The sequence below is a fragment of the Lissotriton vulgaris genome, chromosome 9 (genome assembly GCF_964263255.1).
Source record: "Lissotriton vulgaris chromosome 9, aLisVul1.2, whole genome shotgun sequence".
Taxonomy (NCBI): domain Eukaryota; kingdom Metazoa; phylum Chordata; class Amphibia; order Caudata; family Salamandridae; genus Lissotriton; species Lissotriton vulgaris.
Window position 1 is genome coordinate 1137720350 of NC_141697.1, and position 72089 is coordinate 1137792438.

The window sequence follows — 72089 nt, forward strand, 5'->3', positions numbered from 1 at the left end:
AATCAGGTTTAATTAGTTCGTAGAGAGGTTTAACCCTCTCTGCGTAATTTAGAATGTATGTTCTTCCGAAATTCAGAAAACCTAGAATGGATTGTAAATTCTTCAGCGTTTTTGGAGCTTGGAGTACAGCGCACTTCTCTAAGAAGTTGTCCGCTAGGCTTTTCCCTTCACTTGATAATTCGTACCCTAAGAATAGTACTGTCAGATGGGCAATTCGGGACTTTTTAAAGTTGAATTTGTAACCCTCTGCTGCGAACCCAAGTATAATGGTGTTCACTCTTTTCAAGTGAGTATCCAAGTCGTCGTCTGTGAGATAGATATCATCTACGTAAGATAATGCCTCATCATCATATATTTGTAGTAACTCTGTTACCCTAGCTGAGAATAGTCCTGGGCTGTTCTTGAACCCCTGTGGGAGTCGACAGAATTTTTTCTGCGACCCAAATGCAGAGAAAGCGGTCAAATATCTGCTTTCCGGTGCAATGTTTTGACAAAAGAAACCATTAGATATGTCTAATGTCGTTTTATATTTTTTCCTAACTATGTTATTCATTAGGGCTGCACTATGCGAGTTTTGTACTGCAAAAGTTTTGCAACATGTATTAAGATGTCTGTAGTCCAAAACTAGACGATATGAATTGTCTGGCTTGGAGACAGGAAACAAAGGATTGTTCATTTGAGAGGTGCATGTTTCAATCACCCCCTGGTATTCAAGTTGATCTAAGATCTCCCTGACTTGTTTTTTAGCTTCTTGCTTAATGGGATACTGCCGTTGGGCAGTTGGTTCACTTTTTAATTGGATTTTGTGAGGAGGAGAGTCCTCATCCCATCCTACATGATTTTTATATAATGCAGGTGCCGGGCCACTGCCCATTTCCTTGCATATGTATATTTTTTGTGAATCGGAATGTGATTCGAGAAGGCAGGCATAATCACTTCTTCGCCATGAGGGCACTCCCTGACAAACTCCGGGGGCCAATCTTTTTCAGCTAACAGAATATCATAGCCTTTTGAGAGCTTATCCCAAAATAGACCTCTTATTTTCCTAGTCTTATCACCCTCTATACGCAATGTTATTTCGCATATTTTATGGGGCTCGCTAAGTCTGGTGTCGGCAGTTTCAACCTGAATGTATTCATTCGTGTCCACTGTCTCCAGATGACTCATCAAGATCTTGCGCGCTAAACTGATTTCTGCTGCACTGTCCAACATTGTCAATGCCCACTCCCCGTTTTTCAACTGTGTTCTCAGTATTCTCGGCATGGTTGATTACTCTAATACTGGCTACCTTCTTTTTTGAAAATTGAGATTTTTTACTCTGAGCAGGTTCCTTGTCTTTGGACTTGGTGTGCTCTCCTGGGTCTGACCGTCCTCTTCTTTCCGAATTCTGTGGAAAAGATCGAGAGGGACGTGTATCAATACTTTGATATCTATCAGGTTTTTTCAGATTATCCCTATTTCTAAGGTTATATCTTTTCTCAGAGGGCTCCCTCTGGGGAGACTGGCGTTCTCGAGTCGAAGTTCTTTCCCTCCGTCGAGGAGACCTTCCTCTGGACTGGAAAACTTTTTCCTTGGGAGTGGATTGTTTATTTCCATCCCAGCTCTTTTTAGGAGTGTTTAAATTATTTTTAAATAATTTTTCAGGATTTTCGAGCAGTTGGGGCTTTACCGGTTTACCACCCAAGCTGTCTCTACCTAATTCTTCATAGCATTTTTCTATGATTTTGGCAAGCTCAACAGGATCTTTTATATCTGTTTCCTTCAACTTCTGGCGGATCGCCACAGATGCTGCTTCTCCTTTTATGTTGGCTAATAATATAGCCGAGACCTGCTTGAAGTCTTTCAGTAATTTCATACCAAGAGTTAAAGCGGGCTCTGGACCGTATTCATTTTGAATCTGTTTTAGCACTTCTGGTATTACCGCCATAGACGGAACACCGTGTGTTTTTGTGTAAATGGAAGCAAAGACTGTACCCCAAGTGTCACAGTCCTCCACATGTGGTGCGATTCCCATAGGAAGGCAGATTGTCAAGATTCTGTGTTTCTCTATAGGGGTAGTATCAGGAAATACTGCCTCTATTTGAGTGATTTTCTGTGCTAACCAGAAAGGAATTTGTTCCCGTTTTACGGGTGTTTTACCAAGACATGATTGTATGTTCTGTGGTGTAATTTTATTAGTGTTCCCCTGATGAGGGGTCAGCTGTGGTACATTAACAGGTGGCTGGACTGTTGCAGTCCGCATTACATATTGGACTAATTGCCTATGTATTTTTATAAGTGTTTTTAGCTGTACTGACAGCTCTTCTCTAGACATTTTTGCAATGTCCGGATGTGGTGTGTAGCTGGCTAGAACCGGCCACGTTTCTCCTGGTCTACCTAGTGGACCGAGCCTGGTAATATGATCATTGTGTTTTAGGGCGCCATTAAACCAGAGCAGGTGCTCTTGGAATTTAAGTGGAATTTCAATCTCCTCGAAAGGAGCGTACTCTTCCGGAGGTTCCTCTATTTTGTAATAGTGAAACTCTTTTGTTGTAGCGTTTGCCGCTGGAAAGTTTATCCATGAATAGAATACCTCTGTCTGCCGATATTCGTGAGCCTCTATCACGAAAATTACTGTACCACCTTGTGGTGTCAGTCCGTTTTCTATAAGTTTTAAAGTTATAGATTTTCTTAAGTGGACCGGGATGATAATTGCACCCGGTACCGTATTGTCGGGATCCTGCTGAGTCGCATTTACTGCACCCCCAGTGGTTCCGTTTTCTCCTGGCATTGTATAAATGCAGGTTTTGCAGAGTTGGTCTCCAAGGAGACAAAGATTAGGTGCACAATATTTTGGAACACTGTATCCTTCAACGTTGAATAAACCAGAGCTTTACATAGGAATCTCTTCCTACTAAGGTCGGGCAGATTTTAACCTTTCACCCACTCCAGACGTCTATTGGAGTATTTACGGGAGAAAGGGGTCTGTGTGAAATATGCACGACTGAGTTACTCTAACGTCTTGCGTTAGTTTATCGCCTTACCAAACGTTTGGGCGCCATGTAGTGTAGTTCCTAGTTTCCCACTAGGCCCTGCGCATTGGAATAACATAAACAGTAGTATCGACGTAGAAGTGCGGATCTTCCAGGCCTCTACTGACTTTGCTAAACTTAATTGGGTTTGTTACCAACTAGCTCAGAGGTCACTGGAAACTTTCTTCTCTGCATAGGAAGTGATCAGCTTCCCTGGCACAGACAAGAAGGGATTCAGCTTTCCAACAACCGTGCAACATGACAACTTTGCTCCTCAGATCAAGAGTCAATCTCTAGGGTCGTGTGAAAAAATAGACATGTATTTCACTCAGTCAGGTTAGTGCAGTTTACTTTCACGATATGTAGAGAATAGAGAGACGGGCGTTTGTCAATAAAGGGTTAACATTTATTGAACAGTCTTTCTTCTCGTACAAGAGAAATGTATTGCCACAATTGCAAGACTTGTTATTATAAAAAGTACGTACAGTAAGATAAGTATTGCGAAATAATACTGTAAAAGCATTGATATGGTTTCTTAGCCATACAATGGTTTAAAAGTAATAAAACATATATACAGTCATATATACATTAGGCTAAAATACTCAACTGGTGCTTCTAACTAAGCCTACCCCGGTGTGCCTGACCTAAGCCTAATACGTGGAAGGGGAGTAAGTAAGTAGCTTTAAGTTAAGTTGGTTTTGCCAAGGTTTGCTTCAAGAATTCTCATCTAAGGGTTTATTCAACACCATACCTCTGAATAGAATGATGGAGGTCTGGTATCTCCTTCAGGAGGAACTCGGTATCCCAGTCACCCGCGAGGGCAGACTAGAAACGCTGGAGCTGGATTTCTCAGCAGAAGAAAGGCAGCGTCTCTCTTCAGCGCGTCGAGGAGGAGGAGGGGGGACAGCGTCCGCGGGCAGCTTGGCATCTGCTGGGCTCTTCGCAGAGGGACGGCTGTTCAGCTCCTAAGCTCACCACACCATCGTTCGCGCTTTAGCAGCGATAATGGTATCAGTAGCTTCACCAACAGCAGCAATGGGACACTGGCTGCAGCAGCAGGCTCGCTCGCAGACAGCATACAACAGCTAGCAACAGGCTATTGCTTAAGGCAACGTTGGTAATATTTATACCTGACAGGTGCCTGGTTTGACGCAAGTTTGCTGGACATAAGACGTCAATTAAAGATGTCACTAGGAAGTGATAGCTATCAGTTGCTCATTAGAGTTCCATTACTAATCAAAACACAGCAAGCGGGGATTTCCAGGTTTGCTGAGTTTTTATCTTGTTGAAGAACTCGGAGTGTTAATCTAGGAATATCAGATAGTGACTTCTGCTCTGTCATTGCACTAATTGGTTGCAAAGGAAGTGGCAGAGAACTATTCTGGAATGTGGCTCTGTTCGTGTGAGGCCAGAGATGACTTTCTGAATATCGCACTTGAACGGTTATGCCAATATAGGGAATAAATGGATTTATAGCCGAATAGGGGCATAAGGTCGCAGTATCGATCAGGAACCTAGATAAACACGCAACAATAGGGGGGTTTTGTATAGCGCTCAGCTACTCCAAAGGAGTGTCCCGGCGCTTTCAGACCAACAGGTCAGCAGCTAACACATAACACAACAGGAAAAAGGACCGGCAAAAAAAGAAAACAGAAAACTAAAGACAGAACAACCAGGTTTTAAGTCCCTTTCTAAAAGCAAGCAAATTGGCAGTGCTGCGGAGTGATAAGGGAAGAGTGTTCCAGAGCTGAGGAGCAAGCCGTTTGAAGGAACGTCCACCAGTCCGGGCTTTCTTCACCACTTGCACCACCGCAAGAGAGAGAGATTCTTATCTCAGGGCCCTAGTAGGTTTGTAAAAGGCTAGCCTTTTCCGAATGTAGGTTGCTCCCGTAGAATAGAGCGCCTTGTGGGCCAAAGTAAGGGTCTTAAAGGCAATGCGCTTTCTGACAGGGAGCCAGTGCAAGGTAGATAAAAGGTCAGAGGCACTGGCACGGCGGGGAAGACCATAAATGGCGCGGGCCGCCGAGTTCTGGACTACCTGAAGACGCTGCAGCAGGTAGTCGGGCAAACCCAGGTAGAGAACATTGGAGTAGTCCAGCCTCGAGCCAATGAGGGCATGGACGGTAATTTTGCGATGGTCAATTGAGAGCAGAGGGAGAAACCTCCGAAGCATCCTAAGCAGGCCAAAGCAAACGCCCACAAGGCCAAGAACTTGGGCTTTCATCGTCAGGCCGTTATCAATTTTGACCCCCAGATTTTTCACCACGGTGGAGGATGATACCGGTGGAAACATGTCATGCGGCCACCATTCCTGCCAACTCGGGTCAGATTGGCACCCAAAAAAAAACACCTCAGATTTTCCAGGGTTACACTTAAGACTATTGCCCTGAAACCATTCAAATACCGCTCCCAGGCAACCACGAATACTCTCTCCATCGAACTCAGCCCCCTTTGCACACGTGAAAAGGAGCTGGGTGTCGTCGGCGTATGATATTATCTGGGCCCCAAAGGACTCAGCCAGCACCGCCAAAGGGGTCAGAAAGATATTAAAAAGTGTGGGGCTCAACACGGAGCCCTGCGGTACTCCAACCTCCAGCGGCGGCACTTCGGCTGAGTGAGGGGGGCCCAGACCACCTGCCGGCGACCAGACAGGTAAGATTAAAACCACCTCAACACCGTCCCACGCAGACCAATCTCATACAGTCTGAAATAGCTGCAGAACTTTGCATGCCCACTCGTCCCCTGTGGCGTTGGAAGGACATTGACACAGCATCTTGGAAGCCCCCTCGACCTCCCTGGCATTGGAGCAGATGATGCCCCTTCATCCTCCGTTGCATTGACATGATATTGCATTGCATACCCCCTCATCCTCCATGGCATTGGAAGGACATTGCCACAGCATCTTGGAAGCCCCCTTATCCTCCCTGGCATTAGAAGAGCATTGGTACAGATGATGCCCTTTCATCCTCTGTTGCATTGACATGATATAGCATTGCAACAATGCCGACCAACTACAGATTAATCACTTTAATTGATGTTGAAGCAAAGTTATAAGTAAGTTGCTTGCTAACCCAACTGAAAAAATGGTCAGATGAAAACAACTGCATCCCGAGATCTCAAACAGGGTTTCGGGCGGGAGCAGGAATTTTAACAAACCTAATGGCATTAACATTGTTCGCTGAAAAAGCTAAATTTAAGAACACCTGCCTGCTCGCCTTTTTTGTGGACCTTAAGCAAACTTTCAACAGTGTGCCCCGTGAACGTGTATGGGGGAAACTGGCCAGCTGGGGCATCCCTATAAATCTGTTAAAGGCCATCAGAGAATTATAGTCGCGCACATGGAGCCGGGTAAAGTTAGGAGATGGCCGGTGGATAACAAAGAAAATAAACACCCAAAATGGCCTGAAACAGGGGTGCCTGTTAGCTCCTACTCTTTTTAACCTGTATATATCTGATCTTGAAGACGCCCCTGTGGAAATCAATAGTCATCCTCCATCAATAGTTAATGAGTAAATTAGGTGCCTTCAGTACTTTATTTATTTATTTTATTTTGACAGTTTTGTATAGCGCGTACAAGACCCTTGCGGGTATCAGAGAACTTTCCAAGGCACAAAAAGGTGATTTGACAAATACATACGCTAAGGGTGGGCGTAGTATGCATAGTGGGACTATGCGAAGCTACGAGAAGTGGGCATGATGCTACGCCCGCTCACGCGCTTCGTGTAGCCCCACTATGCGCCTCCCGCCTCCCTCACGCCCTCTTCTGCATACATAATTTTAAGTAACGAGTACAGTAAAAGTACATAAAAGCACTTACCTGGTCCACGGTGTCCCGGAGCTCCCTCTTCTATTTTGCGCCGACTTCTCCCATCGAAATGCGCATGCGCGTGCGGCCGCGCATGCGCATTTCAATGGGAGAAGTCGGCGCAAAATAGAAGAGGGACCCCGGGACGCCGCGGACCAGGTAAGTGCCTTAAATTTACTTTTTTGGTATTATTTACTGAAATTAGGTATGTAGGAGAGGGCGGGAGGGGGGCGGGTGGTGGGCAACTTCGCTCCGTCCACGGAGCCTGCGTAGCGTTGCCTACTTTGCAAAATGCAAAGTAGGCAACACTACGAACACTCCGTGGGCGGAGCGTAGTCTTGTGCCCAGGGTTAAATATAATGACTTAAGCAGATACATTCCTGGTAAAAGTTAGCGACTAGCACATATCAACAAGTATACATATAAAAAAAGTTCAGGTGAATCTAGCTAAGAGGATCGCTTTCACTTCCTTTTTGAAGAAAGCAGCAGACGGAATCAGTCTAGTTTCTGTGGATAAGGTGTTCCAAATCCTGGGGGCCATTCCTGAGAAGGTACGATTGTAGGTTTTTTCTTGGAGAAATGTTGTGGTTCAAGTATAAGATTATCAGAGCTCCTAGTTGTTCTGCTACCACCCGATAGTACTAGTTTCTCCGCTAGGTATCTTGATGTTTTTTGGTGCAATGCCTTATGAGTCATACATGCGATTTTCAGATGGATTCTGGCCTCAAAAGGTAACCAGTTGAGGGCACGATGGTCGGGGGAAATATGGCAATTTCTTCTGGAACCTGTGATGAGTCTAGCAGCTGTATTGATTGAGGCTCTTAGTGGAGCGGTTGTTGATCTGGGAAGGCCTCAGAGAGCGACACTTCCATAATCCACACTGGGAATTACTAGGGCTTGGACTGCCGACGATTTAGTACTCCTAAGTCAAACGCAAATCGGCTTACAGAGAGGAATGAGTGCCTTAGCCAAATATTTGACAACACAAGGGTTAGAATTGAATTTATCAAAAACAAAGCTCATACGGCTAGTAGATGTCAAAAACAAAAACAAGAAATATATTTGGCATATAGAGGGGAAGAAAGTCGAAACAGTCGCCTCCTACAAATATCTTGGATTCTTGGTAGAACAAAAATTAAGCCACAAATCACAGCTCATTTCAATGAAGACAAAATCTCAAAACCTGAAATATGGCTTCAATGTATTAAAAAAGAAATTACGCTGTCCATCATATGGCAACTTATTAACAGTTATGCAGGCACAGTTAATGCCAACAGTAACCTATGGCACTGAAATAATGAAAGGATGTGAAATCTCGGCCTTGAACAAAATACAAACGTAAGTATATAAAAAAGTCTTCCATATCCAGCAAAGCACATCGCCTGCCCAGGTGCGGCTAGAGTTTGGCTTATTAAACCAGGAATTTCGCAGCAAAGGAGCATTCATAAAACTGTGCTGGAGGTTGTGTGCTTCTGCAAGCGGAACCATAGATCACCTATGCTGGAAAGAAACAGAAAGACAAAAAGAAAAGAAAATGCAAGGATACTGGGGTAGTTACTTAAACCAGGTGATAAAGGACCTCTCTGCCCTAGATATTTGGAATCTTAGCATAGGAAAAAAGGCATTCAACAAACTAATTAACATCACAATAAAATCGATGTCTCACTCAATGGATGAGAATACCCTATTGCACGGGTACTCATAGTACGGCCCGTGGGCCGCCAGCGGCCCGGCAAGCCTTCCTTGGCGGCTCGGGGACCTTGCGCACAATTTACCCATGTTTAAAAAAAAAATGTACGTGTCTACAAACACTGCGCGTCGCGACTCTGAGACACTCTGCTGCTCTGTGGGGGCCCGGGCATTCCAGTGATAGTCAGAGTGGAGCTGCAGGGGCACTAAGAGGTGGAATACAAAAGCCTCATTATCATACAAATGGTCTTTTAAAGACCTGCGAAGTGCTCGGGTGCGGATGTGTGTGTGTGTGTGTGCCTGGAAGTTGTCTCAGCCCGGGCACACACAGGCAGTGTGAGATGAAGAGAGTGACAGAGGGAGGTAGAGGGAGGGAGACAGAGGGAGGGAGGGCGACAGAGGGAGAGCGAGGGAGGGAGTGAAAGGGAGGGAGAGGGAAGGAGAGCGAGGGAGGGAGGGAAGGGACGGAGAGATAGGGAGGGAGGGAAAGGGAGGCAGACAGAGGAAGAGCGAGGGAAGGAGGGAGAGGGAGGGAGAGCGAGGGAGAGCGAGGGAGGGAGGGTAAGGGAGGCAGTCAGAGGGAAAGCGAGGGAAAGGGCCGCAGACAGAGGGAGAGCAAGGGAGGGAGAGCAAGGGAGGGAGGGAGGGAAAGGGAGTCTGAGAGAGGGAGAGCGAGGGAGGGAGGGAAAGTGAGGGAAGGAGAGCGAGGGAGGGAGGGAAAGGGAGGGAAGGAGAGCAAGGGAGGGAAATGGAGGGAGAGATAGGGAGGGAGGGATAGAGAGGCAGACAGAGGAAGAGCGAGGGAGGGAGGGAAAGGGAGGGAGAGGTAGGGAGAGCGAGAGAGGGAGGGAGGGAAAGGGAGGCAGACAGAGGGAGAGCAAGGGAGGGAGGGAAAGGGAGGCAGAGAGAGGGAGAGCGATGGAGGGAGGTAGAGGGAGGGAGGGAGAGAGAGAGGGAGGGAGGGAAAGGGAGAGGGAGGGAGGGCGAGGGAGGGAAAGGGAGGTAGAGGGAGGAAGAGCGAGGGAGGGAGGGAAAGGGAGGCAGACAGAGGGAGAGCAATGGAGGGAGGTAGAGGGAGGGAGAGAGGGAGGGAGGGAAAGGGAGAGGGAGGGAGGGAGGGAGGGCGAGGGAGGGAAAGGGAGGTAGAGGGAGAAAGAGCGAGGGAGGGAGGGAAAGAGAGGCAGACAGAGGGAGAGCGAGCGAGGGAGGGAAAGGTGGGAGGGAAAGGAAGGCAGACAGAGGCAGTGTGATATGAAGAGGGTGACAGAGGGAGGTAGAGGGAGGGAGACAGAGGGAGGGAGGGAAAGGGAGGGAGACAGAGTGAGAGCGAGGGAGAGAGTGGAAGGGAGGGAGAGGGAAGGAGAGCGAGGGAGGTAGGGAAAGGGAGGGAGAGATAGGGAGGGAGGGAAAGGGAGGCAGACAGAGGAAGAGCAAGGGAAGGAGGGAAATGGAAGCATGCACAGAGGGAGAGTGAGGGAAGGAGGGAGAGGGAGGGAGAGCGAGGGAGGGAGGGTAAGGGAGGCAGACAGAGGGAAAGGGAGGCAGACAGAGGGAGAGCGAGGGAGGGAGGGAAAGGTGGGAGGGAAAGGGAGGCAGACAGAGGCAGTGTGAGATGAAGAGGGTGACAGAGGGAGGTAGAGGGAGGGAGACAGAGGGAGGGAGGGAGGGAAAAGGAGGGAGGGGGAGCGAGGCAGGGAGTGAAAGAGAGGGAGAGGGAAGGAGAGCGAGGGAGGGAGGGAAAGGGAGGGAGAGATAGGGAGGGAGGGAAAGGGAGGCAGACAGAGGAAGAGCAAGGGAGGGAGGGAAAGGGAAGCATGCACAGAGGGAGAGCGAGGGAAGGAAGAAGAGGGAGGGAGAGCAAGGGAGAGCAAGGGAGGGAGGGTAAGGGAGGCAGACAGAGGGAAAGCAAGGTAAAGGGAGGCAGACAGAGGGAGAGGGAGGGAGGGAGAGAAAGGGAGGGAGAGCGAGGGAGAACAAGGGAGGGAGGGAAAGCGAGAGAAAGGGAGGCAGACAGAGGGAGAGCGAGGGAGGGAGGTAGAGGGAGGGAGAGAGGGAGGGAGGGGGAGGGAGGGAAAGGGAGGTAGAGGGAGGGAGAGAAAGGGAGGCAGACAGAGGGAGAGCGAGTGAGGGAGGGAAAGTGAGGGGGAGGGAGAGCGAGGGAGGGAGAGGGAGGGAGAGCAAGGGAGGGAGGAAAAGGGTGGCAGACAGAGAGAGAGCGAGGGAGGGATGGAAAGGGAGGGGGAGGGAGGGAGAGCGAGGGAAGGAGGGAGAGGGAGGGAGAGTGAGGGAGAGCAAGGGAAGGAGGGTAAGGGAGGCAGACAGGGGGAAAGGGAGGCGGACAGAGGGAGAGCGAGGGAGGGAGGGAAAGGGAGGGAGAGCGAGGGAGAGCAAGGGAGGGAGGGAGGGAAAGAGAGGGAAAGGGAGGCAGACAGAGGGAGAGCGAGGGAGGGAGGTAGAGGGAGGAAGAGAGTGGGAGGGGGAGGGAGGGAAAGGGAGGTAGATGGAGGGCGAGCGAGGGAGGGAGGGAAAGGGAGGCAGACAGAGGGAGAGCGAGTGAGGGAGGGAAAGTGAGGGGGAGGGAGAGCGAGGGAGAGTGAGAGAAGGAGGGAAATGGAGGCAGACAGAGGGAGATCGAGGAAGGGAAAGGTGGGAGAGAAAGGGAGGCAGACAGAGGGAGAGCGAGGGAGGGAAGGAAAGGTGGGAGGGAAAGGGAGGCAGACAGAGGGAGAGCGAGAGAGGGAAGGAAAGGAGCGAGGGAAAGGAAGGCAGACAGAGGGAAGGCGAGGGAGGGAAGAAAAGGAGGGAGGGAAAGGGAGCCAGACAGAGGGAGAGCGAGGGAGGGAGGGAAAGGGAGGCAGACAGAGGGAGAGCAAGAAAGGGAGGGAAAGGGAGACAGAAAGAGGGAGACAGAGAAAGGGAGAGGGAGGGAGACAGAGGGAGAGAGACAGGCAGAGACAGACAGAGGGAGGGAGACAGATTGAGACAGACAGAGGGAGGGATACAGAGGGAGGGAGACATAGGGAGGGAGACAGATGGAGACAGACAGAGGGAGGGGGACAGACAGAGGGAGCTAGACAGACAGAGGGAGGGAGACAGCCAGATAGAGGGAAGGGGTGTCAGAGGGAGACAGGGAGGGAGACAGACAGAGGGAGGGAGAAAGACAGAAGGAGGGAGACAGACAGAGGGAGGGAGACAGACAGAGGGAAGGAGACAAACAGAGGGAATGAGTCAGACAAATGGAGACAGAGAGAGGGCGACAGACAGGGAGAGGAGGGAGGCAGATGGAGGAGGGAGACAGAGGGAGGAGGGAGACAGAGGGAGGAGGGAGACAGAGGAAGGAGGGAGACAGAGGGAGGAGGGAGATGGAGGAAGGGAGACAAAGAGAGGGAGACAGAGGGATACAAAGAGAGGGAGACAGGCAGAGGGAGACAAAGACAAGGAGAGGGAGGGAGACAGAGGGAGACAGACAGAGGGAGACAAGAAAGGGAGAAGGAGGGAGACAGAGAAAGGGAGAGGGAGGGAAACAAAGAAAGGGAGAGGGAGGTAGACCGAGAAAGGGAGAGGGAGGGAGACAGACAAAGGGAGAGGGAGAGAGACAGAGGGTGACAGACAGTGGGAGGGAGGAGGGTGACGGACAGAGAGGGGGAGGAGGGAGGGAGGAGGGAGGGAGGAGGTAGGTAGGAGGGTGACAGGCAGAGGTAGGGAGGAGGGTGACAGACAGATGGAGGAGGGTGACAGACAGAGGGAGGGAGAAGGGAGGTAGGAGGGGGACAGACAGAGGGAGGGCAACAGAGGGAGGAGGGCGACAGAGTGAGGGAGACAGAGAGGGAGAGGGAAGGAGAAAGAGGGAGACAGAGAGCGAGAGGGAGTGGGAAGGAGAGAGAGGGAGACAGAGAGAGAGAGAGAGAGGGAGACACAGAGAGAGAGAGAGGGAGTGAGACAGAGTGAGTGAGACAGAAGGACAGGGAGAGAGAGAGGGAGAGAGAGAGGGAGTGAGAGGGAGTGAGACAGTCTGAGTGAGACAAAGGGAGAAATAGGGAGAGATGGAGGGAGAAAGGGAGGGAGAGAGGGAGAGAGAGGTTGAGAGAGGGAGAGAGAGGGAGAGAGAGGGGGAGAAAGAGAGAGAGAGAGAGAGAGAGAGAGAGAGATGTGTGTATGCTGGGTCTGGTGGCTCAGTGGACGAAGGCGTCCACTGCAGGGACCTGTGTTCAACCTTATGGTCACTGTTTTTTTGTTGCTCTAGCCCCACCTCCTCTTCCACTGACCCCGCCTCCACTGGTGCGGCCCTCGGACACAAACCACACTGTAAATTTGGCCCAGAGAGGAAGTTTGTGAGTACCCATGCCCTATTGCAAAGACGGCATGCCTGGACGGTTATTAATTCATATGGGAAAAGGAAGCCTCAGCAATATTTATCAGCCGATTTCTCACATACCCTACAACATCCATTTATGAAGTCGCGTCTGGGCATGTGGGAAACAAAAGACTTAATCCCAGCATGGAAGGATAAAAAGGAAAATCGAGACTGCAGACTATGCGGATACAAAGACAAATCTATTCAGCACATTTTTTGTGTATGCTCTAAGCTATTAAAGGAACGAAAGTCACTATTAAAATCACTACTGAGTAGTTTAAATATACGATCATGTAGAGAAGCTGTAATCACCTGGCTCGGCGGGACCTCAATCCCCCTAGTATGTAGAATGGTGAATCTTTTAAATGTGTATTTAAAGGAAATCGTTTGAAACTCTGTAGAGAGTGAAAAAGATTTTCTATAAAAAACTAACGGACAACCAGAAAATCAAGAAGAGTTAAAGGCCGTTTTAATAATAATGATGTTAGAAAGACATGATCTTTTTAAACCTTCGTTTAGAATTGAAATTTTAAATATTTGATGCACAAATGTACCTTATAGACTAACTTTGTAAGATTCTGTCAATGATTTTATGTGTTTATATGTAGTAGTACTATTTAAAAAAAATTCTTTTGTGTAATGGTTTTTGTTTTTAAAAGACTGATCACCTAAAAATAAAAATCTAGAAACAATCTTGAGATATTGCATTGCATACCCCCTCATCCTCCATGGCATTTGAAGGACATTGGCACAGCATCTTGGAAGCCCTCTTATCCTCCCTGGCATTGGAAGAATATTGGTGCAGATGATGCCCCTTCATCCTCCGTTGCATTGACATGATACTGAATTACATACCCCCTCATCCTCCATGGCATTGGAAGGACATTGGCGAAGCATTGTGAAAGCCACCTCATCTTCCCAGTCATTGGAAGGCCATTGGCACAGCTGATGCCCGTTTGCCCTCAGTTACATTGGCCTGATGTTAGGGCAGAGCTTTGCATGCCCCCTTGTCCTCAGTGGCGCTCTTAGGACATTAGCGCTGAGCCTTGCAAGCACCCTCATCCTCTGTGGCATTAGAAAAACATTGGTGCATACCTTTGCAAGGCCCTCGCCCTGCGTTGCGTCGCAGCTTTGGAAGGATATTAATGCAGATCTTTACATGTCCCTTCATTCTGATTGGCATTGGAAGGACATTCGAACAGAGCTTTCCAAGCGCCTTCGTCCTCCGTGATGCTAGAAGGACATGCTGGAAGGACATTGGGGCAGATCTTTGTAAGACCCCTCATCCTCCGTTGCATTGATAGTACATTGGCATAGAGCTTTGCAAGCCCCTGTGTGCTGCAGGGTATACAGTCATAATATCAAGTAAAAAATATAGAATGGGCAAAATATCGAGTTAAAAATATAGAATGGGCAAAATATTGAATAGACAGAATATAGACTACAAAAATATCGAATAGAATAGCAGTAATATCGAATCCAAAATATAGAATGGACAAAATATCGAATGGACAGAATATAGACTACAAAAATATCTATGGACAGAATATAGACAACAAAAATATCGAATTGTAGGTAAGTAAGTTAATATTTATTTTTTAATATTATGTAAGTGTTTTTTATGTTAGTATATGTGTTAAAAGTGTATTTTTCTTTTATAATTTACTTTAATTAATGAGTTTTATGGTATTTAAGTTTTTGCGTAATAGTTCTGGAGCGGGTTGTGGGTTTATAGGGGAATAGGGTGGGAAGTAATTTAAATATAATTAATTAAATATTTTAATTTATTTATTGGTATTTATTTTGAATTAATTGTTAATTAATTTTTAATTGGTAAATAATTAAAATACAATTGGTAATTAATTTTATTAATTGATTACTTGATAATTATGTTAATTTTATTAATTTATTTTCTGTAGCGGGTTGTGGGTTTATAGGGGAACAGGTTGGGAAGTAACTTAATTATAATTATTTCAATATTTTAATTTATTTATTGGTAGTTATTTTTAATTATTTGTTAATTAATTTTTAATTGGTAGTTAATTAAAATATAATTGGAAATTCATTTCTATTAATTGAATAATTGATAATTATGTTCATTTTATTAATTTATTTTCTGTAGCTGGTTGTGGGTTTATAGGGGAATTGGGTGGGAAGTAATTTAATTGTAATCGATTACATTTTTTAATGTATTAATTGGTATATATTTTGAATTAATTGTTAATTATTTTTCAATTGTTAATTAATTGTTATTGGTAATTAATTTTTATTAATAGGTAATTATTTTTTAGTAATTAATTTTTTTATTATTTTCAATTGATTAATTATTATATTATATTAAATTGGTAATTAATATTTAATTAATTTGTAATCATATATGAAGTACTTTCCCTACTGTTGCTCTCTATGGAGGGGGAATAGTAATTTTTACCCCTACGCTATCCAACGTTTTTCCTACTATTGCACTCTCTGCAGTGGGAATAGTAATTTTTACCCCTACGATATCCATCGCTTTCCCTACTGTTGCACTCTCTGGAGTGGGAATAGTAATTTTTACCCCTATGCTATCTAACGCTTTCCCTACTGTTGCAATAGTAATTTTTACCCTCCCGCTATCCAGCGCTTTCCCTACTGTTGCACTCACTGGAGTGGAAATAGTAATTTTTATCTCTACGCTATCCAACGCTTTCCCTAGTGTTGCACTCTTTGAAGTCGGAATAGTATTTTTTACCCTCCCGCTATCTAACGCTTTCCCTACTGTTGCACTCACTGGAGTGGGAATAGTAATTTTTACCCCTATACTATCCAAAGTTTACCCTACTGTTGCACTCCCTGGAGTGGGAATAGTAATTTTTACCCCTACGCTATCCAACGCTTTCCCTACTGTTGCACTCTCTGGACTGGGACTAGTAATTTTTACCCTCCCACTGTCCAACGCTTTCCCTACTGATGCACTCACTGGAGTGGGAATAGTAATTTTTACCCCTACGCTATCCAACGCTTTCCCTAATGTTGCACTCTTTGGAGTGGGAATATTAATTTTTACACTACTGCTATCCAACGCTTTCCCTACTGTTGCCCTCCCTGGAGTGGGAATAGTAATTTTTACCCCTACGCTATCCAACGCTTTCCCTACTGTTGCACTCCCGGGAGTGGGAATAGTAATTTTTACCCTCCCGCTATCCAGCGCTTTCCCTACTGCTGCACTCACTGGAGTGGAAATAGTAATTTTTATCTCTACGCTATCCAACGCTTTCCTAGTGTTGCACTTTTTGAAGTCGGAATAGTATTTTTTACCTTCCCGCTATCTAACGCTTTCCCTACTGTTGCACTCACTGGAGTGGGAATAGTAATTTTTACCCCTATACTATCCAAACTTACCCTACTGTTGCACTCCCTGGAGTGGGAATAGTAATTTTTACCCCTACGCTATCCAACGCTTTCCCTACTGTTGCACTCTCTGGACTGGGACTAGTAATTTTTACCCTCCCGCTGTCCAACGCTTTCCCTACTGATGCACTCACTGGAGTGGGAATAGTAATTTTTACCCCTACGCTACCCAACGCTTTCCCTAATGTTGCACTCTTTGGAGTGGGAATATTAATTTTTACACTACCGCTATCCAACGCTTTCCCTACTGTTGCCCTCCCTGGAGTGGGAATAGTAATTTTTACCTTCCCGCTATCAAACGCTTTCCCTACTGTTGCACTCACTAGAGTGGGAATAGTAATTGTTACCCCTACACTATCCAACGCTTACCCTGCTGTTGCACTTCCTGGAGTGGGAATTGTAATTTTTACTCCTACGCTATCCAACGCTTTCCCTACTGTTGCACTCTCTGGATTGGGAATAGTAATTTTTACCCCTACGCTATCCAATGCTTTCCCTACTGTTGCACTCTCTGAAGTGGGAATAGTAATTTTTACCCTCCCGCTGTCCAACGCTTTCCCTACTGTTGCACTCACTGGAGTGGGAATAGTAATTTTTAACCCTACGCTTTCCAACGCTTTCCCTACTGTTGCACTCTTTGGAGTGGGAATATTAATTTTTACACTACTGCTATCCAACGCTTTCCCTACTGTTGCCCTCCCTGGAGTGGGAATAGTAATTTTTACCCCTACGCTATCCAACGCTTTCCCTACTGTTGCACTCCCGGGAGTGAGAATAGTAATTTTTACCCTCCCGCTATCCAGCGCTTTCCCTACTGTTGCACTCACTGGAGTGGAAATAGTAATTTTTATCTCTACGCTATCCAACGCTTTCCCAGTGTTGCACTCTTTGAAGTTGGAATAGTATTTTTTACCTTCCCGCTATCTAACGCTTTCCCTACTGTTGCACTCACTGGAGTGGGAATAGTAATTTTTACCCCTATACTATCCAAAGCTTACCCTACTGTTGCACTCCCTGGAGTGGGAATAGTAATTTTTACCCCTACGCTATCCAACGCTTTCCCTACTGTTGCACTCTCTGGACTGGGACTAGTAATTTTTACCCTCCCGCTGTCCAACGCTTTCCCTACTGATGCACTCACTGGAGTGGGAATAGTAATTTTTACCCCTACGCTATCCAACGCTTTCCCTAATGTTGCACTCTTTGGAGTGGGAATATTAATTTTTACACTACCGCTATCCAACGCTTTCCCTACTGTTGCCCTCCATGGAGTGGGAATAGTAATTTTTACCCCTACGCTCCCCAATGCTTTCCCTACTGTTGCACTCCCTGGAGTGGGAATAGTAATTTTTACCTTCCCGCTATCAAACACTTTCCCTACTGTTGCACTCACTAGAGTGGAAATAGTAATTGTTACCCCTACACTATCCAACGCTTACCCTGCTGTTGCACTTCCTGGAGTGGGAATTGTAATTTTTACCCCTACGCTATCCAACGCTTTCCATACTGTTGCACTCTCTGGATTGGGAATAGTAATTTTTACCCCTACGCTATCCAATGCTTTCCCTACTGTTGCACTCTCTGAAGTGGGAATAGTAATTTTTACCCTCCCGCTGTCCAACGCTTTCCCTACTGTTGCACTCACTGAAGTGGGAATAGTAATTTTTAACCCTACGCTTTCCAACGCTTTCCCTACTGTTGCACTCTTTGAAGTGGGAATATTAATTTTTACACTACTGCTATCCAACGCTTTTCCTACTGTTGCCCTCCCTGGAGTGGGAATAGTAATTTTTACCCCTACGCTATCCAACGCTTTCCCTACTGTTGCACTCCCTGGAGTGGGAATAGTAATGTTTACCTTCCCGCTATCCAACGCTTTCCCTACTGTTGCACTCACTGGAGTGGGAATAGTAATTTTTATCCCTACGCTATCCAACGCTTTCCCTACTGTTGCACTCTTTGGGGTTGGAATAGTAAATTTTACTTCCCGCTATCCAACGCTTTCCCTACTGTTGCACTCAGTGGTGTGGTAATAGTAAATTTTACTGTCTTACTAACCTACGGTAAAAATATTGTATATTTTTTATTAATATTATGTTTATATGTATGCATGTATTTAAAAATTAAATTGTATGTTCCATTATTTTTAACTTAAATTAATTGTTTATTAATTTTAAGGTTATTTAAGTATTTTAAGTATGTTTAAGTTAATTATATTTAATATTTTATTATTTTTCAATTACTTTTCAGACATTTAAAAAATTTGATATTTTGACTATATTTTTTACAATGATATTTTTGATTCGGTATTTTTGCACTTACCTGTTTGGAGATAGGAGTTCGATATTTTTGTATTCTATATTTTTAACTCGATATTTTGGTACATCGATATTTATGTTATCGATAATATGTCAGTGATCCGACCAGCAGGACATTGGCGCAGAGCTCTGCATGCCCCCTCATGCTCTGTTGCATTGACACCGCATCTTGAAAGTCCCCTCACCTTCACCGGCATTGGGAGGACATTGGTGCAGATTATGCCCTTTCATCCTCTGTTGTATTGGGATGACAAAGGCAGAGAGCTTTGCATGCCCCCTCGTCATCTGTGGCGTTTGAAAGGACATTGGCACAGCATCTTGGAAGCACCCTAGTCTTCCCTGGCATTGGAAGGGCATTGGTGCAGACGATGCCCCTTCGTCCTCCGTTGCTTTGGTATGATATAGGCGCAGAGCTTTACATGCCCCTGTGTCCTCTGTGGCTCTGGAAGGACATTGGCAAAAAGCTTTTCAAGTGCCTGCGACCTCCATGTCATTGGAAGTGCATTGTTGCAAAACTTTGCAAACCCCCTCATTCTCTGCTGCTTTGGAAGGACATTAGCGCAGAGCTTGGCCTGCTCCCATTTCCTCTGTGGTGTTAGAAAGACATTGGCGTAGAGCTCTGCAAGTGCCTTTGCCCTCCGTGGCATTGGAAGGACATTGGCACAGAACTTTGCAAGCCCCCTTGTCCTCTGCTGCAAGTCCTCTGCTGCATTGGAAGAACATTAGTGCAGAGCTTTGCAAGCTCTCCGGTCCTCCATGGCGTTGGAAGGCCATTGGCACAGAGTTGTATGCCCCCTCATCATCTGTGGCATTGAAAGGACATTAGTACAGACCTTTGCAAGCCCACTCATTCTCCGTGGCATTGGCATGACATTGACACAGCAGCCTGGAAGCCCCCTTCTCCTCTGTGGCATTTTAAGGACATTGTCACAGACCTTTGCAAATCTCCTCGTCATCCGTGGCAATGGAAGGACATTAGCACAGTGCTTTGCATGCTCCCTCTTCTTCTGTGGCAATGGATGGACATTGGCACTGCACAGAGTTGCATACTCCCTCATCCTCCGTTGACTGGATAGTACATTGGCACAAAGCTTTGCAAGCTCCTGCGTGCTCTGTGGCATTGGCACTGGGCTTGGCGTTGCTCCCTCATCCTCCGTAGCATTGAAAGGACATTGGCACAGCATATTGAATGCCCCCTCATCCTCTCTGGCACTGAAAGGACATTAGCGCAGATGCCCCTTCGTCCTCTGCTGCATTGGCATGACATTGCCGCAGAGCTGTGCAAGCACCCTCATCATCTGTGGCATTGGAAAGACCTTGGCACAGAGCTTTGCAAGCCCCATCATCCTCTGCTGCGTTGGAAGGCCATTAGTGCAGAGCTTTGCATGCCCCCTCATCCTGCCATGGCGCAGGAAGGACTTTGGCACGGGGCTTTGCAAGCACCCTCATCATCCATGGTATTGGCAGGACATTGGTACAGGTCTTTGCAAGCCCCCTCATCCTATGTGGCGTTGGCAGGTCATTGGCGCAGAGTTTTGCAAGCGCCCTCGTCCTCCATGACTTTAGAAGGACATTGGCACAGAGTTGCATACCCCCTCATCCTCCATGGCTTTGGAAGAATATTAGCGCATGGCATTGGAAGGACATTGACGTAGAGCTTTGCAAGCCCCCTCGTCCTCAGTGGCAGGGAAAGGACTGTAGTGCAAAGCTTTGCATGCCCCCTCGTCCTCTGGGGATAGAAGGTCATTGGCACGGCATCCTGGAAGCCCCTTAGTTCTCCCTGGAGTTGGTAGGACATTGGCATAGAGAGTTGCATGCCCCCGCGTCCTCTGGGGCGTTGGAAGCAGGACATTGAGCTAGAGCTTTTCAAGACCCCACCTCCTTTGACACACAGCCTTGGAAGCCTCCCCTCAAGTAGTGACAACCTTGCGAATGACTGACAACTTGAAGAAGGGGAATGAAGACTGCAGGCGATTCGTAAGACCACCTGCGCTGAGAAATAGCCGCAGAAGTGAGCAATGGACCATGGGGAAGAGGAGGGCAGAAGGCTACGTCTCTTTGCGGAAGTGATCTGTTCTATTAATAACCAAACTGAGAGCAGCTGACTAATGGTGTTAATAAAAAAATATTTTCAAATCTCAACGATACAAAATAAAAATAAAATAATCGATACCTCAACTCTATTTACGGACATTTATTGAGTTCGTAGTTAAATACGAGGAGGTTTTGCTTTCTGTCGCCGTTGATCTGGGGACAGCACGCAAAGCTCCCTCTGTCACCAAAGTGAAGCAACAAATAGTGTTAACTGATTTTTTATGTATCCTTTTTACCAATTTCCTCACGTTAAATTCATTTTTACCCCCCCCCCCCCCAAAAAAAAACGTTATTAGTAACTGTGGCTGATATTGCCACTATGATGCCAATAGCAGGGCAGAGTGTGCACGTATACGTGTATTAAATATGCAAACAGGTTTTTTTTGTTTAATAGTAATGTATTTTGCAGTCACCTCCAAATAACCGAGTAATCCCAACTTGACATTAAATAATACAAGCAATGCTGTCAAAAACAAAATAAAATCTTAAAACAAAAGCTTAAAGAATATTGTAACTTTTCCTTCCGCCATCCGCATTGCATAAATAAAACTTTATGCCTGGTAGACTTTTTCGCGCCAGACTGGAGGCGAACAACTAATTATTATGCTGGACGAGGAACCAGGTAAACGTTTAAAATCACAAATGTCTGTGATTCTCAGCAATTGAATGTGTCTCCCCATATCCCAAGTTCCTAATTTGTCCTATTTGTGATCCCGTAAAAATACTACCTACTATGGAAAAACTTTAAGGTTTGAATGCGCCACCTAAATAGGCGCTGAAGATATCTAACCATATTAAACTTGGGGAAAACTATTAGGAACCGTAATGAAATGTAAGCAAAAATAAGGGGCCAGCTCACGTAGGAGATGGGTATAAGAACATAAGAACCACAAAGTCTCTCTAGAACAGAGGCGCAACTAGAGACACATTTCTGGGGGGGGGACAAAAAATGTCGGTGGGGGGGGGGGGGCGGGGCTGACTCTTCCAGCAATATGCAGAGTGGAGATGCAGGGGCTCTAAGAAAACAAACAAAAAAAATCCCCCTAATAGTTTTATGGGCTGGGTTGCTTCGAGGTATCAGAGATAAACCCTCCACGTTCTATTTTTAGGGGAAATGTTATAGCAATTGTATTGTCCCAGACCATTCTAAGGGAAAAAGCATTAAGTAGCATTTGATCACGTATTGACCCCATGTTCGTACACATCCGCAAAGAAAATAATCACGTTAAAAAAGCAGAAATGAAAAATCCTTCATTTAATTGAGAAAAGGCACACATTCTGGTCACTCTGCTTTTAAGGGAAATAAGGGCAAAAGTACACAACTTATAGACCCGCTGAAAATATGCTGAGCTCCGTTTAATAAAATACTTTATTTCAAATCCGTAATTTTAGCTGTAAAACTGCTGACAAAGAAGCAGCTGGAAGCACCACAGGATATTAGGCAGCGTAGGCTTCTGACGCAAAAGGGCAGTCTGCTGAGGTTTTCACGTTATTAAACAAATATTAAACACAATATAAAAAATGTACATTTCTGTATCGCCTGAACTGCTACAGAAAGGCCGAAGACCGTATTTTCTGTGCATAATACAGGTGGCAGGCGGATTCCTTTCAGACACTGCGTGTGACGCACTCACGTCGCAAGGTTAGCCGCCCACTGACTACGTGGGCACGTCTCCAGCCTCTGTGCCGGTGCAGGCAGCATGCGCGAGGGAGGAGGGAGTTTAGATGCACATTGCAAACAACATCCACACTGTGGAGACTCAATTGTTCCGAACATGAAGTGACAGTACCAGTTGGCTGGTGCGCACAGTCGAAATACTAGCCCAAACTGCTGCTTCGTAGTAAGTGTTCTGTTTATAAAATAAACGACTCTACAAAAAGGTGATTGGCAGGTTCAAGTCACACTGATGGCGCTCAGTGCCCACAGTACCCACGCAGGGATTTGTCGTCGGGTTGTCCTGTCCACAGTTTGATTCGTACTTCAGGAAGGGCCTTGTCCACGACCCGGGTTTTATCCACGGAACCCCCTTGTTCAGAGCAATGGCCTTGTTCCCAAGCCACGACCTTGTCCTTAGTTGGTGCCATCTCCACAGCCATAGCCCTGTCTTCTGTTTGGACCTTGTCCAGGGCTTGTGAACTGTCCGCAGCCAGTGCTTTGTCCACAGAGTGAGTTTTGTCCTCCGAGGCATTGTCCAGAGCCACGGCCTGGTTCGCAGCTGAGCCCTTCCTCACTGGGTCGTGCCCTCAGCCAGGGCCACTCAGTCCCTCATGCCTCCTGACTGCCCTCGCACTCAGGGGAATGGAGGCTTTCCGTCTGTTTCTCGGCCTCCTTCGCTCTCTCCTGCTCTGTCAGCTGCTCACTGCTGGGGATAGAGTTCTTCTTTGGCCGCCCCTTGGGTTTTGTTGGGGACTCCAGACCCCCACCTTGTAATACCTGGAAAAAGAAATATGCGGTTAGGAATGTTACTGTCGAAACCAGTAGCTGGTGAAATACAAGACTCGTTAAGTTACAGGCATTGGAAATACCAACTTGCGTCATCCTTGCCAAAATTATATGGGGCATATTTATGGGAGCTTTGCATAATTTGCACCAAACAACGTAGTACGTGCATGATGCAAATCTCTGTCATATTTTTGAAGCCATGCAAAGCCACTTTGTGTGGCTTTGAATGGCTTCAAAAATATGGAGTAACGCAGCGCAAACCTTTCAGTTGAAATACTCTGCACAAGGGAGGAGTTTTATGGGCTTAGCAGTGGGTGTTCCTCTGCAAATTCCATGGTTTTTGACAAATTCCAAGATTTACCAAACCACGCCAAAAAGACACGCCTTCCCAGGAGAGACGTATTGAGGAGAAATATGTTTATGCATTCTTCACCACACATAGAACGAGGAAAATGCCTCTAAGGATTGTTTTTGTGCAGGATAGTGCCCCTTCCTGCACAAAACAATCCTGCCTACAACACAGGCACACTTGCACCATGATGCAAGGGTGCCTGCATTGGCGCCAGAGAGCCAAAAGGGAACCAGTGCAAGGGGTAAGGTCAGGAATACACTGTAATGGATCAATACGGTGCATTCCTGCCCTTTCCCTGTGATGCAGCGCAGCTCAGCAAGGTGACTTGCTGCACTGCCCTGCACCAGTTAACTGGTAAATATGCCCCTTTATTTCCATGTGCAGCTGTGTGTGTGTGTTTGTGTTAGCAGTGTTGAAATTTGGTTCAGCTGGCAAGCCTGACTTGTATAAGAATTTCATTAATTGCAAAGAGAAACATAAAACCTTTGAATAATGGGAACATAAATACATTTTAATACTAATAAAACAAAGTAATACTAATAATAATACTAATAATAATAATACTATAACTCATAATAATAATTATTGCCATTATTATTGGTAGTGGTAGTATTATGATTATTATCATTAATAATTATCCCTTTCACTTGAAATTCAAACTAGTGATGATTAAATTGTGTAATAGTAATACGTTTGAGTCCTTCCAATAATTATAATAATAACAATAATACTTATTATTGTTTTTATTATAATAGTAAAAAATCTGTATACAGAGTAAGATTGTAATCACCAGGTGTAATCTATCTACTCACACATCCACTCATTGCATATTACTCATTTAACTGCTTGTCTGTCTCAATAGCAGCAGCCATCAAAGAATGACTAACAAAAGCAGTTAATTTCACAGTTGCTCTTTGTGTATGTACGGTTTAGCTGCACTGCAGCCTTGTTTTAGCAGACAGACAGCGGCGGCTCCTCCGCAAAATAAGAGACAGCTTTGCGATTGGCTAGGGGAGTCTGGAAGCTTGTGTGCTCCTGCTTCCATGGGACCTTGCGTCGTCGACAGAAGAAGGCCAGAGGTGGCGGCCAGCCGGCAGATATGTGGAATTTTCATTTTTTTTAACTCCTCGCCTCACAACCACTAGCCCGTAGCAGCCTCCACTGCAGGCAGATCCTACTTATGACGTCACACATTGAACACAAGGTCCCGTGGTGTGTTGTGCAACGTAGTGATGTCCATAAATACATGTATTACTGGAAGGTACAGAGCACTGCTCATTCTATCAGAATGGTACCCTCTGTGTTTATATAGTACAACCGCTCACTGCAGTCTAATACATGTGCCACCCCCCAAAAGATGTATGTGTGAAGACAAAAGTAACAAGCGTTGCATAAGCCAATAGGTCTTGTCTTTTGACAAATCAGGTTTTCCAATCCAATTTGCCAATGCTGTCCAGCATCTTCAAAAAGCAAAATGTTTTTTTAATGTTAGTGGTACTGCACAATATTGGGGGGAAAGGTGCCACAAAGCAACTAGTGTTGCAAGTTGCTTCATTCTGTCTCACCATGAATGTGTGTGCCAACAAAATGACAGGAACTATTTTGCTTTTTTATATTTACTGATCGAAGAAGGTGGATGCCACTTGGATCTGTAAATTTTTAAAACGGATTATTTTTTCAAGTGCAAAGTGCATTATAATAATAAAGAAAGGACCTCAGGAGGATCAGATTAGTGGGTGAGGAGCAGGTGGGGAGAGGTGTTCAAACTCAGTACATGGGAGAGAGCAACATGGGTGGCGAGAGAGCAGCACTGGAAGGAGAGAGCAACACCAGGTGGGGAGAAGCACACATGGGAGAGAGCAACATGTAGCATGGGGGTGGAGGTGTTTATAAAGAGAAGCACACAAGTGCGAACAGCACAGGAGGGAGAGAACAACACAGGGGGTGGGACATGGTGTTTGGTGGGGGAGACAGACATTTGAGAGAGAACTGGAAAACATTGCTTTCTCATGGAGGGCTTAGTCAAAAAGAAAAAAAGTAGTTCCCTACACATGATCAGTGTAAGGATATAAGTCAGTCAATCAAAAGGATGTTAAAGAGTCGATGCTCCAGGGGAGAGACAAAGACAAAAAGAGAAAGACAGAGCATAGCATAAGAAGCAAGTAAATGAGAGTGACAATAAAGGCAACACGTTAAGTAATGGACAGCCAGAATGCCCTCTGTAGGCTCACAAAAGTATTTTGGTACCAGGCAGCTTGTGCTGTCTGGTAGGCAAGACCTAAGCCAGGTTGCAGAGTTATGTTTGTGCTTTACCTACATATGGACATGTGCCTAACTCATAAACCTATTAGTTTGCAGGAGGCATTAGTTTAGCTTAAAAGGGCAAATAGCCTTTTTAGGAGTGTGATAACATGTTTGCAATTCACAGATGGTGGTTTTACAGTTGTAAAATTGTTTGTTCACATGAATGTAATCTATTTTATGGGCCTTGAACGAAAATTCCTGGGCTCATATACCCTAAAAGTTTGTGTACACCTACAAATGTGCTTCTTTGAGGGTATTTATAAATTATTTTCCAATCCATTCCTACTCTAGTAATTGTTGGAGATTTACTTCCGTATAGGACAGGAGCAAGTTCCTATCATGGGTGGTAATGGGAAGAGATCAACCACAATATTGGTGGGATCTAGTAAGGGGTTATCCCAACCAGAAAAATATTTTCTCCGTAGAGGAAAAAAAGTTTATTTGCGCACATGCCAAGGGTTATCAAAAAGCCCAACTGTACACTATGTACAATGATACATGTGGGAATCTCTCCACGTGATCATGTGAATGTCACCAACACCGGTTCCACGTGATCATATGAATGTCACCGTCACCGGTTTCTATGAATATTCTGAGAAACTTTCTTCATTGGCCAAATTAGCAAGTGTGCAACTATGCCCGCTTGTAAAGCTCCTTGGACAGAATTGTGGGTTTGTTATGCAATTCCGCTGAAACATTCATAAAAAAAATACTATTTATCACTGAAAACATTTTTATTACTCTTGAATTTTATTTTATCAAAAACTGTGTCCATCTGACTAACTGTAACTTTTGTAGGTAATTTACAACTAAGGCTTGGCTCCATTTTGTGACCTTTCTTCAACCACTGAAACAGGAAATGACATTAGATTGGGGCAGGAAATGCGGTCTGTGAGGCTGTTGGATCTGCAGGGGACAAAGTACAAGGTTGTTTCTCTTATTGTATAGATGGAAAGTAAAGTACACTCAATCTTTAAACAGATACCTTTGATGTTGATAGGGTTGTGTATTGACTGCACCACCATATAGTCACCTCTAGCTGATTTCATTTTTCTAAGATTAACATCAATTCATAAAACGGGGAAAGAAAGGGCGCAAACTTTTAAACTGTAAACAAATATTAGAAAACAATCGGCAGACGGATGGAGGAGGTAGGTGTAGAGGAGTCAGCACTCCTGGTCAAATTCCCGGTAATGTGCGGGCGTCACTTGATCTCGCCGGTGGAGGTCTCTTCACAACCTGGCGAGATTTTCATCAGGAGCACTCTTTCATCATGCAGCTGTAGCCATATTATAGGTATACAGGGTACTGCACCACCCTGTTTGTTTTAGAGGGTTTAGTAATATTTTTTCATCATGTGCACTCCAAATATTATTGCTCTGGTCCTGAAGAAGCGCCAACGATTTTTATGGCGGAGCAGGCGCGAAACATGTCGACCTATGACCTCAAATTGGGAAGGAGAAACCCTTGTTGAAAAGGGAAGGGGTTCTTAAACAGACAAATATACAAATTCCCTTTTCATGTAGTCTAAGAGAAGAGACTTGCGTCTCTGTGGAGTTACAGAAAGGAGCTTGGGGTGAGCCAACACACGTATTTAAAGTTGTGGAGGGATCGACAAATTCACAATCAATTTCAATATACCTTAGTAAACATAATTTTGCCTATCTGATCATAGCATAAGATAATAAGGATGTAAACACTATAGTGTAAATTGTATAAAAAAAACTTTTTTTTATTTTTATATTCTTATCTGTTCATACCATCTTGTGAAACAAGTACATACATTTATTCATTAAAAAAATATGTTAAAACAATTGATATAACATTTTATCTTTTAAAATCAAAATACAGTTAAAAAGGTTCTTTCAATGCAACAAATTTATCACACAAACAAAAATTGTCGACGCGGCGTTTCGGTGATATTATTTCGTCACCTTCTTCAGGACAGTGTGTAAGTTAAAATCACTGTAAATTTAAAACACAAAAGGATAACATGTTAACATTTAATGTATTGAATCCGGGGCAGAACAGAATTCGACTATAACCTATCTAGTATAATTTGCATACATCCTATATTCGAAACCATCTTATTCATTGAGCCGTGACGGCACGATCATTGACACTCTCTATATTATAGATATTTCATAGAAATATATAGTTGTAGGGTTGCTATGTGTATAAAACAAACCTATCTTGTATTTGTGAATCCCACAACTTTAGTTTGGTCACACCCTTACACTTTCGTCCCTTCACGCCTATTACTCTAGGGCAGTTGGTTGGAGATACCTGTTTCACTTTAAGTATCACCTTTGATATCACTTTTTTAACTTTCGATATCACCTATCCATTATCATAATCTCAGTGTTATTGTAATGATTTATAGACATTTCAGCTTTTACATCAATCTGGGGTGTGTTAGCTTTATACATACCTCAAATTGAGCTGTTGATTGGTCAGTCGCTTTTTAAAAGAATTGGCGATATGTGACCGTGTCGGAGTTATCTCGATTTCTGTGAAGTATTTATATATAAATAAACTGGGTCATTAAATCACCTCAAGGTATTGTTTTTTGTTTTATCTTAATACACCTTATTGACTATTTGTTTACCTTTCTCTGATGAAAATTCTTCACAGATGGAGTGGGTCAATATTCTTCCGCTGCTCCGTTAATGTATAAAATCATAGTGCCTATCAGGAAATTCCATGTATTAGTCATTATTTTGGCCTTTTTTACCACTTATTAAAATACCAATTTTGCTACTATTTTCCTATTCTGTTCCCTGACTTTCAGGGTGGACCCGTAAATACTTGGGATGCTTTACAGGCGAGTCTTGTGCAGAGGACGGTCTTCCTTTTCTTCGCCCGGTATGTGGGTCAAGTATTTGTTTTTGGTCTTGAAGAAACCAAAAAACAAAAACAAAAAGAAAGGGAGTTTAGCAGAGAATTGAAGCTGGGCTTTCTATCTTTAGTTCCCTATTTACAGGTCGATTGTTCTTACCTTAGATCATGTCTTTTAAAAGCTCGCTCTTGCTTTTGTGGCGAAACTTCTCTTAAAAACACAGGAGAGATTCTTATTTCATCTAGAAGAAAACCGGGGGTAGAGCGATTTTTGGTAATTAATTTAGCTAGGTCTTATTTTAATTTTTAATTAAAAAGGTTAGTTATTTTTTGGGAGTCGGGACAGAGCTGTACTTACTTGAAAGTTTCTCCCTCGCGTTTTCCGGGCGTCCACCTTGACCGTCTTGCAGGTAGTGTTTACTATCCACTGACAGTTCTCGTGCTTATATAGGCCTCTTAATAGGTCAATTATACTTAAATCGTTGCACCTGTGGTTTTTTCTTTAGACGGGCTCTATTCTCTCGTTGAATATGGCGGCCATCTTAACGTTGTATTTAGTTCGTTGGGCACGGTTTTATAATCTTTTATCTTTTTCGCTGCAGGTTTATTTCCACTTTATTTCTTTGTTGTGGGGTGAAACATGATTGTTATATTGAGCAGAGACAAATGTGGTTAGCTGTAGTAAGTTTACATTTGTTATCGCCGCCGAAGCGCATGTGTTAACTTGCCGGCGGGAATAGATATTTCATGCGTAAATGGGGCGGCCATCTTGAAAGACGTTAGGATCTGCCGATTCCGTATTATTGTCATGTTATTCGGACTGAATTCCTTAGTTCATTTATCATATGTTCTGGAACACGCAGTCTTTATCTGATGAATATCTCTGACAGTAATATCCCGTTTGCTTATATGTCCCAAGTACACAATACTCTACTGCGGGTACTTGTAATGCTTTGTCAGAAAGCCGCATTTCTTGCGGTAAACACACCTGCACAGACGCGGGCATGAATACCCAGGGTAACACACCGTTCGGAGGCACTGCATTAGGACATGTTTTTGTCGTGTTTGTTTAGGTAGTTTACATAAAAGTCTGCAAAACTGCCGCAGCTTTCAAAAACATGACAACAAGTTAAATGTAAACATTAGGACCCTCACTTGAGATCTGAGCGAGGGGCAGAGGGTTGCGAGGTAGAAAATGATGGAACAAGAATGCGATGGGAGATAGGGCGGAGTGGAGAGGGGTGCAGTGAGATAGATGGGGGGGGGGGGGGAGAGGCAGAGCGGGGCGAGGTAGAGAAGGTTGGGGAGAGAGAGGTACAGGGAAGGAAGTTGGGGGAAGAGGGAGGGTACAGAGAGATACACGGGGAGTGAATGAGAGGCAGAGGGGTGAGGCAGAGAAGGTTGGGAGAGAGAGGTACAGGGAAGGAAGTGGAAGAGGGAAGGCACAGTGAGATACATGGGGAAGGGGGCGAGGTAGAGAAGGTTGGGGAGAGAGAGGTACAGGGAAGGAAGTTGGGGGGAAGAGGGAGGGTACAGAGAGATACACGGGGAGTGAATGAGAGGCAGAGGGGTGAGGTAGAGACGGTTGGAGAGAGAGAGATAGATGGAGAGGTGAGCGAGGCAGAGAGGGGCGAGGTAGAGAAGGTTGGGGAGAGAGAGGTAGAGAAGAGTGCGGTAGAGCAAGTTGGCGAGAGATAGAAAGAGAAGGAAGGGGGGTGGGAGGAGAGGAGACTAGAGGGGTAAAGTGAGAAAAATGGAGAGGGAGTGAGAGGCAGAGAGGGACGAGATGTAAAAGATGGCAGAGAGATAAGGAGAAGGAAAGGGGCAGGGAAGGAGGGGGGTGCAGTGAGATAATCGGGGAGGGGAGAGGCAGAGCGCGACGAGGTAGAGAAGGTTGAAGCGAGACAAAGAAGGAAGAGGGGAGAGAAAGAGAGGGGTACAGTGAGGTAAATTGGGAGGGAGTGAGAGGCAGAACGGAGGAGGTAGAGAAGGTGGAAGAGAGAGAAAAGGGAGAGGGAGAGGGGAGGGAAGGAGCGGCGTGCAGTGAGGTCAACAGGGAGGGAGAGAGAGAAAGGTGGAGAAGGGCGAAGTGGGAGAGAGATCGACAAAGAGAAGGACATGGGAAAGGGAGGAGGAGGGGTGCACAGGAAGAGAGAGAGAGAGAACGACAAGTTGCAGACAGAGACAGAGGGAGCGGGTGTATACTTAAAGATACACAGAAGGAAGTGTTAGGTGAGAAAAATGGGGGGAGAGGCAGGGACGGCTAAGGTACAACATTTTGGAGAGAGACAAAGGAAAGGGAGTGAGCACGAAAAGAGAGGGGTGCACAGAGAAAGATAGATAAGGGACGCAGGGAGGGAGGGTGAGGTAGGGTATTATGAGAGGGAGGGACGGGGAAATAGAGAGAGAGAGAGAGAGACGGAAATGGTGGAAAGAGATGTATGGAGAGAGAAAGAGGGGAGAGGGAGGGCGGTCTGGGAGAGAGAATGAGAGAGAGCGACAGAGACAGAGAATAGACAGAAATCGGATACATTTTTATGTGCGTTTCATACTCACTCCTTAGCACAGTGGGTAAGTGATAGGTGGGAAGAGAGAGGATTATTATAACATGCTTTGGAACTAGTCTATGTTGACCACAATATCAAGTTAAATACATTAGAAATTCTACTAAAGTTATATGTCTGTCTACTAATTATCACTCTCCTCTTATTTATTGTAAAAAAAAAAGTTACTGTAAAACTAAATCAAATATCTTTCGATTTAACTAAGCACACACTTTCCCCAAAAGAACGTGTTCTTTCAAAGTATTCGCGTTTTAACCTCTGCCCATTTTGTCAAAATCTCTTTCCATGTGTCTTCTAATATTTGTTTTCACAGAGGGACACTGTTCCTATAGCGGGGTCCAAAAAGTCACCCACGCATCAGGGTGCAAATAGTCACCCATGCAATAAAGATAGAAAAGTGAAAGAGTAAAAAAAAGAAGAAAAAAAATATTCTAGGTAATTGTGACCCATTAGTAAAGGGGAACGACTTGTCCTCTGTTGCCCTCACACACACCAAGGGGTGTCATGCTTCATCATCGGGCAGTTGCTCCTTCTAGGGCCGGCGCTGCAATTCCCTATGGGTCCCCCAAAGAGTCTCTTTTTTCGGAGATCTTTTGAGGACTGCCGGATGGTGCATGTGGGTGTGTGGGGTGTGGGTCCAATGAGGGTAAAAAGTGCGTGCAAAATAGTGACAAATTTAATAAAGGGTAAACATGCAGCAAATGTATAGGTTGTAAACCCTTGGCAGACAAACTGCTAAATACAATCTTATCCCAGAGGCACACTATGCCCAGGTGTATGAGGTCATTGGTCCTTAAACAGAAAAATATACAAATTCCCTTTTCATGTAGTCTAAGAGAAGAGACTTGCGTCTCTGTGGAGTTACAGAAAGGAGCTTGGGGTGAGCCAACACACGTATTTAAAGTTGTGGAGGGATCGACAAATTCACAATCAATTTCGTGGAAACAGCCCGACTGCCAAGGACTTACTGCGTGATCCAGCTCCCGTTTCTCGCTACAGGAGTAGCGCTTTGCATCTTCAGAAGCCCGCAGCGCGACTGGGAGGAGGGGGCCGCAGAGGAGGACGAGGCGCCGGCCCCAGGACTGCGAGGACCAGCATTCACCACCTTCAGCTGGTCCTCTTCCTGGGAGAGCCGCGCCCCCTTCCAGTGCCCCGCCCCCAGTGAAGCGCAATAACTTCTCGCGGCACCCGCTGCGCGGGTGCCACTCGTGGAAACAGCCCGACTGCCAAGGACTTACTGCGTGATCCAGCTCCCGTTTCTCGCTACAGGAGTAGCGCTTTGCATCTTCAGAAGCCCGCAGCGCGACTGGGAGGAGGGGGCCGCAGAGGAGGACGAGGCGCCGGCCCCAGGACTGCGAGGACCAGCATTCACCACCTTCAGCTGGTCCTCTTCCTGGGAGAGCCGCGCCCCCTTCCAGTGCCCCGCCCCCAGTGAAGCGCAATAACTTCTCGCGGCACCCGCTGCGCGGGTGCCACTCGTGGAAACAGCCCGACTGCCAAGGACTTACTGCGTGATCCAGCTCCCGTTTCTCGCTACAGGAGTAGCGCTTTGCATCTTCAGAAGCCCGCAGCGCGACTGGGAGGAGGGGGCCGCAGAGGAGGACGAGGCGCCGGCCCCAGGACTGCGAGGACCAGCATTCACCACCTTCAGCTGGTCCTCTTCCTGGGAGAGCCGCGCCCCCTTCCAGTGCCCCGCCCCCAGTGAAGCGCAATAACTTCTCGCGGCACCCGCTGCGCGGGTGCCACTCGTGGAAACAGCCCGACTGCCAAGGACTTACTGCGTGATCCAGCTCCCGTTTCTCGCTACAGGAGTAGCGCTTTGCATCTTCAGAAGCCCGCAGCGCGACTGGGAGGAGGGGGCCGCAGAGGAGGACGAGGCGCCGGCCCCAGGACTGCGAGGACCAGCATTCACCACCTTCAGCTGGTCCTCTTCCTGGGAGAGCCGCGCCCCCTTCCAGTGCCCCGCCCCCAGTGAAGCGCAATAACTTCTCGCGGCACCCGCTGCGCGGGTGCCACTCGTGGAAACAGCCCGACTGCCAAGGACTTACTGCGTGATCCAGCTCCCGTTTCTCGCTACAGGAGTAGCGCTTTGCATCTTCAGAAGCCCGCAGCGCGACTGGGAGGAGGGGGCCGCAGAGGAGGACGAGGCGCCGGCCCCAGGACTGCGAGGACCAGCATTCACCACCTTCAGCTGGTCCTCTTCCTGGGAGAGCCGCGCCCCCTTCCAGTGCCCCGCCCCCAGTGAAGCGCAATAACTTCTCGCGGCACCCGCTGCGCGGGTGCCACTCGTGGAAACAGCCCGACTGCCAAGGACTTACTGCGTGATCCAGCTCCCGTTTCTCGCTACAGGAGTAGCGCTTTGCATCTTCAGAAGCCCGCAGCGCGACTGGGAGGAGGGGGCCGCAGAGGAGGACGAGGCGCCGGCCCCAGGACTGCGAGGACCAGCATTCACCACCTTCAGCTGGTCCTCTTCCTGGGAGAGCCGCGCCCCCTTCCAGTGCCCCGCCCCCAGTGAAGCGCAATAACTTCTCGCGGCACCCGCTGCGCGGGACGCGCGCGGGACGCAGCCCGGGGCGAAGCCCGGGCCAAGGGCGGGCCCGTTGTTGCCCGTTAGTGCCCGATAGAGACCGGACCGGGCCCCATCTCTAACCTCTTTAACATCAACGAACTGGCAACAAACAACAACATGCCGACAAAAACCAGAAGCACATCCAAGCCCAAACCGAAGTCCAAGCATGCGCAGGAGGTAGCTCAGGTAACAGGCCCCATTGACCTATTTATATCGCGGGTACACGAAACAATAGATCAAAGCATAGCCCTGATGGAAAAAAGAGTTTCCATGGATCTCATGAGCGCAAAAGCCAAACGCTCATCACTCGGTGCCATAGCGAACGCTGCATCCCCAATTAACCCAACCCCCCAAAACAGCTCTCTCTTAGTTCTCCTTCCAGCCACTGAACTCAATACCGTACCATCTGTTGTAGATCTGTCAGTTACGCACTCGGAGTCAGATCCCTCACTGTCAACAGACGACTTGGAAGCAACCCCAGATTTAGTTGGTTGCCACACGCAAGAAGGTACCCAAATTTCCAACACATTATCACAATATGGTGAGAAAGAAAAGGGAACTTCGGAAACCCGACCTCTAATCAGAGATGAAACCCAAAGTGCACCAACGACCAACTTAACCTCTTCATGCTCCAACAGCGTATTGCACATTCCCGACTGTACCCTCCCGCACAAGCCAATATCCAGCAGCAGTAACGCAACCGAGCAATGTAAGACGTGCAGAATTACATCCCAAGTGCTAACTACTACAAAAGACTTACTCTATCAGTACCTTAAACCCATCCAGTTGAGCGTAAGAAACCTCGAGGCCCAACTAACAATAATATCAGCTATTCTTCTGGATACAAATACAAGGATAGATGTAAAGGGCCAGCGCAACACCACACACCCACCAAAAAAGCAAATCCAAAAACCTATTCAGAAAGCAGCTAATCCCACAAACACTACAGGAACAATACAAAAGAATCCCAATTCACTCTCTGCAATACCCAACCCCACAGAAAACACACCTCACCCGCATCAGGATAAATCACCGCAGCAGAAGACAACACAAAAAACGCAGCAGGCAAATAACAAAGGGAAGACCAATGTACAAACCCCATGCCTAGCACAACCCTTAGACCATAGTAGGGTCCCCCTGGAAAAACCAGAATCCCAGCTTACGAATTTCCCACCCCCTCAAAAAACACCTAAGAACGTAACGGAAACAGCCCAGAAAAAATACCCAGTAGTGAGACGCCCTGCCCATTTGCCCCCTGAGGCTACTCCATATACAATAGTTCTAACAGGAGTACCCGAGCTCGCAGATGATATCCCAGAAACCGCGTGGTCGCTTAAAAACAAAGCCATGCAGTGGCTTAGCACAAATAGACCCCTTGAGTCACATCTATCAGGAGGAATTACGTCAGCACGTAGAGTAACCTGGATAGGCAAAACCAGGAAAACAACACGCGGTGACTGCATTATTGTAACTTGCAAAGATCCCGCAACGGTTGACTATATATGTGCCTGGCCACAACTAGAGAAAAAAGGGGGAATAGACACCCGTCACCTTTCCTTCTTTTACCCCCCTACGAAACACCAACACAATCCCCCACCATGGGAATGGCATCACCTCCCTAAAGGCCCACGGAACCAGGACCCATGGCGTCAAACACCATGGATCAGAAGGGATTTCCAGTCCGAACATCTTGACAGGGGGGGGCCAAGAGAAAGGTATGTCGATAGTCAAACTCCATACTGGCAGGACAGATTTTACCCAACGTACGAGGGGTGGGAGGGGTGGCAGGGTTTTCCGACCCGAAACCGCTACGAGTGTCTCGACATGATCGATTGACCACCCACCATTAATCCTGAACAACTCATAGCTGTCTTCCCACATTTAGCTGACGCCTTACACTTGACAGCGCCTGATACACATCAGATAGCTCCCGATACATACCAGGTAACTCCTTTCAAACAGCCGGAAGTATCAGAGATCCGATTGACAAAATGTAACAATCCACCTACCCTCCCGGCTCCAATAAATCTGGCTGCGCACACAGGACCACTCACAGTACAAATCTCAACCACTGTAACCTTGAATAACAGTAAAACAGTAGGGGTAACCCCAACAGTAAACAAGGCCCCGACCATAGGCATAGTCTTTTGGAACGTAGCTGGTCTGACGGGCAAAATAACATGCCCTCAATGGTTGGAAACTGCACAAAGCTACCAAATCTTGTGCTTACAAGAGACTTGGCTTCTATCCCCCCTCCATCTAGCGGGATACAAAACCTTTTTCACACGAGCAACGCCAAGTACAATGGGGAGACCAAAAGGCGGCCTCCTGATGTACATTTCCAACACCTTGGCAGTAAAGGTAAAAATCGTGAAAGAAACACCAACCTTTCAGGTCATCCAGATCACGCCTCACAACACTGCAACAAAGAGTGTCTACATACTCATAAATTATTACAACAACGTAGGCACACAGGATTGCTGTACTAATTTGGACGAAATGGTAGCCCACATATCACCACTTCAAAACTCGAAACTGAGCAACACAATAAAATATATTTGGGGTGGTGACTTTAACCACCACATATGTCCAAATCACAAAAGCGGGATCTGTGGCCTACAATCCGAAACTGGCAATCCGATTCCCCACTTCGCTCATACCCAAAGTGGAAATAAGCTGAACGAAATAGTATTCACTCTGGACCTTGACTTTGTAAACGAGCTAGTGCATCCATCCCAGGAATTTCAACCCACCTTCCACGGGCGTGGTAGCACATCCACCATTGATTTTATTTTAGCCTCCATCACTAGTAAGAACTCGCTAAGTAACTACAAAGTAGGGTCTTGCCCGATCAGCGATCACTACCCTCTAAGTGTGGAGATCATTATGGAGAAACCAGATCCTCCCCTAACGAAAATCAGCCCTCTTGATCAACAATCATTATCACTGAGGAAAAGAAACGGGTTCGCAATCAAATGGGCCAAAGTTGATCCTGAGGTGACCTCACAAAGAATATTTGAAAAAGCCTATCCCTGGCTAAGGGACTGTCTCGCTGCAGAGGCTTCGCCCGAATCAATCGTCACTTCCTTCCTTAACGTCCAAGGGATAATAAGAGACGAGCTAGTTAAACAAAGGTCAAACAAACCAACATCCCAAACCGAAAGATGGTTTAATTCAGACTGCAGAAAGGCCCTGTCGCTGCTAAAAGAAGCCCTCCGCAAGGAGCCAAGAGACGCTCAACTAATCTCATCCCGGAGGAAAGCATACAACGAAGCCAGGAAAAATCGCAGGTCCCAGATAAAGAGAGATCTTTGGTGCCAACTGCATGAGAGCGCACTAAAAAAGGACAGCATAACTTTTTGGCAGACAATCAGATCACCTTTCTTCGATAAAGAAAATGATCCGAATCCACTTGACGTAGCAGTAACTGAATGCGAATGGGTTCGCCACTTTTCGAAAATTTTTGATCCACTACCTGCCACGTCCCAACAAGATCACGAGGCCGAAGTAGAGACTCACCTTTGCCCTAACAATTTCCCCATTAACCTACGCTTCACTGTAACCGAGGTTAGAAAAGCAATTGCAGCATCTAAAACTGGCAAGGCTCCCGGCCCAGACGGGGTACCTATGGACCTGTTCCTGCACAACAGCGACTATTGGTCGCTAATAATAACCCGGGTAATGTCCGCAGTCGTTGAGATCGGTCTCCTACCATCATGGTCATCGTCTACACTCTTGCCAATCTTCAAGAAAGGGGACCGAAACGACCCGGCGTGCTACCGGCCGATCTCCCTTCTGGATGCCACGGGAAAAATTGCAGGACGACTACTCCTGGACCGATTACAATCTTGGGCTCAGGAAAACAATATCTTTACGGACCTGCAATATGGCTTCCAGAAGGGGCTCGGTACAGTGGAGCAAGCCCTCAACCTGACCCTCTTGACCGACAAATATGTCCATGCAAAAGATGGGATAATTCACCTGGTCTACATCGACCTGAGCGCAGCTTTCGACTGCGTTCAGCACGCAAAGCTGTGGGAAATAATGTCGAACCTTGGAGTAGACCCACCGATACTGGCCTTTCTCAGGGGCCTATACACCAACGCAGAAGGCCGAGTGCGGTACGGCATTGGCGGCGATCTGTCACGTCCTTTTAAAGTCACGCGAGGAGTAAGGCAAGGGTGCGTACTGGCACCCTTCCTATTCAACCTGTACACCAACGGGATTGAAAAAGCAATGCTGGCAGGAAGCCAGGACCTCCCGCAAATTGATCGGCGGCCAATACCCATTCTACTCTACGCCGACGATTCGGTCATCCTGGCCCGAACAGCCAATCAACTCCAAAGGCAATTGAATAAATACGTGACGTTCATGGACTCCCTAGGATTGAAAGTAAATACGAAGAAAACGTTTACAATGTCCATAGGCCCCAAGTCTGGAAAAACAAAAACTATATATATAAACAACACTAAGCTGGAAAAAACGTCAACCTACCTGTATCTGGGTATACTCGTGGACGACTCTATGACCTGGCGAAAAGCCATCGAAGCCAGAAATCTAAACTTTCGCCGAGCAACATCAGCACTTTGTGCTTTCTCCAGGAAATTAGGAAAACCAGCTCCATCCGAACTATTAACACTATACTATGCAAAATGCCACAGTGTGGCAAGCTATGGAGCAGGCATCTGGGGCCACGGAAATATCCAGCAAATACAGGCAACCGAGAACGCTTTTATTAAGTATGTCCTGGCACTCCCACAAAGTTCCCCGATTTTAGCGTCACATCGAGAGCTAGGGATGGAATACGTGACAGACACCATACGTTGCCAGCCTCTCATCTTATGGCATCGCATTTGGTGCAATCCTGAAAGCCACGTCACACGCTCCATCATTACAGACTGCCTGAGCCTAGCACACTGGAGAAAAATCCCCTGGCTTAATTATGTCTTCAAATTTTTTAAAGACCTTAACTGTGAACATTATTTTCTTGATCCACCCTCAATTGAAGACATATCCAAGAAACGGCTGAAAGACCTGTGTTTAGGACACTTGAGAGAACTTCGTAACCAGGCGGAGATAGTGAAAACGCAAAATGGTAAAATCTCCCAAATACAAACAGGGAGACTGATACAGCCTTACCTTACGTTCTTCCTATCGAACTATGAAAAGTTTTTACTGACAAGATTCAGGTTCGATCTTTTTTTCCGCCTGGTCACATTCCCAGAACAGAACACATGGTCACGGACTTTGATCTGTTGTCCATGTGACGGGGCCTCCACGCAAAATACGGTCCATGTCATTTTATTCTGCAAATATTACAGCATGGCTAGGAAAAAATGGATTCTCCCCCTCTTACGCTCAAGCGGCCTCAGGAATACATATCCAGCGCTTGCCTACCTTCAGTCACCGTTAAACTCCCATGAAGCCAAAATGACAGCGACTTTTTTAAAAAAAGTTATAAAAACACGGCAGGACATTGTTTTATAAAATGCATCATGTGAATTATAGCTTAAAACTGACTGTTTTTAAAACTGTTGTACTTTTTATGATTATGTAAATTTTAATAATCGAATAAAAGTTTATGAACTGAACTGACTGCGTGTTCCTCACTCCTGGTACCAGCACTTCTTTCATTTGAAAGGGAGAGTACCTACACTTCTCAGCACTGCTACCATACATTCTAATGGGGGGCGGGGCCAGCACCTCTCGGGAGCAAACAGGTATCCTAAATAGCGAATCCCTGCACGTCTATTCGGCGGGGACGCAGGGCATTAGAGGCTGTGCATTCCACTGCGTTCCGTGGAAGCAGACATCTTTCACACATTAATGGGGGGCAGCTGGGGGGGGGGGGGGGCGGGGACGGGTACTCACTATTTTCTTCCACTTCATTCGTCGGTTTTGGTACCATGTTTTCACCTGAAGTTGACTCAGACCTAAAGACTCGGCCAGGTCTATCCTGCAACGTGAAAGAAAAGAGTGTTAGGGGCTGTCTACAGGGACGGTTCTCAAATTTCAGAGCGAATCAAACACTTTAACTCCCGCCCTGAATCAGAAATAAACTAAATATAAACATGCAATATAATTTGTGAGAAAACCCTTAAAAAAATGGTGAAAATGCCTGAGTGTCCGTTCACCCAGACGTACTCTAAATCAAAAGGCACAACTTAATTTTTTTCTAACTAACTTATGCCTCGGTCTGCCGGGCCTTTTGTCATTCCGTGTGAAGGTGCTGTTATGTGCATAACACACGTGTATTGTATTGCTTATGTTTCATGTGCAGTGCAGGTAATTTCACTCCGTTTTGTAGTACGGAAGCTCTGTCAAGTGCTCTGTTTTACGAAGTATTTAGTAGTATCTTCGATCTCTGCAGATTAAGCTGCGGACACACTCCCTGCACGCTGGGGACGTGCATGTAATCACAGTAAATAATGTAATGGACAGTCAATTACAGGGGGTAAATAACTATGTTAGACTGCGACACCGGGATATGGCAACTACGTTTAGTTATAAATATAGTTTTTATTCAATCGGTGGGCTGTATGTTCGTTTTACAATGTAGCTTGTTGCAGGGAGGCTATTAATTTAAGGTGGCGAGGGACTGGTCGACAAACGAGATGTAATGTGACTGCAGGTTTCCATGTTTTGCTTAAAGCGTGCTGTATTTTCGCGGGGGTGTTACAGCCATTCATAATTTTTACGTGTTTTAAAATTCAAGGCCTCCTAAATAAATAAGTTCCCAGAAGACGTTCTTTTAAACAATTCTTTCCTCCACAATGAGCGGAAAGAAGACGAATTCAGTGCAGTTTATACTCGCGCGAGATTGGGTCACGCGGGGTTTTGGTGCTCTGTTTCAAGTAGTGCATGTGCTTAAGTGTTCCTTTATGTATGCTGTTTCCTGTCTAGGGATCAGCAGACAACACGGTGTATTGTAAGGAGAGGCTTGAAGAAGGACACAGGTCCGGTGTGAACGTCATTGCATAGGCATCGGATGGGGCTGGAGGTGGCTGCGGTGCAATGCAACAAGGATGTGCCCTCCGCTGCATGGGCACCGAAGGGGTGGGGAGGCAGCTGCAGTGCAATGGAGCAAAGATGTGCCCTCCGCTGCATGGGCACCGAAGGGGTGGGGAGGCAGCTGCAGTGCAATGGAGCAAAGATGTGCCCTCCGCTGCATGGGCACTGAAGGGCTGGGGAGGCAGCTGCAGTGCAATGGAGCAAAGATGTGCCCTCCGCTGCATGGGCAGCGAAGGGCTGGGGAGGCAGCTGCAGTGCAATGGAGCAAAGATGTGCCCTCCGCTGCATGGGCAGCGAAGGGGGGCAGCAGCTACTGTGTAATGCAGCAGTGATCTGACTCCACTGCCTGGGCACCGAAGGGGTGAGGGGGCAGCTGCTGTGCAATGGAGCAAAGATGTGCCCTCCGCTGCATGAGCACCGAAGAGGGGGCAGCTGCTGTGCAATGGAGCACTGATGTGAACTCCGAAGGGGAAACATCCTTTACAACGTAACTGGTACAACGCGGTACCGTTACAACGCAGCTTTAACAACGAAAGTCGTTACGACTTTCTCTGGAGGGCGTTCTAGGATAGGAGATAGTTTAATTTACTATCCAACACCTTCCCTACTATCCACGGGGACTGGTGTTGGAATAGTAAATTAAACTATTCACTATCAGCGCCCCCCCAACGCAAGTCGTTGTAATGACTTGCGTTGTTAAAACTGTGTCGTAAAGGGACGCGTTGTAACGGTACACGTTGTACCGTCATACATCCGCACCGAAGGGCTGGGGAGGCAGCTGCTGTGCAATGCAGCAGTGATCTGACTCCACTGCATGGGCATCGAAGAGGGGCTGTGACTCTGTGAAGTTCAATGGCACCAGGACGTGAACTCCACTGAATGAACTCCACGTTGTGTGTGGAGGGGAGGGGGCACATGGCGGTGCACTGATCCCCAGTGTTGTGCAAAGAAAGCAGGGTACGGACTTCATTTAGTGATGGGCGTGGGTGTGTGTGTGTGTAGGGGGGGGGTCATGTTGGGCAGTGGCACGGGGGCCAGGGTGTGAACTGAACCGAATCAGCAGCAGCGGGTGGTGGGGGTGAGACTCGGCGTGGTGCACCGAGCCCCAGTGCTGTGCAACGAGGCAACAAAGCCAGGGATCATGTTGTGTACTGGGACCGGGGCATGACTTTGACCGAATGAGCACCGGAGGGTGGCCTGGGTGAGGGGTGGGGCTCGGTGTGGTGCTCCGAGACCCTGCGCTGTGCAATCAGGCCAGGGTGACACCGGCCGCCACTGGCGCCATCTCTCAAGCAGGGGCGGCCTTAGGCATGTGCAAGCTGTGCACCTGCACAAGGCCACCAAACCCCAGGGGCCACCACGCCAATATATATCCTTAATATAATAATCCTCGAGGGTGGATGCATATTTGCATGGCGGCCCCTAGCAGGGATTTGGCGGACTCCGGCTCTGTTCCACTTCCAAACACCCTGACCCCCCACCACTCTTCACTGGTCTCCGCCCGGACCCCCTCTTACGGGGCCCCCTACCTACGCTCCCTGCCCAGGGCCACCATGAGCCTAGAGCCGCCCCTGTCTCAAGGGACACGGAGCCGGAAGCATCGTCTGTGCCGGGGGACGGATAGCAGGTTGAAGCGTCGCCTTCTGGGGAGACAGCAATCCTCATATGACCTGGAGCCTTGGGCGGCGGTTATTCCCAAACCCATAAGGCGGGCGCGCGAGGCTTCTATTCTTGGGGAATTTCCTCGACGCGGCCTCCCTCAGGACGGCAATGACTTGGGGATGTTTTTTTCCCGCCGGAGTATGAAGAGAAGAGTCTCGTTCGTGTGACTCCGGCGCCAAGTCTGTGCGTGTGTGGTTGATCTGTTTGTCTGTGTCTGTGCTTGTGAGAGTCACTCAGAGTAACCATGAGGCACTATTCGAGGCAGAACATGGGGGGGGGGGGGGGGGGGGCACTTGTCCGTGTGTGTGCGCGTGCGTACGTAAGAGAGCAGGGTCAGACTGGCCTCTAGGACACTCAAGCCGTGGCCGCGGGGCTGGTCTAACAAGTCAGTATTTTTGGGCTACTTGTGGGCCGGTGTTATTTCTGCTGGGCCCGTTTCTGCCGATGATTTCTCTGAAATTAATACAAAAATCGCCTACAGCAAGCTCAAATCCACGCATCTTGTCAAAACCATTTACAGCAAGTCTTCCCAAGTTCAAAACTGCCCCAATTTCAGGGGGGGGCACTTTTTGCTATCTAACTTTCTAATGGGGGCAACCTTTATTTTGGTGACCAGGAATATTTTCTGTACCAATTCGAGCCTGTGTGAGCGAGACGGAGTGAGAAAATAGAGCGCGCGACCCCGAGAGAGTGTAACCATCATGGATAGTCAAAATTTGACGCTGGTATGTGTGCGCGTGCGTGTATTAGAAAGAGGGGGGATATAGTGAAAGGATGACACACTGCCCTGCTGGTTTAGACAGGGCGCGTGTGCATCTCTCTGCCTGTCTGTGTGTGCACGAATATGTGCGTCATTGTCTGGAGGCACGAGGGAGAGAGGATGCAAAAAAGATGTGTCTCTGTCCTTAGCTACTTACGGGTCTGTCTGAGTGTCTCTATGTGCCTGTACTTGGGTCTGTGCCTGCGTGTGATTTTAGAGTTTACCTGTTTGTATCTCTTCCTTGGGTAACTTTACAACTTGTACGTTTGAAATGTTGCCCTCCTGTCACTCCACTTGTACATTTGCATTTTTTTCCTGTTTATGTGTAAATCATGTAATACAAAGTCCTTATGTTACGCAACTGGTTCTTTTGTAAAGCGCTCTGACACCTTCGGGTAATGTGCGCGCGATATAAAATCGCATTAAATAAATGAATAATGATAAAAAAAGTGTGTGGGAGCACGAGAGAAACCAGTGTGTGCCTCAGACAGTGAGTGTGTAGGTGTGTGGGGAGAGGGGGAAGGGGTGCGCGCGCTCGAGAGTGTGAGATACGTGCAGCGGGTGAGACCATCTGAACGAGAAAGAGCCGCGCGAGTGTTGCAGTAAGGGACAGCGCACAGTATGAGGCACGTCACTGTCCTAGTGAGACGCTCCCGTAAGTGGGTGCTGTGCGCAGGGCCACCGCAGAGGTAGACTTTGAGGGGCGAGTCTCGGAGGAGGGTCGGTGACAGTTCCCAATAAAGAACTCTGCGTGTGAGCAGGAGATATGCGCGTGGCCTCAGTTAGAGGGTGACGTGTGAATTAGTGTAGGAGACAACACTCTGCCATGAGTGAAACAATGATGTGTGGGTGTGTGAAGGGGGGCCTTTGTACGGAGTTAGGCACTCAAGTGTGAATAAGAGTAGGGGACAACCCTCTGACATGAGTGAAACACTGATGTGTGGGTGTGTGAAGGAGGGTGCCTTTGTACGGAGTGTGACACAAAACTGAATTAGTGTAGGAGACAACCCTCTGACATGAGTGAAGCACTGATGTGTGGGTGTGTGAAGGGGGTGCCTTTGTCCTGAGTGTGACACAAAACTGAATTAGTGAAGGAGGCAACACTCTCCAATGCTAGACACACTTATGTGTGAGCATGTGAAGCGTGTGTTCTGAGTTCGACTCTGCAGTGTGCAGTGATGTAAAAGACAACCCTATGCCATGCACTGATGTGCAGAGACGTTTTAAGGCATGGGCAAAGGGGGCTTTGGCCCAGGGCCCCAGCCTTTCAGCCCCCCCCCCCCCCAATACAGCCAGCGTTGTTCTGCAGAGAGAATTGCCCTAATGTCCTTGAGTAACTCTTAAACAGATTGTTTTAAATGCCCTTTTCCTTTAATTTATTTTTAATGTGGGTGATGTGTCAGTCTATCATAGACATTGTGCAGAGGAATGTTGTGTTAATGTTTATCCAACACCCATAAAGAGGTTCTTTTAGATCAAAACAGGACCTCACATATGAGAAATGGGAGGGTGTCATCTAGATTATTTGCAAAATTAGTGAGGTGCTGCTGTGTTACAATATTAAAAACATACCTCATTATCCCTGACTTTTACATGTAAACACATTTACAATGTGGACCAGTGTGCCTGTGCACTGTGGGTGACTTGCCAAAGAGGGCATGAAAGAGCTGAAACTGGATCATAAATCCAAAGCTGTATGAACAGGGCCCCCCCCAAAATCTTAAAGATATACTTGCTCACGTGTGAGCATTTGAGAGAGAGACGCCTTTACGGAGTTAGGAACTAAAGTCAGAATTAGTTTAGGAGACTTTATCCCATTAGTAAACACTGATGTGTGAGTGTGTGTATGAGGGGTGCCTTTGTCCCTTATAAGATGCTGAAGTGTGAATGAATGTAGGGGACAACACTCTGCCTTGAGTGAAACACACTGATGTGGGCATGTGGGAAGCAGGGCTGGTGCCTTTGTCCCGGCTTAGACAATGATGTGTGATTTAATGTAGAAGATACAACTCTGCCATGAGTTACACAATGGTGTGTCGCAGCCACCGCCCGTGGAGGGAGTTTCGGTGGGGCGGACAGGCGGTGCAGGGGAGGGGCAGGGAGGGGGGTGCTAAAAACCGGAGTATGGATAATTGAAGGTAAGTAAACAATTTAATTAATAAAACGAATTTCGTAGCGCGTCCTGCATCCAGGGCGCGCTACGTTTTATTACTTAAATTGTTTACTTACCTTTAATTATCCATATTCCAGTTTTTAGCACCCCCCATCCTGCCCCTCCCCCGCCTCACCGAAACTCCCTCCACGGGCCGTGGCTGGTGTGTCGATGTGTGGAGGAATGGTGCCTTTGTCACAAGATGAAATGCAGAAGTGTGAATTAGTGTAGCGGACAACCCTCTACCATGAGTGGAACTCTGATTTGTGAGTGTGTGAAGGAGGGGTAACGTTTTTAGGAGTTAGACACTGAAGTGTGAATTAGTGTAGGGACCGGCCCTCTGCCATGAGTTACGCAGTGACGAGTGAGTGTGTGAAGGAGGGGGTGTCTTTTTCGCGAGATTAGACGTTGAAGTGTGAATTAGTGTAGCAGACAATCCCCTACCATGAGTGAAGCACTGATTTGTGAGTGTGTGAAGGAGAGGTAACTTTTGGGGGAGTTAGACACTGAAGTGTGAATTCGTGTAGGGGACACCCAACCTTCTGCTATAAGAGACACACAGAGAGGCGGGTGTGTGAATAAGAGGTGACTTTGTACGAGTTAGGCACTCAAGTGTGAATGAGAGTAGGAGACAACTCTTTGCCATGAGTTACGCAGTGGTGGGTGAGTGTGTGAAGGAGGAGTGCCTTTGTCCCGAGTTAGACACTGAATTGTAGTGTAGGTCACTTGCGTTCCCCCTGCCCTGTTCATCCTGCCAGTCTCACTCTCACTGTCCCCCTGGCCTGCTCACTCATTCCTCCCCTCTCCCTGGTCGCTTGGCCCATCTTCCTTCGTCTAGATCACCCCCTCCCATTTGCCTCTTTCTCGCCTCTCCCCCCCCCCCCCCTCCCTTACTGTGACCCTCTCCAGCACCCCCGTGGCCTGGCCCACTCCCCTCCCAGCCCCTGTGGCCTGGCCCTCTCCCCTCCCAGCCCCCTGTGGCCTGGCCCTCTCTCCCCACAGCCCCTCCCGCTCGTTACCTGTCGGGCGTGGAGAGGTACTTCTGCTTCTCGAAGCGCTTCTCCAGGCCCATGAGCTGCAGCTCGGTGAAGACGGTGCGGCTCCGCCGGCCCTTCTTGGCCTTGCTGCCCTGCTCCGGGCTCCCCGCGGCCTCCAGCTTACCCCGCAGGTGCAGCTCCAGGGGGTGGTGTGGGGAGCCGGGCCCCGCCGAGAGCAGGGCCGCGCCCAGGGGGGGGCCCAGGGCCCCGCACGACAGGGGGCCCAGCGGGAACTTGAAGACTCCGGCCTGCTCCGCCTTCAGCAGCGCTGGGGACAGAGGGGACACCGTTAGCGAGGACAGGCACTTACACCCCCACAGGATGCAAGAGTTAAGCGCTTCTATAAAAAATAAAAACAAGCATCGGGCGCCCAGTCATCCAATGCGCCCCAAATATCACTCTTATTCCAAGTCATTGTATGTGTCAATTCATTTTACTTGCCCAAGCCAACCCTCCACGCGCTCAGGGTGTTACCTCAGGCCTAAGTGCCAGTGGGCCAGTTTCATATTATTTTTGATAAGTCTGACTGAAGCACGTGTGCTTTTTGGACTTGAACTGCACCACAATAGAATAAATAATCCCACCCGCTTGATGTTGGAAAACCGTTTTACCACAAATGGATCACTTGAAACACGTTTGTTTTTTTTTGTTTTTTTTTGTCGGTGAACTGGAGTGTTCGATTTTCCTCAGCAATCGTGGGAAATAAAAATTGCCAAACTGGTTACATAATGTTTTAACTGCCAGATTTGAATTTCCATCCGTCCCAGCAGTTTTCTTTTGATGGGATTACTTTTAATTTTACTTTGAACGCTTCAAACAGAGACGTTTTCAACCTCCACGCAATAAAAAAAGGCCCGGGCAGGCCCTGCGTCCGGAAAGGCGGGGGTTAGTTGTTTGGATAAAGTTGTGTCAAACAATCACATTGCAGCTGGTGCCAGGGGTGGTGACAGACCCCCCACCCACCCCCGTTGTGTTCCACCCACCTGTACTGGGTGTCACTGAGAAAGCCGAGGTGTCAACTGCGCTGGCTGGAGTGAGCCGAGGACGGGTGGGCCCGCCGGGGCTCGAACCCGCGACAGTGGGGTGAAGCGCGCACCCTGGGGTGAAAGTCTGGCGTCCACGGAGACACCAGACCCGGAGACGAGCGTCTGTGTACACTGCGTGATATGCAAAAACCGGAACCTAAACCAATATTTGCCGGATTTTCTCGCTGTCACTTGTTTGATAAATTCACATGTTTTTCGGGGGGCAAAAAATGAAATTGCCATACGCCCTCTAGTGCGGTACCCCACGCAATGTAGGTGTAAAAGCGCCTGTGAGTGGGACTTAGGGGGTGATTTAAGGGGGGGAGGGGTGACTCTCGGGAATTAGGTGAACAGACACAATAGCCTATTTCGCAGTTGACGTCCACCTGTCTTTGTTGGCCCACGTACGTGCACCTCTAATATTCTGCTCAGACAGTCAGTGACGTCCCAGTCACACAACCAACCACGTCGAGGCAATTATGGAACTGAAATATTTGAAAAGAGCAATCCGCGGGGAACATATTGAAACATATGAAAACAAATGTTGCTGTTGAAATATTTTAAATACTTATTTTCCCAATCTGTTGTCTGTTTTATACTCACGTACAACAAAACAAGCCCGAGTTTGTGCTGTCAATAGTGCACAAACAATAGTATAGATATTCGTTCTTTTTTTGCCCTTATTTTAATATTAATTTCTCCGAAAACGTAGCTCACATGGCTTGTCTCCGTTCACGTGCTTGGGTTCAGGTACACGTCGGAGTTCGGGCAGGTGAGCACGTGCCGTCTTCAAAGAGTTAGAGGGGGCGCCCACGTAGCCTTTATACCTTACAAACCGACCTCAAGGCGCTCGACACTTTCGCGCAAGACTTATTGTTCGGTTTGGCTCATAATGATACGCGTTGGAGTTACTTGTGTAACCGTGATTCTCTGCGGGAAGGAGCGCGTAATATACTTTTCACAAGGACTGACGGGACCTACACGGCGGCTCCGTGCCCAACACGGGCGATTTCAGGATATCAATAGGTGATTAATTTTGCCCGTGCTGACCAGGACGCTCTTTTCCTCATCAGGATCTGGTCCCAAAGTAACAAAGAGACAAACAAAAAAAGTACAAAGTCGGAGGAAGAGAACGACCGGCAAAGAGTGACAGGAGAAAAAAAGGGGAACAGAGAGTACAAAATCAACAACAACGGGCAATAGCAGGCGATACAGACAGAAAGAAAAAGGGGAGCCAGGGGCCAAAAACAGGGATGAAAAGAACCAACATGTTCAGTTAAAAACACCGGAAGTGAGTGATGGCGAAAGAAAGAGGCATGGGGTGGAATCCACACCAGCTAGGTCAGTGTAATTGGAAAGTGCGGGGGATCAACACATTTTCCAACAATCACGCTGGAACATCTTGTTCAATCACATTATATAGAAACAGGACATGAGGGGAAAACAGTGCAGAAGAAACCCCGGGCCCCTAAACAGCCGCTGTATGCTGCGTGCTAATGAGACTGTACAAACTTACATTTGTATGAAATATTTATAAGACAGTTTGTCACGAGGGCTCCATGATTTATTGTACAATAATATCGTGCAGTTCGGGTGCGGCATTGTTGCAATAACTCAAGGATGCACACGTTTAATCCATCGTAAAGTGCCTACACCGCTATGTCAACCCGCTGCAAGCGGTGTTTTCAAACGATATCTAAAAAGCTGCCCTGTGCATGTTTCCTGACCAAGCATCTGTCAGTATCAGGGAGGAAGGAAGACGCGTGCGCCCAAGAAGCTCGCAGCGTTGTTACAAGAAACACACACACACAAGAGTTCATTAGAAACGCCAACCCCTCAGCAAACTATTAGGTGAAATAATGTCAAAGGAAAAAAACTGAAGTTCTGCTAGGCCTGTTCGACCCGTTTTATTGCATATCAAATATTATGATTAAAATATTACCTGCACTGTTGTGTTTTTTGGTTCCTATTACGTGCACCGACTACATTCTGCCGCAAGGCCCTTAAAATTATTTTTGACCTAAACAACTAACGGGCGTACAGTTTAAAAAACAAAAACTATTTCCAAGCCCTCGTTCGGCGCTGCACTATCCGCGAGTGCGGTTGTACCTGCTGTCTGTGAAAAGGGTTTCAGTCATCTGAGTACGTGGATTATGGACTTTCAGGGTGTACTATAGCTCGGAAAATACAGTGGAATCTTTATTTATCTTGGTTCGATAAAGGCCACGCAGACTTGGTGAGAGGTACTTCAGTGGCGACCCGTCTACACGCTGCAGCGCGGCCGCTTGCGTGAGATCTGATGTTTGGCTGCAGAAGTGACACACACAGCACCTGGCCTCTGCCCGCCCGCGCCGCATTGTTGGTGCTGTGCAATTGTTTCTATAATAGAAGGAATTCTGCCGCCCTTTGACGAGTGCAAACAGTTGGTTTCAGTTTCACACAACGGGTCACTTGCCCTCGGTTGTGTTTGCTTAGCCATTTATTCTGCGTGACCGAGGTTTACATGGCGTTCTCTGCCAACTCTTTCATAGCCAGGGCCAGGAATAGATATGTGTGTTATTTCAAGAGATAACCCCGCGTGCAGTATAAAAAAGCGCAGAGAGGCGGCCAGTTGGCACAAGAGACGCTGCTAACACCGACAGCAAACAGCGGGAACCACAATTGTATATTGATAAAAGTGCCAATACCCTTTCGGAAAACACTGCACCACCTTAGACGAGGGATGCGAGACAATAGTGGACATTGTGTAATGGCCTAGCAGTATAGTACACACGCAGACTGATTTGACATCTTTACGTCCCGCTCATTGGACATTCTTTGATGTCAGTGCGCCACATCTGAATTTCAGCACAGTCACCGATAATGCATCTATATATTCTGACATGTATATTTTTAGCTTGTTTGTGCGTTTCTACTCTATTCTTTCCGTACCATAGTCGAACACATTTCACTGCTGACGCATGCACTGAAAACAGATATCCTATACGGAATGCAAGGACTTTCTACATCCATTTATTCATTCTCCCATTCCTTTTAGTTTCCACCCCTCTTTTTGCCTCCATCTATCTTTCTGCCCTTGTTACCTTTCTGCAGCGCCTCGAGTCACCCCCTTTGGGTTCTCTGCTCTATCTGTATTCGAACGAAAGATGCTGTACATATAATCTTTTATTTTTCAGGCTCGGTGGAGAACTGGAACGGTTACTATTCAGAACCATTTGGAATTATGTTTATATTTCTTAAATGTCAGTGTTTATTTGCAGGCAGACGCTTGCCATTGGGCCATATTCACGGACCGTTAGTGGTTTAAATGTAATTAAAAGCCTCTTATGATTGGTGGGAAAGCCTGTGATCGACTCGGGCCGGCTCCGGTAATAGGGCCACGGCTCGTTAATCTTTACTGACTGAAACATAAACTCCTCAGCACCGAGAGGCCCCTCTGACATCGATTCGCGCGTGAGTCTCACTTGCACCTAAGTGCGCGCGCCGAAGAATCCACGCGGGTGTCCCCAAGACCCCTCTTGTCCCAATGTGCCCCCAGCACACGCACATCGTCGCCCCGAGCCCTGGGGTGTCCCCCAGACAGCAGGGGCCGAACTGCGGCAGCACCACGTGCTTTCGTGCGTGCATTCACGCGACCAGTTCGTGCACGCGCCTGGGCAGGCTGGGGTGCTGCGTCTCTTAAACTTGTCCGGATCGCGCTGGAGGGGCCAACGAACGGCGCGTGAGCCCCCCGTCTGGCGAGAGCCCGGGCCTAATACGAATCTGTCTCGGGAGTTGCAGCCTCCGGGGAGCTCTCCCGCAGCTTCAGAGACACTCATTCTCCCGTGACTGGGAGTGGAAGAGGGTTTCTGAAGTCTCAAGACTTAATATAGGTTAAATGAAAAATAAGAATAAAATACATACTGATAGTACTATTACTAATAATAGCATTAATAATAGCAACAATAATATTATTGATAGCAATAAAAATAAAATTAACAACAATAATATTATTGGCAACATTAGTAAACTAATATTGATAAAATAATATCTATTGTTATTATGAGCATTATGAAGATAGCACGTCTGTCATAATAGCAACAATGACAAAACCCGTGAATAATTAAGCTATGCTCAAGGGATTATTATTATTATTAGCAGTCGTGCAGGAAATACATCTACAAGGAATTACAAAAGCGTGAATAATTATTAAAGCTAAATTAATTATTATTTTCATTACTTTTACCGTTGTTGCGGTTATTATTTTTTATGTATTAGCATTACTGTTATTACTATTTTTGTCTTTATCCTTCCTGCTCTTATTTTACTTTCATTTTCACATCTGTGCCTCGTCTGCAGCCGCTGTACCATTCACCCACATTCTCACAGCTCAGCGCCCGGTCGTCAAGCAGTTACGCTTCCCTTTTGCAGCCATCTAATCCTTCAGGAGTGGTCGCTCGGGCCCTGTGAGAGCCGACCCTGGGGGTGGGCACGCGCTCACAGAAGGCGGGGGGCCGGCTGCACATACCTAGGTGGCTGCGGTAGGGGCTGGCCGACAGCAGCGCGTGGACCCCGAACTTGAGCAGCTCCCCGGCAGGCGCAGACACCTTGGAGTCCGGGTGGTCGGTCAGGATCTCCTCGATCATGAAGCTCCGGTAGCGGTGGGAGCGGTGGTCTGGGTAGGAGACCTCGTGGGGGAAGTACTGCGCCCCCAGCTCCAGAGGGTGCTGCATCCTTCCTCGGGGGGTCGCCTTTCCCTGAGAAATCTGCAGTCAGGGGGGAGTACGAAACTTTTCCAACACACACCAGGGTAGAAGAGTGTCCGTGCGCCGCGAGGGTCAGCAGAAGGAGCTATCCGGGAGCCTGGCAGGGCCTGGCACCAGGGGGGCTCGGGTCATCGTGCTCCAGATGTGGCGGGTGCCTCCTTTATTCTCCCCTCGGCACTCGAGAGGATGCTGTTTGCTCCGTGCGCGCGAACGCAGCGCTCCGTGGAATATCTCCAATAATTCTGTGTCCAGGCGCTCGGCGTCCCGGGCTCCAGCAGCGGGTCACGTCACGCAGGGCTGAGCACGCCCCCTGTGGCCCAGGGCAGCCTATAGGAGTAAAGGCGCTCTGGAGGCGCGGCCTGGAAAAGAAAAAGTGAACACTTTCACGTGAGATGAGGGGTCCTGTGTGTGTGGGGGCGGGGGGGGGGGGGGGGGGGTATGGATCCCGTGAGAAGGCCTGGTTCAAGGAGAGAGAAAGGTTGATCAGCGATCTGGGAGCAGAAAACAGATTTTGAAATTACATTACAAATAGGGAATAAGTGACTCTAAAAAAGAAATTGTGTCAATGGGTTAAAGAGAAGAAAATTGGAAATTACAAAGAGAAAGAAGGGTTCTTGCATTTGGAAATGGAAGATACGTGGAAAAGAGGAATAAACTAGACTCAGTGCGTGCATAAGGGGTATCAGAGGACCGGGAGCCGTTGGAGCGAGCAGGGTCCAGGCATCAAGGAAGCGAATGCAGGACCAATGGAAAGGGGAAGGTGGGAACCGCGGGGTGGGGACGCTGGACCGCGGAAAAGTATCCCGTGAAGGGAAGGGACTGTGTGCTCTATTGGGCGCACTGTGGGATCCGCGTTCGCTCGTTTCAAACAGCAAATACATCCTTTTTGAGACCAGCAAGGAGCAGGTAATATGCCCCTCTACATAGTTGGTTCATTCGCACCTAGGTAAACGCAGGTCAGCGCAGTCCAGTGGCCGCCAGATTCGTGGACTCGTCATGTTCTGATTCGCAGGACACGCGCTAACTCGGATTGTGATCTTGGGCACGCTTTCTGTCTATCTGACCACTCGTCTTGCCTGGCCGCAAGGAAGTACCCCCACCCAAAAGGACCGCCAGAGGAGTGGGCGCGCCCGACTTCGTGTCCATGAACTGACTCGGCGTGTGATCTTCGGCACACTTTCCACTTCCAACAGAGGGGATGGATCGCGACGAGGCACAGAGCTCCTACTGACAGCGGGCCGCCAGCGAGGCCCGGCCTCTGCGCCTGCTCAGTCTGAGGGCGGAGTGAGCGCCAGTTTCCACTTCTGCTGCCAAAGTGACTCCAGCACATGAAAGGGTTTGTTAATTGCGCTGATAACCGTCCGCCTTCGGGAAGGATTGTGAACAATGACGGAGCTGTCAGCCTTCGCGGCAGATACTACGCAACATCACTCCGCACCCTTGGCAGCAGGTGACGGGCCCGAGAGATGCCTGAGAGACAGGAAGTGAGCGCGCCGTTTGGAAGCACACGCGCCTTCTTCAGGCCTCCGAGCGCAGCCACGGGTGAAGGGAAGCTGCCCTCCCAAGCAACTGCTGCAACAGGAAGATGCACACACAGGGTATTTTGGGATAAATAGACTGCTTATGTAGCTGAAGAGCATTAGATTTCGAGGAATCTGGATAACCCTGAAGCGCATGGAGCGAAGGCATGAACGTATCAATTTATAGCAAATATGTGGGCATTTGCGAAAACAGAATGGCACACATATGGGTGTGTGGGTGTGTGTTTATATACGTATATGAAAATCAATTTTATTGAATGTTTGCCAGTGGTTTTAAAGCAATATTTCACAGAAAATAGGTCTATGAATTATTTTTCTTATTTCACAATGCTGAATTTATTTGCAGGTATTTATGTTCCCTAAGCAAATAAAAAAGTTACATTAGTGGTTAATACAGTATTTAGTGTTTCTTTCATGTGCTGGCAAAAAGAAAGTTTACACAATGTCAGTGTCGCTGACAGACCATTAGTCGGCACACATGACACGTTCTCCCTTGCAGGCCCACCCTTCATTCAAGAATCTACCAAAGAATCGTCCTTAGAATGTAAAAATAAACATTGTAAATAAAGATCCCGACAGCAAAATTGTACTGCCCTGCACTGCACTTTATTTTCTTTTTTTATTTATATATGTATTAAACCTCCACTTTGCTGGCAATGTTGTACGAGAGAAAATGGGGTTTTAGAATGCATGTATTTAAATTCTTTACAATACAAATTCCATTTAAATTTGGATGCAAACAAATACACATTGTTGCATAAAACACATTTTAAATATTAGCACACGATCCGAACAAAACCATACATTACTCATAAACATGATCACGCATATCTACAGTCTCAGGCAAGCAAGGAATTCTAAATGGGTAATGCTCAAATGCTTTAAATCTTACTAAAGTGTGCTTCAAGCAATCACCGAATCATACAATATAAAAATATACTTAATAAGTTAAAAGATTAATAGGGTCAAATATTACCATGTTGAGGGTAAGGTGCCAATTTTAAACCACCTGGCCTTTGGGCATGTGGCTCGTAAATGTCACCAGAACAACTTAATGGCAATTTAGGCCCATGAATTCTCTATTTATATTATTTGCAGAGAGTGTAATGTGCCTTTTATTACTATTGGGGGGAGTGTGTGTGTGTGTGTGTGGTGGTGGGGGGGGGGGGACGGGTGGGGGGGGGGGGGGGTGGAGGGAGGACCATGCCCGAGGAGAAACAGAACCTCTATCTAGTGGGTCACGATGCCCCTAACCTCATCCAACAAAAGTACACAAAATTGCAGATTACACCCTGCACATCGCCTTGTATGAATTGTTCCATAATATTTTTTTCACACGTTTATATTTAAGGAAAGGTATGTATTCAAAACCGGGAAGAAAGAGGTTAAACTTGTGCAGTAAGTAAAAATGATATTGAAGTTGTCTTGTGACTTTTCGGAGAAATGCTTCAGTGTATTAAGTGGTTCTATTATGGAATCTGTTAGACATATACACTATACTCTCCTGAATTAATTAACTGGAATTTTACCTTTTCATTGCTGTGATACATGTGCCAACGTGCATTTATTAGTACTGTTACTCTAAATAACATGCTATATATGAATACAGAGAATGAGAATACATAACTGGTAACTGTGTAATATGGTGCAATGTTGAACTGAGGGGATCTACTGACATCATAAAGCACAGGCTCAAAGTTTGAGTGGTTTGTAAATGTCACCAAAGATAGTTGATAAAGGGCTATTCACAAAGGTAAACTTATACACGAGTAAATCTACATGTGTAAGTTTATTCTTACACTTTGTATTAAATGTCCTACTTTAGGCTATACATTTACTGCAAAGTGGAGACTGACGTGTCTCCACCTTCTAAATTCAGATTTTTAACTGCAATACAGGAGTTTATGAAAGAATTGTTAATATAATTTACAATGGACGAGGAGGTAGGAACGAGATTCTCCCGAGTCGTCGAGTATGCTCTGGAGTTCCCTTATATATTAGATACGTGATTCTTCCCATAATTGGTTAGGAATTGAGAGCTGTTTGTTATAGAGTAGCACTACTTCCATTGTAAGCTTTATTAGGCTTTTTACCATGTTCATATGGTTCTATGGTCGCACTTTTTCGTATTATTCGTATTTATAACTGTATATTTTTATGGTGGTACCTTTAATGACTATATTTTCAGAATAAAGTATAATGATGAAATTCAGGGGCTGGAGCCAAATTTATGACTGTAAAATTACAACTGGTACATTTTCACATGTAGGGAGAGGACTCTGTAACTGGGGCACTGCTCACACTATCACAAAGTACCAGGAAAACTTGCTACAACATTAGTAACTTAATTTTAAATAAAAAAGTGATTATTTGGAATATTTTTAATAATTATTTAAAAAATGGTATAGATTAAAAAAATCTACTATAAGGTAAAATATTTTTATTATATAATACAATTAAAGTGATGTATATAAATAATTAAAAATAATTAATTGTTTCAAATAAATGATAACGTTTCAACATTTTTTACATTTGGAAAGGTTATTTACATATTTCACAATTAAATAGTATTTTTTTTATTTATAATGTTTTTAACATTAAATACAACGTTTTTACATTTTTGAGTATTTAAATTATTTAAATTTTTGTTTAAAATGAGTTCCTGTGGGGTGTTATTATAAGTCCCTCCCTTCATTATTTTCTATGAGAGGGTGTTGCAGTACCAGTGATTGGCCATTCGTGGTGATGGATTTATACCAGCTTTGAGCTCGGGTATATTTACAACTGGGTCATTGACTCTGGTATAGATAGAGGGATAGAAGGACATTTTGTGAATAACAATGGGCTTATTCTTTTTGGTGAGCATGGGGGGGGGGTTGACATTCCTTAGCCCCCACCCCAATACTCCCCGAACCCTTCCTTCTTCTTAAATCACTCCCCTTTAGTCATAATTATTCCCCATTTCCCATCCATTTTTCTCTATTCTTCTAACATTTACTACTAAAACGTATACTTACGTGTGCAGAGACCACCTCAGTCGGGGCAGAGATCTCTGCACAGGAGAGGCAGAGATGGAAACACTTGTAACTCGATATTATGTTAATGGTATAATTGTAGCATATAAATACTACAAAATGCAGCTTTTGATTATGCCCCATAGAATATATAGCACGTTACCCATTATGTGTTTTTATACATTAAATCTTTATTCTGAGCTAATTATCTCGAAAAGCTGCTTGCTTCAGAATGCAACTAACAGTGGACAATAACTTGAATTAGATTGTTCTGTTTCATGTTCATCTTTTTAGGACACATTATTGATAAAGCAAATGACAATGGTGAGGGTCAGTGGACACAATTTTGTGGCTGCAGCATTCACCACAAACTTTATAGATTTTTCTGCATTTGCTACATAATTTACACAATTTGTTCTTTTTCACAATATGTTGTTTCTAGCTCAAATGGATGAAAATAAGTCTGCCAGAGAATGTGCCACATCATTTTCAGCTTTGTTTAGGGAACCTTGACGCATAATTTGGTCCTCTATGCGACACAATCTCAGTAGCCCTGACAATCCGACATCTGTGGCTCTCCCACATTTCTCAGGAAACCATGAACTATTCTCTATATTTCATGGTTTCCTGTGAAATATGGGTTTTATAGGCTTAGGAACACAAGCATGCATGTAGACATGTACATGTGTGGATGTGAATATGCATACCGACGTGCATACACATCTTTATTTGTAAGTCTTGAGGTAACCATAAGAATCAGTGAGTTGAAAACATGTATGTATACTTGTGTGTCTGTGCACATTTATATGTATATATTTACACACAACTAGGTAAGTATGCATTTCTACGTGTCTATACATGTGCATACACGTGAAGATCAGTATGAAAGCTCTGTGTATATATATATATATATATGTATATATATATATATATATATATATATATATATATATATATGTACACATATAAACATATCATTTATATATAGATATTTATAATTGGCATATTTGCATGTAGTTGTGAGTATGCGCTCGTGTCACGCATGCCTGTTACTTCGTACAGATGCTGTCGCAGTTTCAAGCTTGCCTGTTCTACTTGATCTTGGGGTTTGATTCATTCATACAAATAAATCGCCTTTATATTATATTTTACGAGCATTTAAAAGAAAGAGATGTAGAAAGGTCAATATAGAATATATAAAGTGTTTTGAAAAGTGATAAATGAGTAATGCATTGTTTTACTTTCTATAAAGAGATTTAAGGGAAAACAGCCAGATTGACTTCAATATTAAACTGAGACGAATATATTTATTATGAAAATTTAACTTGCAAAGGTTTCCCTGTGTTTTAGGATGAATCGCGGAAAACATAACACATGGACAGTAAAGTCAGATCGCAAGTGTGAGTGAAGTGCGCTGCATTAGGGACCCTGGCTTGAAATCACTTGGAAGCAGGTTCTATTGAGCCCGGCTGAGGGGTCGTTTATGCGCATTCTTCAGTCCAGAGCAGACCAGTGGGGAAAATGACGGGTGGACACTCCCAGCATCTTCTCCCAGAGGAGCCATTTTGTATCGGGTACCTGTGAGTGAAGACAGCTACACCGGGGGAACTCACTGATAGGGGTGTTTTTTTGTTGTACATTCTAAACAAGGGGCAATGTTTTCAAAGATTCAGAATCATACTACGCCCTACCCCACTTCCGGCTCCTTGACTCTGGTGTGGTCTCGCCAGGAGCGAACACGTCTTCCAAAGTATACCTGCAAAAAGTGAACATTCTGCCCTCACCTACTCTTCGGCATTGGTTAAATCCGAGTTTGCACTAGTGATAACCATTCTTCTATATTTGAACTCGTAGCATGAATCAATAGTTTTTGTGCGCATTTAAGTGCCTGTTGGTTTTCATCGGGGTTTCTAATTATCTGTATAATTTATTGCTGTAGAGACGTCGGACCAATCACTCTGCGCCACAAACTGTGGCCACGAGAACATTTTATAAAACAGCCAGGGCACGGCCAACACCAATAACCATTTTAGCGTTTTAATGTGTAATTGAATATTGGAACAGAGCCTTAAAACAGCCGAAGGAACTCCCAACGCAAGCCTCCTCGAAACATCGCTTTATGATTTTCTCAAAAAGGTCACACCCATTGACCTGGCGTCCAACATTTCTCGTTGGCGTGTCCAGGCTGTGTATCGACACTGGAACTGGAGGCAGGTCTTTATGTCACAACCACACCTGTATAGACAGCACCTGGCCGAATGCACTTTTTTTTACGAGAAATGTGTCGAAATTTTATGAGAAACATTTTTTTTTCGAATAGATATTCAAAAGTTCACAGAAAATGAAGTACGCGCGGGTTTGATCAATTAACGCTCTTCGCTGACACCTGCAGTGATCTGATGTTTATTTGCCCGACTCTCGGATAAAAAGAGACACACCATGTGCGTGAGGTCAGCGTTAAATTGGGTAATAGTAACTCTATTAATTAACGCCTGTATACACTGCTGAAGAACGGAATAAAACACGTTATATAATGTTATGTTATGTTTATTTGAGCGCACAATTTACCTGAGATGGTATCATGGTGCTGATGAAGGAGCTGTATGGGCTGAGCTAGGATCAGGGCTAGCTAGGTGGAGGGCAAGGTCTTCGGGTAAACATACATATTATTCTGAAGGCTGCCTATATTTCCTTAGTTAGAATTCTGGCATCATAAATAAGATACGGCCACTTTATGCTTAAGCGAATTGAATCGCAGTGTTTTTACATTGTCTTGTTGTTGATTTTAGTATTCGAAATACTACATATTGTATTTTATAAGAGAATTACTCCGCTTTCAGTGTTTGATCACATTGTGTTTTTTTCTGGGAAAACACATCTGGGAATGTAATTGCCACATTCGATAAATGAGCATAGAATAGTGCACGAAATATCAGACAATACCAGAGTCTGCAGCCAAAACCTCCAGTCGTAAATTCGAGTGTGCAGCGCGAATCTGCAGAATACCGAATGCGAAATCAAACTTCGCGTTTCATTATTCCGTAATGGAACACGTCATTTCACAGTATATGTATAAAAAAAGCGTTTTTGAGAAAAACATAAATACGAAAAATGTAAATCTATTACTTTCATTCAGATTTTTCTTTTAAAGGTTTTGGTATTATTTTGTGTTTGATTAATCATAGAAGGTTGGTAGTTAAGAACATTCATTGGGAGTCCTATTGCAGCGCTTAAAAACGGTAGAGTGAGGTTTAAAGCAGTTGTAAAAAAAAATTACGCTGATGATTATAATTACTATTTATAAGTTTGATATAAACTCCCGGTTGATTTGCTAAACCGTTATTTGAAAATGTGGAGACTGCCTCTGACGAATGTGCTCTTCGGAGATGAACGAAAGCGCTCGAGATCTCGCTACCTGCAGTATTTATTTTTTATTTGCGATGTTTTATATAGCGCTGGCTAGACCCAGAGGTATCACAGCGCTTCACATAAGGATCAACGTGTTACAGGTTACATCAGTAAAATCATTTCTCTGGCTCGTGCCAGTTTCAGAGGAGGCGGAGCTACACCTATATTATTCGGTCCTGCAGTTAGGGATGGCGTCTATTTTCCGAATCTGGTTTCCGTGTCAGTGCGACCTTGTGCGAAACGAGTGATGCTGAAAATTGGGCTTTTGGAGGCGGGTTCTGCTCTGGCTTCGGCTTTTTTTTAATTGTAAAATACCAGGACCACAATCTTCAGTGACATATCAAGAGCTACTTCCGGTCCATTCAAAAAGACTAGACTGCTGCTCCTGGGTGCAACGAGGTTCATTGCGAGCAAGTTTCAAATATCTGTCCCTCCTTCCATGTGACTCCCAACAACTCTCTCACTGTTTCATGGCACGACAGTTTACATCTCGTCTCTCTCTCACCGCGCTAAACTACTGTGTCTCTCAACACACTTGCACAATTAAAAAAACCCCACACACACTCTCTCTCTCTCAAACGCAACAGATGATATAACAATTGACACAATGGCTTCAGTGCCACACCAAAGCATCAGTGATGGCATCACACCTGACTTCACAACAATAACCTCAGGGACGCACAACAAGGCAGCATGACAGAGATGGGGGTCAGGTGCTGGCGCCAAGTTTAAGTCACCATTCTGCCAATTTGACACTGCTGCAGAAAAGTGCCCTATTCATTTTGGAAGGACCACCCCTGCCAACTTAATAAATCCACTCTGGTGTGGTCAAAAACCTCTCTGAAAGAATCTCTGCTCAACCCTTTGTAGCTATGGCACAAGCAACAGGGAATCCCCAGGGAAGTGCATGTTTTGTTTGACCAGTGCCAGCAGAAAAAACACAACACAGTAAAATTCCCATTCTAATTTAGAAAAATGCATAGAGTGAGGTCCAAGGCTGTGGCCGGCAAGTACTACAAACTACAAGCTGCTCTAAATGCAAACTATATCTAAGGAATATATGTATTTTAATCAATTTGAAATGATAGTAGAGAAATGTATTAAATCTAAAACACAACAAAGATGAAAAATAAGAACCCTATACAAGGGTCATCATGATATATTGTAATTTTAATGAGAAAAAATAACTACGTTCAATACAAAAATTAATAAAATAAGTGAAAAAACAATGTATTCATATCACTTTTTAACCATTAGTCCATTTGGAATTAAAAACAATGTCCCTTTTACTCAAAAGCAAATCACTAAAGAGAGAGAGGATGCAGTTTAAATGCTAGAGCGGGCAACCTTGAAGCTGGGTAACAGGGTTCAATTCTCGGCAGGGATGCTCAACATCCTGTGATTCTGAGCAAAACACTTAGGGCTCAATTACGATGTAGGCCGGAGTTGCTTCCAACCGACACCGTCGCAGTCTCGAGACCAACCGACCTCCAGTCAGCGGCACCAACGCCGCAATCACAATGCGACCACACATGGGGCGGTCGCATACTCCCATTTCTCATTGGGAGCTTGTGCTGCAGCCGTAAACTGGCCATAGCACAAGCTCCCATTCAGAAATGGGGGATTCTGTTAATCCCTACACCGTGTTGTGCCTGCCAGGCGGTGCAGGGATTAACAGGGGGGCACCATAGGTGCCCCCTCAGCCCCCAATTGGAGGCCGCAGGGAGAAGAGGGCCCTGCGTGGGGCCCCCAAACTCGCTTTCCGGCAGGCTTTCCATGCGGAAAGCCCAGCATGGAAAGCCTGTTGGAAACCAGCTATTAAAATTCCGACGGCGAAAACGCCATCCATTGGGTTTACGTGCCGGTCTCCGACTGGGTGACAGGCTCCTTGAAACCGATGGAATGCAGCCGGAATGAAGTAGTGTGGCTCACTGGTTAGAGGCGGCAGACCCGAGAGCAGAGGACGGCCCGGGACCAGGGTTCGATTCCCGACGCGGCAGGGTTCTGGACCAGGGTCAGCGGACTCGATAATTCTCTCACCTCGGTGCCCACTTTGATCAGCGATCACACTCGGCAACTCTGGGCATTAGCTTGCCTCATCTTCACTAATGGCCCCACCAGACCGCCGGGGATGCCTGGTCTCACCCTGGAGATACCCACTAAGGGACCATCTCTCAGGGAAGCCAGGAAGGGTTTCGCAGCGGTCGAAGCGCGGAGATACTCCTCCGGGAGGCGATCCTAGCGCTATATAAACCTGCAATTAATTAATTTTAATTAATGAGTGGCCGGTTTTAGTTTCTACTGCATGCATTGTAATGTGGCGGTCAGAACTGAAACTGCGATGAGGCTCTAAATCTCTCTGTGCCTACCAAAAATGAATTTGTCCCTCTATTACGTAATTGGTGCTCATGTACAGCACTCCGATACCATCGGGCCAAGTTCGCAATATATACAACAACAACAAAAAATTTCACAGGGAAGAAATCCACCTTGAATTTCATCCTTTCAGGTTCGCCAAACAGAGGAAAATTTAAAAGCTGTTGAGGCACGTTTCAGTGTGATTCCTACTTTTTATCAACTGCCTTCTTCAGGAGTACGAGATTCTCATAATTCATTGGAATGCAAAGTTTCAACTAACTGATTACAAGGATCTGGAGATAAAAAAGAGAAAATCAATATCAAATATGCCCTCAAAGACTGATAGCTCATTGTCCTTCTTGTACTGAAGCCATTGGTTTTGACACCAAATTATACAAGTCAGACAAACATGGATTTCATAGCCACAGAGGTCACTTTGCCGGTCAAAGAGATTTTCAGCGTCACCCCAGTCAAGGACATTTGGGAATGCAAGATAATATATAATCACTTTTTAGAAGTCAAAATCCTCCAGCAGGGTAAAGTTGGAAGTACTAGCTGGGCAGGGCTCCACATGGCTGGATACGTTCGCTTTGAGGTCCTGATGAACCAGTTTTTGGTGTTGCAAAATACCATGGGGGTCATTAGGATGTCGGCGGATCGCCACCACCCGCATGGCGGTTCCTGTCACGTTGTGCATTGAAATGCATGACGTGCATTTTTAGCATTGCGGCGGGCGGAGCTTTCAGCCCCCATGACGCTCTCCAAGTATGTCTCTTCTGGGGCCCATTCTTTTGTGGTCAACAGGGCCGACTGGGGTCAGAAGTCCTGCTTTCTGTGTCCCTGAAGAAGACAAGCAAGAAGCCAACCACTTGGGGGCAGGGGTAGTTCCAATCCCTATGTATCAGCAGGGTTTAGGAGTTCTTGAGTACTTGTGTAAGTCCTCTTTTTCCAAGTGCAGAGTCCTCTTCCAGCAGGGCCTCCTTTTCAGATGGAATTTTTCCTTGTACATGAACCTTTGTGAAGAGGTGATGGTTGAGGTATCAGAATTACCCTGATTAGAGAAATTCTGTCACTGAAACACAACTATTTTCCTGCCTCTCCATCTCTCTTAGCAGGGCTACCTCTTTACTTCACTGTAATGGCAAAACCCATCTGTAACCTGGAAGATATGTCTTCAACCCATTAGCCACTCCCCTATTAGGCAATCTCTTCTCTTCGGAAGAGCCAAAACTGATTCTCTCCCTTATTGTAACTGGAGCCTGGTTGTCTGGGACTGTCCTTAAAATGAATAGGAGAAACCCTCTCTGGCATCTCCTAGTCTACAGAGATAGTGCTAAAGCTGGTTCTTGTTTTGCCAATTGTTCCTGTTCACTCCATGGCAGACAATCCCTGCCATGTGGTCAGCAGTTAACGCGCATCTGCTGTCCGAAGCTCAGAGCCGGCTATTGTCCTCTGAGCCACAGTCATTAACGCTCCCTGCCAAGTATGTGTATTCCAGGTCCGGAGGGGTTTAGTGACACAACTGGTTTTAGTTCAGTTTTGCCTCAGGCAGCACAAAGGTCATTTTTTACAAAATTATTTTTTTCACACCAGTTAGCAGAAATCTAAATTCACCAATAAACCAGACTTTTAAACACAAGTAAAACATTAATTTGACCCATATTTCTAGCATTATTCCAAGGGGAGATAGGAAATAAAGATTTTAATCCAATCTAGACCTGCTCAGGGAACAAAACTAGCAAGTCCTACACACTGAAATAGCTTTTGGATTTTATTTCACAGAGACATCACACTAACGCCAATGTGTAGTGTGCCCTAATTTTATTTATTAGCATCTTGCCCGGTCGGCTTACAAGGCACACTTTAGGGATGACCAATGAATATATAAAAATAGGCATTTTCTTCATATGGAGACATTTTCCTTGCTATGTGTTACTGTAGGGCCTTTAAACTAAAGCTCAGCCAAAGCACAATTGAACCCCTGGCAGACATACACTTTGGACATATATGTAGGAGGTAAATACACATATTTCAGCACACATATGACAATAGACCTTCTATAACGTAGGTGGCTTTTAGGCACATTTACAGTGGACTTATAGGTAAGTTGAAATTGGACAAACAGGGCGTTCCATTGTATAGCACATGTTTTTTATGGGAAAGCACAAGTGCTTAACTATTGTTTGGCAGTAGTAAGGCACACATACTCCTAACATGTCAGGTCTCTAGGGAAAACAACTCACAAGAAATTAGGAATACCTCACATGTGGTGGAGGTGGAGGACGTGGCAATTGAAACTGCAACCATGGAGGGCAAACACTACCTGGGTTACAGCTAAGGCATGTTAACCCACCCACTACAGGGAAACTATTAGGCTTCCTAGATAGATGAGGCAGAGCCTGATAAAGGTTAATTTGACCCATAGACTATTGTCTGGCAAAGTCGGTTATGTAATGAGCATTTGTAAAGCATCATCCGTGAGGGTATCCTGGCTGTTGTTTCAACTCCTTCACTTTTCCTACCAGTTTGCACCCCTATTTGATCCCTCACTTTTGTTGTTTTGGTAGTAGTTGATCCCCTCAGGTTCCCTATGTTTTTATTTTCCTGGTTGTTCTCCTGCATCCCTCTTGAATGTTGCAGAGACAGAATATCAAATAAAAAATATCGAGTTGCACACATATCGAGTACAAAATATTGTGGTTCAGAAATATCAACAGCAAAAATATGGTGGTCAAGAATATCGACTTACGGTAAGTAATATCGATTTTAAAAATATCAAAGTGCTTGATATCGTTTGCAAAATACAGTTGTTAAAAATATATAATCTTCTCAATTGTTATGTATTTTGATATATATTTTATATGTATGTGATGTATGTTTTTTGTATAAGAATTGTTAGTATTTTTAATGTATGTGTTACATTTTTAGTAGTTATTATTTTATTTAAATTTGGAATTTTGCGTTTTTAGTTCCATAAAGTGTTGTAGGTTTATAGGGGATAGGGTGGGAAATAATTTAATAATATTACATTAATTGATTTTTTATTTATTAATATTTGTTTAATTGACATTTTATAGTTTTAGATGTGTAAAGTAATTTATTATTAATATATTAATAATTGGTTGTTAATTAATTTTAAATAGTTATTGTAATTAATTATGGTAATTGTGTAATGAATTTTAGGTGTGTGTTGTGGTGTTTATAGGGTGGGAGTAATTTATTTTTAATTTATTAATAATAATTGGTTGTTAATTAATTGTAATTAATTAAGAGATAATTCATTATGGTAGTTGTTAAATACATTTTAGGCTTGTGTTGTGGGGTTTATAGGTGTAAAGGGTGGGAAGTAATTTATTTTTAATTTATGAATTAATAATTGGTTGTTAATTAATTTTAATTAATTATTTAATAATTAATTATGGTAATTGTGTAGTTTTAGGCTTGTGTTGTGGTGTTTATAGGAGTAAAGGGTGGGAAGTAATTTGTGTTCAATTGCTTATTATATATTTGTTAATTAATGTTAAATATTTGATATTTATTTTGGGTAATTGTTCATTTTTGTGTGTGCTGTTTTTACTTTGAAAGAGGTAAAGTGTATTACATTCATTTTAATTACTTTATTATCAGTTGTTAATAGTAATAGTATTTCATTTAAATACACATTTTAATTGTGTTTTATTATTTTAATGATCAATTTAAGTGTGTGTTGTGGATATTATATTGTTAAAGTGTGTGCAGTTAATGTTTATTAGTTTTTTTATTAATAATAATATTTTTTGTGATTAATTATGTTAATTATGGAAGTAAATGTAATTTAAAATGTTGAAGTGTTTTGTTTTAGGTGAGGTGTTATAGGGTAGGAAAGAAGTTTTTGTTTGTAAATATTTCCTAGTTTAAAACAATTATTTGTATTTTTTTTTACTTTTTATTTTATATAATCTTTGTGGTTTTTGTTATATGTAATTAATATTATAAAATGTTTTCTTTATATATATATATTATTGTATTTTTCATGTTTTCTATATCGTTTATTTTTATGATTCTTTTATTTTATATATATATATATATATATATATATATATATATATATATATATATATATATATATATATATATATATATATATATATATATATATATATATATATATATCTTATTAACTCTTTGAGTGTGAATAGTAATTTTTACCGCTCCGCTATCCAGCTCTTTCACTACTGTTGCACTCACCACTGGAGTGGGAATACTAGTCTCCGCTATCCAAGACTCTCCCTACTGTTGCACTCACTGGAGTTGTAATAGTAATTTTTACCCCTCCACTATCCAAAACTTACCCTACTGTTGCACTCACTGGAGTGGAAATAGTACATTTTACCCCTCTGCTATCAAACACTTTTCCTACTGTTGCACTCACTGGGGTGGGACTAGTTCATTTTCTCCTTCCTCTATCCAACACGTTCCCTACTGTTGCACTCAGTGCAGTGGGAATAGTCATTTTTACCCCTCCACTATCCAACACATTCCCTACTGTTGCATTCACCGGAGTGGGAATAAAATATTTTACCCCTCCGCTATCCAGCACTCATCCTACTGTTGCATTTAGTGGAGTGGGAATAGTATTTTTCACCCCTCGGCTATCCAACACTTTCTCTACTGTTGCACTGTTTGGAGTGGGAATAGTAATGTTTACCCCCCTCCTCTATCCAACAGTTTCCCTACTGTTGCAATCTTTGAAGTGGGAATAGTAATTTTTGCCCCTTTGCTACCTAACACATTCACTACTGTTGCTCTCACTGTAGGGGGAATAGTCATTTTCACCCCTCCGCTATCCAACACTTTCTGTACTGTTGCAGTCTTTGGAGTGGGAATAGTAGTTTTTACCCCTCTGCTATCCAACACTTTCCCTACTGTTGCACTCACTGGAGTGGGAATACAACATGTTACCACTCCACTATCCAGCACTTATCCTACTGTTGCATTCAGTGGAGTGGGAATAGTAATTTTTACCCCTCTGCTATCCAACACTTTCTCTACTGTTGTACTGTTTGGAGTGGGAATCGTAATTATTACTCCTCCGCTATCCAACACTTACTCTACTGTTCCACTCACTGGAGTGGGAATAGTTATTTTCACCCCTTTGCCACCCACCATTTTCCCTACTTTTGCATTGATTGTATTTTGAAATGTAAGAGTAAATATTTTTTAATAGTTTAATGTTTTAGTTAATTATATATTTTAGTTTTTTATATTTAAATCATCAATACATAATTTTAGTTTTTATATTATTTTAAACTTTTAATATAAATTAAAAATAATAGTTTATTACCTGTTTTAAAGCAAATATATAAGTATAAATTATTGTTTGTGTTTTTATCTTTTTTATTAAGTTTATTTCTTATATGGTATTAAAATGTATAATACATTTATTGGCTTTGTTAAAATTATATGTAATATTATTATATTTTATATCTATGTAAAAGTCAATATTTTATACATCTATATTTTTTACATTGATATTTTGTAGTCAATATTTTTGTATTTACCTATTTAAGTATAGGAGTTGATATTTTTGTTGTCTATATTTTTTATTTTCAATCAAAAGGGGGGAGGGGGGATCACTTGTCCTGTATAACCTGGGTACAGTTCTAACTGGGATGACCCTTGGTAAAAGACCCTCATTTACGTGTAACGATGGTGGTATGGGCGGTATATGTTGATTCTCCGCCTTAGTTTACACGTCTGTGCAAAATCATAGGATCAATTGGTATGCACCCTCCACCAGGAGGAGAACACCCTAGGTTAAAAACAGTAGTGATTAGTGATAGTGGGTGGTGTGTGAGTGAATTTATAAAAACAATCCAATCATTCCAGAAAAAATGCACTTTATTGTCCGGGATTGAATTGTGGGTTGAGAATATCGTAGAATATGTTTTTAGAAATAGTTAGGATTCATACATATTCCATCCTCTAGTGTCTAAAAATGGTCGACATGTTTCAGCCACGTTTCGCCTGTTAAGGTCAGTGGGGCTTTCTTCAGGACCAGGTGAGTTCGGTGTGAAGAGTGACTAATGTCTACTCTTATATGAAGGTCAAATTTGGACCTGTGGGTAAAACAGAAAATTACGTTCTAGGGTGAGGGTCATGGAGACGTGTATTTTACTTAGAAAGTTGTTAATAATATTTGCCATGAGTAAACTTCGCCTCAAGACTATATACTTAGTGGGGGACGCTCACCACATACTCATCCTGACATAACAAACATAAATGGGATAAAGGACTTATAAAAACAGGTATGTTTCTACTTTCAATTGCAACCAGTCAGTTTTAGTTTCAAAGTCTTGTAGTCAGCATGCTCTATATAGATGTCTCATGAATCAGGAGGCATGCATTCATATACCTTTCATTTAGAAGTAATTCAAATGTATCTACATAGTTGGGGTAGAATCACTATTGGATCTAGTATACAAAGGTATTCTACAACCGTGATAAGTATGGTTTGCACTGACAAAAGGACTCTCAGATGTTAACACGGCGTCTCGCTTCTTAAAAAAGCCTAATTAAACAGTGTGTGACTCTTATGGTGACTCGTAATGGCGTGGCTCTTGAGTCCTGGTGCTGAATGGAATTATTAGGCGGTTGAACGTACCTTTCACGCGTTAAGTACTAACGTCTCAATCAGGCTCCAGGAAGTGTAAAGGAGGGGCGCTTCTACAAAGACAGAAGCAGGCATTAAATAACGGGAGGGGCGTGTACTTATCTGTATCTGTGCCGTTGTTGTCTAACACGCAATCACCATACCTCGTCGCTCTCGTCTCCTGCATGCAGCTTGTGCTGTCTCTGCTTCACTTGGGCCCGGAAACGGAAGTTACTGTTTCGGCCGGGTTAAATACTAGTCTCTGATATGGGTACTGACGAGAGACTTCGAAAAACGGAAAACATTCCGTCAATGATTCTTTAAAATTAACTACAAAGATGGCCAACCATTTTCTGGAGAAAGGACACACAGTGGATGACCTCAGATGGGTCATTCTAGAAACTTTGACCATAAGAGACCATAACGCCGAACGCATCCTGTTCGAAAAGGAACAGAGGTGGGTCCACCGGTTGGGAACAGATCGACAGGGATTGAATGATAATATCCCATGGGTAAGCCTGAATAGATGAAGAATCTCCATGGGACCCACATCGGATCCCCAGAAAATCTGTAGCTAATATTTCAACCAACACAAGACTATAATGAGACACTAAGCCTACAGACTGTAAACACAATATTGCCAAAGAGATATATCATAAGGTGGATAAAGCATAACTATACACCATTCCAAATAGATAACACCAGGAATCCAATGATAATAGCCCTATTAATACCATCGGCAATTCAATACACCTTCATATTGAACAATATGATATATTCACTACTGAGTAAACTGGCACTAGCTGTGTGTTCACATACATTAACCGACCTTCTCCGAATTTCAAAAGGTGATTTTTGTAAATATTATTATAACCTTCACAGCAATACGATGTTGATGAAAACATGTACGGAAGTCTTTCTTCTAAAATAGTCTTCTTTCCCCTTTTTTCAAAAAAATGAGTGACTCAAAATTAAACCTAAATTATGGCATTAATAACCGCTCAGTCCGCACTAGGTAACTGCCTTCTTTCGTTAATTTTAAAGAATCATTGACGGTTATTTAATGCCTGCTTCTGTCTTTGTAGAAGCGCCCCTCCTTTACACTTCCTGGAGCCTGATTGAGACGTTAGTACTTAACGCGTGAAAGGTACGTTCAACCGCCTAATAATTCCATCCAGCACCAGGACTCAAGAGCCACGCCATTACGAGTCACCATAAGAGTCACACACTGTTTAATTAGGCTTTTTTAAGAAGTGAGACGCCGTGTTAACATCTGAGAGTCCTTTTGTCAGTGCAAACCATACTTATCACGGTTGTAGAATACCTTTGTATACTAGATCCAATAGTGATTCTACCCCAACTATGTAGATACATTTGAATTACTTCTAAATGAAAGGTATATGAATGCATGCCTCCTGATTCATGAGACATCTATATAGAGCATGCTGACTACAAGACTTTGAAACTAAAACTGACTGGTTGCAATTGAAAGTAGAAACATACATGTTTTTATAAGTCCTTTATCCCATTTATGTTTGTTATGTCAGGATGAGTATGTGGTGAGCGTCCCCCACTAAGTATATAGTCTTGAGGCGAAGTTTACTCATGGCAAATATTATTAAAATATTATTAACAACTTTCTAAGTAAAATACACGTCTCCATGACCCTCACCCTAGAACGTAATTTTCTGTTTTACCCACAGGTCCAAATTTGACCTTCATATAAGAGTAGACATTAGTCACTCTTCACACCAAACTCACCTGGTCCTGAAGAAAGCCCCACTGACCTTAACAGGCGAAACGTGGCTGAAACATGTCGACTATTTTTAGACAGTAGAGGATGGAATATGTATGAATCCTAACTATTTCTAAAAACATATTCTACGATATTCTCAACCCACAATTCAATCCCGGACAATAAAGTGCATTTTTTCTGGAATGATTGGATTGTTTTTATAAATTCACTCACACACCACCCACTATCACTAATCACTACTGTTTTTAACCTAGGGTGTTCTCCTCCTGGTGGAGGGTGCATACCAATTGATCCTATGATTTTGCACAGACGTGTAAACTAAGGCGGAGAATCAACATATACCGCCCATACCACCATCGTTACACGTAAATGAGGGTCTTTTACCAAGGGTCATCCCAGTTAGAACTGTACCCAGGTTATACAGGACAAGTGATCCCCCCTCCACCCTTTTGATTGAAAATACTTGAAGCCAAGGAACTTGGTGGGATCACAAGTTTCCTTCTCCCCTCCCCCATTTGATTGATATATGTCTATATTTTTTACTCAATAATTTTAACATCAATATTTTTTACATCGATGTTGTGATGGTGAACCTTCTTGAATAACCAGTGTATTAACTTTTGCTTTGGATTCCCTTCTCTATATGCTAGCACAACTCTACTTACCGGCCCGTTGGAGTACTTCCCTCCTTCGGTTCTCAGGCAGTGTTCCAGGTTTGATTGGGGACTAGTTACAGTGCAGGTCATTGCCTCACCTGGTAAGTGTGCACTGTGTTTTTCACCAATATCTATAGGGTCGAAAGTCCGCCCGCCATCGCATTGGCAAAAGGGACCGCCCGCCATAGGTGCAGCGGTCCCACTACACAAATTAGGATGCTCCCGCCACACTGGCGGGCGCATCCCGTATTTTTACATTGCGGCGGGTGGTGCAGCAAGCAGCACCCGCCACAATGTTAAAATACATGTTGTGTATTTGAATGTACAACGTGACAGGCACTGTTTGGTGCCTGCCACCTTGTACATGCAAATGCAGGGGGGTAGCATAGGTACCCCCCATGTACAGCCTCCCAGCCCCTGGGGGTCCCAACGGGCCCCCCGAAGGCATTCTCTGCCTGTCTTTTTGCGTCAGGATCTCCGCCGAAAAAGACAGGCATTGCAATGCCTACGGCGGTGCCTGCATGTCATCGCAAACATGCCCCCATTGTACTGGGTCCCGCAAGGCAGGTAGAAAGGGACCGCCTTGAGGGACCAAGGCAGAC

The 72089-nt window shown here is 45.2% G+C and overlaps 1 protein-coding gene across 1 annotated transcript; it reads right to left on the reverse strand.

Annotated features, from left to right (window-relative positions):
* Positions 1 to 21913: 21913 nt before the first annotated feature.
* On the reverse strand, positions 21914 to 52380 carry BARX1 (BARX homeobox 1). The gene is made up of 4 exons (XM_086936857.1): positions 51886 to 52380; positions 46336 to 46621; positions 39603 to 39687; positions 21914 to 23095 (listed from the first exon to the last, which is right to left on the reverse strand). The coding sequence occupies exons 1-4, from the start codon at positions 52088 to 52090 to the stop codon at positions 22928 to 22930; spliced, it is 744 nt and encodes a 247-aa protein (XP_086792983.1). The 5' UTR covers positions 52091 to 52380; the 3' UTR covers positions 21914 to 22927.
* Between the last annotated feature and the right edge of the window lie 19709 nt (positions 52381 to 72089).

What these genes read in the sequence shown, in the direction of transcription:
- BARX1 (XM_086936857.1), bottom strand. Translation starts at nt 52,090, where the DNA reads ATGCAGCACCCTCTGGAGCTGGGGGCGCAGTACTTCCCCCACGAGGTC. An exon ending in CCCCTACCGCAGCCACCTAG is followed by an intron (nt 46,622 to 51,885) that starts GTATGTGCAGCC and finishes CTCTGTCCCCAG; the next exon opens with CGCTGCTGAAGGCGGAGCAG. An exon ending in TACCTCTCCACGCCCGACAG is followed by an intron (nt 39,688 to 46,335) that starts GTAACGAGCGGG and finishes TTCACGTTGCAG; the next exon opens with GATAGACCTGGCCGAGTCTT.